This window comes from Callospermophilus lateralis, chromosome 2 (assembly GCF_048772815.1).
Source record: "Callospermophilus lateralis isolate mCalLat2 chromosome 2, mCalLat2.hap1, whole genome shotgun sequence".
Classification (NCBI taxonomy): domain Eukaryota; kingdom Metazoa; phylum Chordata; class Mammalia; order Rodentia; family Sciuridae; genus Callospermophilus; species Callospermophilus lateralis.
Window position 1 is genome coordinate 193,784,381 of NC_135306.1, and position 72,089 is coordinate 193,856,469.

The 72,089-nt window shown below is 35.1% G+C and overlaps 4 protein-coding genes and 1 pseudogene across 4 annotated transcripts; 3 read left to right on the plus strand and 2 right to left on the minus strand.

The window, feature by feature from the left end:
- Positions 1 to 13,293: 13,293 nt before the first annotated feature.
- Positions 13,294 to 14,172, plus strand: LOC143391651 (olfactory receptor 4C15-like). Its single transcript, XM_076844408.2, has one exon. It carries the CDS (start codon positions 13,294 to 13,296, stop codon positions 14,170 to 14,172), a length of 879 nt encoding a protein of 292 aa, XP_076700523.2.
- A 10,115-nt stretch (positions 14,173 to 24,287) lies between these two features.
- On the plus strand, positions 24,288 to 25,211 carry LOC143391652 (olfactory receptor 4C15-like). The gene has a single exon (XM_076844411.2). It carries the CDS (start codon positions 24,288 to 24,290, stop codon positions 25,209 to 25,211), a length of 924 nt encoding a protein of 307 aa, XP_076700526.2.
- Positions 25,212 to 30,406: 5,195 nt separating this feature from the next.
- LOC143390221 (olfactory receptor 4C11-like) lies at positions 30,407 to 38,268 on the plus strand (annotated as a pseudogene).
- A 7,564-nt stretch (positions 38,269 to 45,832) lies between these two features.
- Positions 45,833 to 46,765, minus strand: LOC143391653 (olfactory receptor 4C16-like). Its single transcript, XM_076844412.2, has one exon. It carries the CDS (start codon positions 46,763 to 46,765, stop codon positions 45,833 to 45,835), a length of 933 nt encoding a protein of 310 aa, XP_076700527.2.
- An 8,365-nt stretch (positions 46,766 to 55,130) lies between these two features.
- Positions 55,131 to 56,063, minus strand: LOC143390233 (olfactory receptor 4C11). The gene has a single exon (XM_076842742.1). It carries the CDS (start codon positions 56,061 to 56,063, stop codon positions 55,131 to 55,133), a length of 933 nt encoding a protein of 310 aa, XP_076698857.1.
- Between the last annotated feature and the right edge of the window lie 16,026 nt (positions 56,064 to 72,089).

Consider the following 72,089-nt stretch of genomic DNA (forward strand, 5'->3'; position numbering starts at 1 on the left):
CCTGGTGGATTCCAAAACCAAAAATCCTCAAAGAGATCTCACCATATTAAATACCTATGCAAGGTTTGTTGTCTGTTCTTTCGTTTTCATTATATAGTATTTATGTTGTTTTGCTTTGTTTTTCATCATTGTCTGTACACTCATTTAAGTGAGTTCACACCTTTTTTTAAAAAAATCAGTAATTCGATTTTTTCCCATCTCCTGTCTTTATCTCATTTTAATTCCCTTCACTTCTCCTTTTTTTCTCTTATAATTTGTTCTTCTTTCTTCCTTTCTTCCTTCTTATGTTTCTTTCTTCTTTCTCCATTTTGTAATGTTAACTTTACTCTCATTAATGCCAAAATTTTCCACCTACTCTATATTATTAACCCCTGTTTTATTTTCTTGGTTTCATGGACTTATATACATCATTTTCAAGGAATTTTAGTAAATGTAGGTGTTTTGATTTAAATATGAAGTATGCTTCACATGATCATGTATGAGACAATGCAAGTTTTTTTCAGGAGTGAAATGATTGGGCTATGACAGCCCTAACCCAACCAGCAAATTAATCCTCAGATGTGCATTAACTAGGTGATTACTATAGGCTGGTAGTGTGTTGTTGAAATAAGTAGGTCGTGGGGGCATGCATTGGGGTCATTTTTTTTGTCCCTGGGGTGTAGAAATCTTTCTGCTTGCTCATTGTCATGTTCTGAGCTGAATTCCTCTACCATATACTTCCACCATGTGTTCTGCTTCACCTTAAGCCCAGAGCTATTGAGCAAACTGACCGTGGACTGAAAATTTTAAACCCTGAGCCAAAATAAATAACATTTTATTCCTCTACATATTTGTTGTCACATCCTTTGGTCACAGTGACAAAATGAACGAAAAGCAGAAATGTGTTTGCTGCTGTGACTAACACGATGACGTGGTTCAGAAGACTTTGGACACTCTTCAAGGGGCCTGAAGACTTATGTCTCAGTTTTCCCTCCAGTTTCTGTCTCACTGCTCTATTTCCTTCTATTAAACATGCCTGTTGTAACTTCTATTCAAATAAATTTACAAGGAAAAATTTATCTCTAGAAGTGTCACTTTTAGTTTTAAAGTTATAGAACCTTAAAATCAATTTATGAGATGAAAAATTACACTCTATTAACATGCATTTTTAAAAATAAGAACTTTTTTCTGCCACAGTCTCATAATACAATGTGCTGTCCTATGGACTGTTGTTACCTTATTGCAGAACTCATCTCTTATACTTGGTAAGTGCACTGGATCTTGTTCTACTTCTGCAAGCAGACACTATCTTCTAGCTCCACGTCAACGTTGTCCTATTTCTAACATATTAGAGGAATGAACACATCTTTAAGTAGAAACCTAGGAGAAGTTATAAGAAAAGTTATAAGCAAAGTTATATTGTTTCCACTATATCAATGGCAGTACATGTGATATAGTGGAAACAATACCATCTTGATTCCCCAGGATGCTTTTCCTCTCTCTCCCTTAGGTATAGAAGGAAGACTTGGAAATTACCTTCACACTTTGGCCACCATGGAATAGGCATTTCTCCATGGAGAATAGATAACAGCTGTCAGCTGTTACTAGCAATTTCAAGGAAGTGGTAGATGGTGAGTTTTATAATTCACAGTTTTGCATTAAGTATTTCAAATTGTATTGTTGTGATTAAAACTGTGGGTGTTGTGGTCAGGGCACCAATTTAATGCAGTGCCTAGGCCTGTCCAAAGCTATATATTTGTGCATATTACTCAAATAGGTCTCTATTTAGATTTCTATATCAAGTTAAGATAGTTAAAATAAATTAGAAATAGAACAAGTGCACATTTTTTACTTGGCTTCCAAATAGAATTTTATTTCTTCTTTCAGAACATGTGCTCATTTATCATTTAACCTCTAATGTTCTCCCCATCATGATGTTTATGATTATGAAGTGAAATTCTTGAGGCTATAGAAAACATACCATTGTTGGAATATGGTAAATACATATACTGGCAGACTCTCATACTTATTGATAGAGAATATAGCATTTACTATTTTTATACATCACATCACCAATACCTAACAAGGAATGACATTAAAGGTATGAAAAGGTGACTCAAGTCTTCTGATTTAGCTATGTCCTCTTGATTTTTCCTTGAGTTCATTTGATTCCAGGCAGAGCATCAGATTGCTGTCTCAAAATTGTTCAGGAGAACTGTGGAGACTGAAGTTCTGAACTGTTTTACTTCAGGTTGTCTGCTAGTTGTCAAGGTTTGGTCTCTCCCTTTAAAAAAGAGACATCAGAAATGAGAGAAGTTCATGCATCAATGAGGATAAGCAAAAATGGAAATAGAAGTTCTTTTTTTTTTGTTGTTGTTGTTGTTGTTTTTCAAATTTTACAAATTCAAATGCGCTAACTCCTCATATTTCAGTGTTTTATTGATCCTATCATGTGATGTGGTAACAGCCTCGTTTACATTATACATCATTAAAGTACTGAACACTTAGATATTTCTCCATTTCCCTATTGTACATGATTCCATACCATCTTCCATTGTAAAGCTCCCTTATCTTGCTTTACTTCTAGAGCATATTTTTAGTATTGAAGTCACCAGTTTAAAATGCAAACATAATTATGATCATAAAATTACTTACTGATAAGTTTTCCAGAAGAAAAAAGAAATAGATGAGTGAACAAGTTTCATTCACTGCACTTTTATCTAATGTAAAATATAGATAAAATTTAAAACAACATGATTTTTTAAAGATAAATTTTGTTATGAGTGATTCAACTTCCTTCTCACTTTGTATATATAGAAATTGCTTAAAATAACGCTGACATCTATATTTTATATCATCCTTTTGATTTTACTTTGAAAGACATGCTAATAATAACTGTTTGATTCTTATAGTTTAGGCAGCATGACAAGTATTAGCTGCTTTATAGCTGAAGAGTTGGAAGTATTGTATTTTGTTTAATGTCACAGTATTGTAATGGAAAGCTTGGTCCCTGTCCCCAATGCCAATTAATGCCAAATTTAATAATGAGGACACAGTTTTGAGAAAAAGGAAAAAGAAGTTTTATTGCTTTGCTAGCCATAGAGAAACACAGGGACTCCTGTCCCATAAGCTGTGACTCTCCAGATCATGAGGGTCTGGGGGAGTTGGGGGGCTAAATTAATTTTTCAGGTGTTACATTCCAGTAGGATGTCCCAGGGTGCCCTGTTCCCTTGTTAGGATTCATGTGTTAATTTGGAAGATATTCACTTCCAAGATCCTCAGCAGGCATCTCCTTTCTGTAGTGGGTGTGTTCAAGGGCAGTTGACTAGGGGAAGAAAACATAGTACTTTCTCCCTACTTTTGTTAGGGAGGGGATAGGGGAGAAGAGAGAATTTTTTGTTTTTGTTTTTGTTTTAATAAAGCTTAGAGCAAGGAGGGATACATTTAGAAGCTGAAAAGTTTGCTGGGATTATGGTTTTTGATGGCATACATGGAATGACTTTTAAAATTAATTTATTATAAGTTTAGATTAACAGAAAAATTACCAAGAATAATATTTTAATTTTAAATGACAAAAGGAATATTTATTAAGAATATGCAAGAATAGTGGATATATTGCTCTTAACATATTTAATTATTTAATTATTTTTTTCTACTTCTGTCCTTTTTCTGTTGTAAGATTCAATGCAGGATAACACATTGCATTCCAGACAATTACCTTACAAAAGATTTTAAATCACAAACTGTGATCATAAACACTACATTATCCCTTGTCAATATTTAAGACTAATTTTGGAAATCATTTTATTTGATAAAAGTAGGAGCTATTTTGTTTATAATTAATGATTTTTAAAAAATTAAATAGTATTGCTTTTAGAACACCTTGTAAGAAGAAAGTGGAGAGATAAGACTTATTTAATTATTAGTTTAACATATGACGCTGTCTTTCTTTAAGACTCCCACTTGATTTGTTTTTTTGATTTTCTTTGTACAATGAGTTGGTAAAACAGGAAGAATGCATGTGGGTCTGAGAACACAATAATGCATACAGGGACCATCAGGGACATTTAAAGTATTGTGTATTTAAAAACATATTTTTCACTGCATCTAAAAAAATATGATACATTTTCATGCACATGAAGATGTGGAGCACACTTATCAGCCTTAGTCATGGTGAGCCAGGAATTAGGAGTAAGCATGCTGTCATTTCTGTCTGGGTCAGGGGCTGTGGCAGCTTGTTCTCCCACACATTCCCTTCCCCTGTGCTATTAGCTACACAATGATTTCTACCTGTAGAGTCTAATCACATCCTCACAGGAGTCCTTTTCCTAGACATTCTAACTAAGCCCAGAGGCAGAAGTTTGACCTGAGGCTTATAGTATTTTAAGAATTTTAAATAATCTGCTCCACACCATAGAGCAAGTAAAAGATCATGGATTTGCACCCAGGCCTGCATGAGTCTGGAGCCAATGTTCTCACTGGTTTCACTTCATTCTCTTTCATGCTTAGGGCTATTCTAAGAAGACCAGAACTGGATCATATATGAACACTCTGTCATTTATGATACATAATTGTTTACTGACAGTTGGTGAGTGGATATTGAGTTCATAGTATAGACATTGGTTAGGAATGATTCTGAGACCACAGTGAAAACGGTTGTTTAAAACTAAGCAGAAGGACAGATAGTAATGTAAACATTTCATGTTTCTTAGTTTTAGTAAAATTTCAAATTGTTTCTGTTAACTGTAGCATTCATAAAACAAGCTTATTTTTAATTATTACAAATATGTAGATTCTTTTTCTTAATTTTTAATTTGTTTTAATTTGTTATGTATGTCAATAGAATGCATTTATGCACTTTGATATATCATATGTAAATGGGATATAATTTCTCATTTTTCTGAGTGTATATGTTGTAGAATCATATTGGTCATACAGTCACATATATACACAAAGTAATAATGTCTGTTTAATTCTACTATCTTTCCTATCTCCACATTCCTCCCTCTCCACTTCTGTCACTTTCTTCTACTTAATATAGGATAACACTATTCTTCTCTAGTGCCCTCTGCCTTATTTTGAATTAGCATCTTCATATTAGAGAAAACATTAAGCCTTTGTTTTTTGGGGATTGGCTTATTTCGCTTAGCATGATATTCTCCAACTCCATCCATTTACTGGCAAATACTGTAAGATTACTCTTCTTTAAAGCTGACTAATATTCCATTAAGTATATGTACCACATTTGCTTTATCCATTCATCTATTGAAGGACAACTAGGTTGGTTTCATAGTTTAGCTATTGTGAGTTGAGCTTCTATAAACATTGACATGACTGCATTACTGTACTATGCTGATTTTAAGTCCTTTGAATATAAACCAAGGAGTGGGATAGCTGGGTCAAATGGTGGTTCTATTCCAAGTTTTTTTTGAGGAATCTCTGTACTGCTTTCCATAGTAGTTGCACCAATTTGCAGTCCCATCGGCAAAGTATGAGTGTACCGTTTTCATCACATCCTCATCAACATTTATTGTTGCCTGTATTCTTTCATGTTCACCATTTTGACAGGAGTGAGATGAAATCTTAAAGTAGTTTTGATCTGCATTTTGCTAATTGCTAGAAATGTTGAACTTTTTAATATAATTGTTTATGGATTGAATTTCTTCTCCTGTAAAGTATCTATTTAGTTGCTTAGTCCATTTGTTGATTGAGTTATTTGTCTTTTTTGGTGTTAAGTTTCTTAAGTTCTTTATATATCTTAGATATTAATTCTTTGTTGAAGGTACTTGTGGTAAAGATTTTCTCTCAATCTGTAGGCTCTCTCCTCATGTTATCAATTATTTCCTTTGCTGAAAACAAGCTTTTTAATTTGAATCTATCCCACTTACTGATTCTTGATTTTACTTCTTGGACTTTAGGACTCTTGTTAAGGAAGTCAGATCCTAGGCCAACAAGGTAAAAATTTGGGCCTAATTTTTCTTCTATTAGATGCAGGACCTCTATTCTAGTGCCTAAGTCTTTGATCCACTTTGAGTTGAATTCTGTGCAGGGTGAGAGATAGAGGTTCAATTTCATTTTGCTCCATATGGCTTTCCAGTTTTGCCAGCATGATTTGTTGAACAGCTATCTTTTCTTCAGTGAATATTTTTGAAACCTTTGTCTAGTATGACATAACTGTATTTATGTGTTTTTTTCTCTATGTCCTATACCATTGGTCTATAAATCTTTTTATTTTTGGTGCCAATACCATGCCATTTTTGTTATTATAGCTCTGTAGTATAGTTCAAAGTCTGGTAGTGTGATGCCTACTGGTTCACTTTTCTTGCTAAGGTGTACTTTAACTATTCTGGGTCTATTAATTTTCAAATAAATTTTAGGATTGATTTTTCTATTTCTATGAAGAATGTCATTGGGATTTTAATAGAAATTGCATTAAATCTGTATAACACTTTGGGTAGTATGGCCATTTAAAAATATTAATTCTGCCTATTCAGGGGCATGGAAGATCTTTCCATCTTCTGAGGTTTACTTAAATTTCTTTCTTTAATGTTCTATAATTTTCATTGTAAAGTTCTCTCATGTATATTTTTAGATTGATTCCCAGGGTGTTTTTTTTTGTTGTTGTTGTTGTTTGTTTTGTTTTTTTGTGTGGCTAATGTCAAGGGGGTAGTTTTCTAATTTCTCTTTCAGTGGACTCATCACTGATGTATAGGAATGCATTTGATTTATGGGTGTTATTTTTATATTCTGTTACTTTGCTGAATTCATTTAGTAGATCTAGAAGTTTTCTGGTGGAATTTTTTTGATCTTCTAGATATAGAATTATATCATCATCAAATAGTAATAGTTTCAGTTCTTATTTACCTATGAAAGAAATGTAACATTTCAAATAATACATACCTCTTCACATATTTTATATAAAATATATATTTTTTAATAACTACTTCTTGCCATAGTACATGTTTTCCATATGGAATGGTTTATCACAGAACTCTGTTTTTATATTTACTAGATCTGAATTCTGCAAGAGATAGTATGTTCTGTCCCCAATACCCATTGCTCTATTCTGGAGTATCATGGGAAATCAAAGCATCTGCAGATAGAAATCCAAGAGCAGGAAGACAAGAAATGGAAAAACAAAACCTCCAATTGCTTGGGACGAAAGTTTTTCAAATACTTGAGCAATTGAAAAACCACACAAAATTGAGTCTTGGCACATCATGCTGATGAATAATTTATCCCTCAGGGGAACCAAACATTAATTCCACAGGTGCATGACCTGCGATGGAAGCCTCTTTATAGTCCAGATGGAAATCCAAGAGGAACTTTCACTCCTCTTTGTTTCTTTGTTCCTGCAGAAGCACTGGGGACAGTTGAGTATCAGAGAAGCTCTTCCTCTCTGTCTTAGGTGTTGAGCAAATATTTGATATACACAACATTTTGGGGAGCACAAATAAAGATTTCTTCATAGAGAACAGGAGAGGCCATCACTAGAAATTTCAAGGAACTGACACATGGTGAGATTTTTCTGAGTGTACATGTTGTAGAATCATATTGGTCATGCAGTCACATATATACATAAAGTAATAATGTCTGTTTAATTCTACTGTTTTGAATTTTCATGGTTGATTTCAAATTGTGATGCAGTGCTTAAAATGGTGGGTCATGTGGCGATGCTGAGGGCTGTACACAGAAGGTATCTGTCAGCAACTGTGCACTTGGTATAACTGTGTGACCTTTACAGCCTCAGAATTTTCATGTTGAATGAGAATTATAAGATTAGCAAGCTCAAGGGAAGTGGAAGTCAATAAAATAATACATGTGGAACAAACAGTACATAGTTGACACAGAATATGAATAGTCCAATGAATAGCAGCTCTTGCTGATAAGAGAAAGAAAGCAGTTGTCAGTGTGCAGAGTTGTGCAAAGGGATGAACACTTCTCAATGTGACCACCCCAGGAGGGGTGCAGCACCCATGGTTCATGCAGTTCATGCTGTGAGGGGCCCTCAGCAATCTCAGATGCAGCTCCAGCGTATTTGAGGATATGGTTACTGAGAAAGGGAAAACCAAAGGATGTTCTGGGACAAATGCAGGCACATTAAACTTCTAACTGTCATAAAATGTGAATTTAAAACTGGTATCAGTAAATGCATAAAGGGTAAGGATGGCTGGGCCTTTGGTATTGCCATTAATGGGAAATTCACCCCAGGTTATAATTTTAACTTTAGATTGCCTGTTATGGTAGTGTGTTGCTTCCACTTTGTAAATGAATTGTCCTTAAACCTCACATCCTTTCTGTGAGCTGTTCTGATGATGGAGAGTCTTGTGTGGTTTTTGCTAATTATGTTCAATCATAAATATTCTCATTATAGTAACCAAACATTGTTTTTGCAAATGAAAAGACTTTATCATTGCAATTTTTGATCTTCTGGATGGTAAAACTCTATTTAAATTATCCATACAAATGGAGTGCAATGAGTATATGTTTTATTTCTTCCTTAACATGTTGCAAAATGTTTTCCCTTCTATTTTTTTTACATCATTGATTATGGTTTTATTCATTACATCATATGATATGAATGCAAAGGTCTGATGTAAACAGACATGCTTCTCTCTGAATATTTGAGCTGTGTTTTTATTACTGCAGCATTTTCTATTCTCAAACATCCCTATGTCATTTTGCTTTCATTATATATTTTTAGGATTTGGATAATTAGGAGAAAGAATACATATTTATGATTCTGGAAGTATTTGCCAATATGTTTTCAAAAGGAATACATTTAATTTTTTTTTCTTAAAATTGCTATTCTTGTGATTCATTCAGTCCTTTAATTCACTTTGTGTATGTTTGTGCTGCTTAAAAATGGTGATGTCAGTATTTTTATATTCATTTTGACTTCTACTGTGAACCCCACATTCATAATTTCTCTATATTTGACACTGTGGTCAGGCTTCTAGAGGCTCAGGGCTTTGTTTAATGGCACATTGCTGTTAGACAATGGGGCTGGATTTGTAGTATTTGATAGCAGAAATTGATCACTGCTTTTCTTTCTATTAATTTTTCATTTGGAGTAATTTTAGATAAACTAAAATGTTGCATATTTTTTCGTAAAATTTCTGCAGAACAGACAATTTGCCTTAATATTATTACCTTACATTATTATGGGTGCATTTGTCAATCTATGAAATGAACATCGTTACATTTTTATAAGTAAACACCAGATTTTATTCATATTTCACTAATTTTGCCACTATTGCCCTTTGGATATATCAAGATTCAATCCAAGACAATGACTTTTATTTAAGATAATGAACATTTAATGATTTGAAACCCTAAACTTTGTGATCATAAACCATGAGGGACAACATATTCTCCATGTCAGTTTTTTAACACTAATATTGAGAATTACTTTCCTTTAAGAACAAAAAGGGGTTGATTTGTTTACATTCAGTGACATTTTAATTATGCAGTGGTATTGCTCTTAGACTACCTAGAAAACAGAAGTGGAGAGATAAGATGTCTTGAATAATCAAATGACTTTCATAGTTTGTTTTATATTGTTTTCTTCAACTTCCTACTCCATTTGGTTTTCTTTCACAGTGAGGCTGCCTGAAGGAGGTGTGAATACAGATGGGTCTGAGTCCACAATAACATAATCAGGGTCTACTAGGGACATTCAAATGTGCAGTGCATTTCAAAATATTATTTCTTCCTGCCACTGAAGACTCTTATTTTTCATAAAAATCTTATTTATAGAAATAAAATCCTTAAGTAGAAGAAGTACAAACAGTGCCTTAAATAATTTTAGGGATTCTAAGTAGCCTGATCTGTGCCATAGGACAAATAGAAGGATGTGGATTTGAACCCATGGTTACACAATCTGGCACAGATTTTCTTACTCATTTTCTTTCTCTGTCTTTCCTGCTTTGGTCTTAGAGTAAGATGACCACTGCTGGATGATGCACTACTATTTTTTATTATATAATAGTGGTTTCCAATGGATCTAATGTACATTCAGAGTTTGTTTTACATATTTTTTTTAAGTCTCTATGAAGTTGAAAGTGCAGATGTTGGTCACAAATGTCCTGAGAACACAATTAAAATGGTTTTAAAGAAAGCAAACAAATAAGTATTAATTTACACAATGCATATTAGTTCATTGTATAAACTTTGAATTGTTTCTGCTTACTCTAAATGGGAGTTATAAACACAGTTGAGTTTTTATTTTTACTAAAAACCCATTATATATATTTTGAAATAAATATATATACATATAAATGTAGAAAAGTTTATATGGACACAATTCATATGCTCTTTCACTGATATATTTCAGTTATACGTACAGGTGAGGACCTTTTCAATCATTCTTTGAAGTTGAGTTTGTCTGTGGACTGATGTCAAGCATTCAGGTAATTACCTGGAGGATTTGTGGAGGAGCTTTCTGCAGGCAAGGCTGCTGGCTTCTTTATGTGAGCACATAGTAACTACAAACTGGTAAAGGCCACTCATCATAAGCAACATTTCCACACTTTCAAATTTGACCTCATGATAACCCTGGGAGGTGAGAAAAATGTACATCTGTGCCTGACAAGGTAGTTTCATCAATTTGAAACATTTATCATGAGTTACACTTGATGAGAATGGATCATGTTGCAGTAAGTATTGACAAAGAATGAATGAAGCCTCTAGACTTTGGCTGACAGCTAACCTCTTCTCTTCCTTACCTAGGTGGCTGTTGCTGATTTGCATGTCTAGGGGAATGGCCAATTCCTCATCCCTTTTTGGGTTTCCTTCATCAAGTTGCCTCATTCTAACATGAACAAGGAATTAGAGGCTTCAAGTTTCACAAGTGGATAGAAATTCTAGAAATATCAGCCTGCAGTGAAGTCCTTGCTAGAAAAGAAAATTTCCCATCCTTTTCCTGTTGATCCAGGGGAAGGACTTGGGCATAGGGACAGAGGTGCTGTGTGTGACATCCCGTATCAAGTATCTGTTGTTCACTTGAACATAAGGTCTTTAAGCTTGAGTTTCCAATTTATAGAATGGGATAATAACACCAAACACTGTCTGGCTTCTAGACAATGAGTCATGAGCTCTAACTTGAATTCACTCAGGGACCATGATGACCCTCAGGAGTAAACTGAACAAATAACAAAACCAATAAAGCCTATATATGTTTCATGGATATTTTAGAGCTAGAAAATTTTCCATGAATTCTTTAAAAAAAAATAATGAGTTAATTCATTTAAAAGCCAATTCACTATGGACTTTAAAAAAAAACATAGCAAGAATCGTCATCATTTTTGAGTACCTCTTAAAGTACTTATTTTTGTGCTTCTTCTTACTGATAAGAGTGTTCTAATAACAACTGGCATACTTCTATCCACAGTTTCATGCCCATGGGAGGCATGATTAAAAAATCACTGTCCTTCTATCGTTTCAGAACGATTCCTAATTATTTGCTGTGGAAATCACTGATAAATTATCAATGTCACTTAAAAAAAAGCAAAAACTATTTTTCTTCTTTAACATATGTGCATGCTTTCTTTCCCCCTTATTAAAACTCTGACATTTTAAAGTATTCTATAGTTCATCCCCACCTCAATTTTTCTGACCTCTGGTAACTACATTAAAAAAATTTCTCATTTTTATTCTCAGTGATAATAACTCAATAAGCAGTACTCATCATAATAATAATACAATACTTATAAGTTGGTGAAGGCATTCCTGCACCCGTTGTCTGACAGGGTCAGGGGATGCTGCGGCAGGGGCTGCACCATCTGGAAACCGGAACCATGGGGAGTGTTAAGTGTTTTGTTTATGATCCTCATGATATGGATAACAGGGCATATGTCAATCAATAATACAAGTATGTATTGACTGAGATTGCAGGAAAATTCCCAGAATGAGACTAAAGATACAATTGAGACATGTCATGTGGTGCATTTCAATATCCATCAAGATACAAACAATAGTGTTATTCCTCCAGCCTAAACAAGAAATATTTATCCCATGACTAACAATTTACAATAGATTCCCCCAACTCAGCCCTAGAGCCACAACATGTACAAGAGCCTAGCTACAGAAAAGCAATTGCTGTGCCAACAGTACAAGGACCACCGTATGTAGCTATGGTATCCCCCTCAAAGAAAAGAGGCTAATAAAAATACATCCCCTCCATCAACACACCCTCCTTTGCCTTACATAGAAATTTATGATGAAAATGGAAAACATACAGTTGATATAAATGTTGAGGTGCAGAGACTGCCCTTTAGTTACAGAATACAAAGACATAAGACTTGGTGTACTTTAACCAAGGATCAAAGAAATTCTGAAGAAAAGCAGTAAAACAGGTCATATAAAAAAGGAAATTACCTTGGAAATTAAAAATAAAATAATGTAAAATTAACATAGATATATTTTAGAGGCACCTCAGAGTAATAGGCTTTTTAAGAAATAGACTGTCACTATTTTAAGTGTGTTTTACTGGGATTTTAGTTTAGAAGTAAGAAAGGATACCAATAATCATAAGTATGCTTTAAAGTTAAAGGTTAATGAAATAATTATTGGTATGCTTTAAGGTTAAAAGTGAATAATAGGTCAGGAGACATGTAGTCAAGTTGCAAAGCCTGCACCTAGTGATTGAGGTAAAAATGTAAAAGCTTTATCGTGATTGGCAAAGGTTACAGGAAAATATTTTAAACAATATACTCAACATCTCAGGTAATCAATGTATGTCGTAAAAGATTGTAACTCATGAAAATTATGTAAACCAAAGAAGTTTCACCCTTTGAAGCTATCCATTAAATACCTGAAAAAACACCTGCAAAAAAGGTATGAAAATAAAGGCCCATCTAGGGGAAGCAGATTTTCTCTGGGGGCTGCTCATAACTTGCAACCTGTTGTCCCGACTCTTCTTCTTTCGCTGACACCACTCCTCCTTCAGGACCCCTGGGTTCCCCACCAGGGCTGGACCCTGGCAATAAGTAGTCTGGAAGGTGTTTATACTCCTATAATCCTAGAGGATCAGAAGGTGAAGGCAGAAGGATTGCAAGTTCAAAGCTGGTCTCAGCAACTTAGCAAGACCCTAAGTCATTTAGTGAGAATTTCTCAAAATAAAAATTTTTAAAAAGGTTTTAGGATGTATCTAAGTGGTTATGCATGGCAAGTTTCAGTGACTTGTACAAGAAAAAATCATAAGTATATAAAAGCTTGTTGGTGTGATGATTACTATTAAAACTAGTGTGGTGTAATTTTTGTTCTACTTGCAGAACCACATCATCAGTTTTATGTTAACCATTTTGTAAAATCATGAAGAACCAAAGCTTCATAACTGAATTTGTCTTCATGGGGCTTTCACAGAATTCTACTATTCAGAAAATATTATTTGTTGTGTTTTTGTTGGTCTACATTGCGACTATTGGAGGCAACATGCTGATTGTAGTGACCATCCTCTGTAGCCCTGCACTGCTGGGCTCCCCCATGTACTTCTTCTTGGCTGTCCTGTCCTTCCTGGATGTGTGCTATTCCTCTGCCATTACACCAAAGATGGTTGTGGACTCCATTCATGAAAGGAAAACCATCACATTTGAAGGATGCATGATTCAACTTTTTACTGAACACTTATTTGGTGGGGCAGAGATGATAATCCTCACGGCCATGGCCTATGACCGCTATGTGGCCATTTGCAAGCCCTTGCACTACTCTTCCATCATGAACTGGAGGCTCTGTGGCATTCTGGTGGGGGTGGCCTGGACAGGGGGCTTCTTGCATTCCATCATACAGATTCTCTTTACTTTCCAGCTGCCCTTTTGTGGCCCTAATGTCATTGATCATTTCATGTGTAACTTGTACCCATTATTGAAGTTGGCCTGCACCGACACTCACATACTAGGCCTTCTGGTGATCGCCAACAGTGGGTTAATCTGCATCATCAACTTCTCCTTGTTGCTGGTCTCCTATGGTGTCATCTTGTTCTCCCTGAGAAAACACAGTGCTGAGGGGCGGAGGAAAGCTCTGTCTACCTGTGGATCTCACATTACTGTTGTGGTTTTGTTCTTCGTTCCATGCATATTTATATATGCACGACCTCCATCTATATTCTCTTTTGATAAAGAAGTGGAAATGTTTACACTGTGTTCACTCCCTTACTCAATCCCTTGGTTTACACACTGCGAAACAAGGAAGTGAAAAATGCCATGAGGAAATTGTGGAAGAGACTCGGTGATCTCTAATAACATATAAATAATTCAGTACAAAAAATAGAATGTAAATATAAAGAGGATAATATTTAGTAAAATAAATATTTTTTGGCATGTTCCTTATATGGAAAGAGATTACATAATTCTAAGAAGCATTATACTGAGTGGGGTATTTAAAAGTAATATTTTCAATATGAGATCATGATTTCACTCAGAGTTGCCTACTCAATTCTGCCATATGAAAATTAAAGATAGTTCAATTTTATACTTTCTGAAATGTATTAAAAAAAAGAAGAAATTTAAGAATAATTTTCATTAATATTATACTTTCAAGAATAGAAAAACTTTTTTTTTGAAGAAAATAGTAGAAATTGGAACATTCCAAGTGAAAAGAATGTTAATGTTCTCTCTGATAGTGAAGTCAGTGTTTCTGATGTAGAATATCAGGATTTAAGAACATCAGAGAGAAGATCTTTTAAGTCACCTGCATCTTTGCATTTCATCTTAAATGTGGATCCAGTATCATCTGCTAGAGTTGAGTTACTTCTTGAATTTGAGAGATAAAAATCTGATTGTTCCAATTCTGCCTATGGTAGTGGTACCTAAAGTTACTGCAGAGAATTTGGAGTTCAGCATTGAAGTCATTTATTCTATTACAATCAAAGGTAACTCCTATGACACCACACTACTAACCCTATCAGGTCAAAACTACAAGTATAGTGAGCACACTTTCCCCATATCCTCGTTGACGGAATAGAACACAGAAGAACCAGATATAAAAGCAAATTTTCAAAAGAGGATTAGCTAGATTTGACTCCATGATTTTCATTTTCCTCAGTTCATGTACCTAGGTGCAAATAATTCATTTGTACAATTATCAATAAAGAGATCATTACAATTTTTAAACATATTTGGTGTCATTACTATGTTTTGCTAGCCTCAGATTGTCAAGTGCCACAGGGTGATAAATTTATTGAGAGTTAAATATTTAATTTTTTCTCTAGCAAAAAAACAAAGCAACAACAACAAAAAGCAAAAACAAAACAAAACAAAACAAAATAATCCCTGCTGATGTGCCAGTAGAGTATTATGGACAAAAATAGTAAGTCATCTATTTTTTTCCTCTCCTCAATTTTTCATGTGACCCTCAAAGTAAAACAGCATTTTAGTAGTGTTTCTCATAATAGACATGCAAACGATACTTGTAATTTCATTGCTCACCCCTGAAAATGTAGTTCAAGTATTACATTATTAGTCTAAAACCTCACCTGGGACAATGTGGGTGTCCTGCAGGAGACCAAGAGTGTGACAAGGCTTAGACATGAGAGTATGCTTCTCCTTGGTCTTTTCCTTTCTTCACATCTGCCTGTCCTCAAAGCAGGAGTAGTTTCTTCATACCCTCTGCCTTCCAAGGTCCTCATATTTTATTTCATTATCACTGGGAACTAGTTCAAGAAATATGAATCTGCTAGATTGACTCTATTGCTTTATGTATCTGTAACACTGAGATTTGAAATGTAGCTATAAAATAAAACTATTCTGGCCAGATTGCACTGACCAACACCAATTTATGTTTGATGTACCATACACTCAAATTCAACATTAATTTGAAAATTATTTTAATGCCCAGCATTGCATCGTATACTCTGTTTTTATGTTCAATGAGAAAATCCACCAATATTAAGCAGAGGAGTAAACAAATACTGAGACATCTACCCAACCTTTTTCATTTTCACTAGTTTATTGAACAACAGTAATTCAAAATTCTCCCCCAAACCATGGTTGCTTTGGTTTTCCATTTTATTTTCTATGCTGATTACTTTAGGCATGGTGAAGCTCTTTCCAATATTTTCAGCTTTTATTCTATTTCATTGTTATGCTAATTATAATTTAACCTGTTATAGTTTCTGTAGTTATTCAAAGAGTTTTCAGAAACACATTATAATAATGTAAAAAGTGTGAATTTAGAAAAATGTCTCTGGATATCTGAGAGAAGAAAATACACGTAGAACAAGATCCTAATTTAAAAACTTTATTCAGAAATGACATCTTGTGAACTCATAAGTCAGATGTATTCTTGACTTTGAATGTCTTATTTAGGTTTTCCCTCCTAAACTATGCTGTGTCTACCATGGATCGTGGCTCACTTTTGCACTGTGGGTATTACTTTGTCCGACTTTCAGATTATCTTTCTTCTATGGCTTTTAGTAAAAATGTCATTTTCCTTTTGGCTCTGACTCCTCCCCTTATCTTCTAATCATTTAAATATTTTTCTCACTATTGTTTTTCAATGTTTGTATAAACTGACATTCTTTTTGATTCATCCTGAAGATTGCATCCATTAGTGTAGTCAGAACATTTGAAAAGGCCAGTGTTTTATTATCTGTCTGTGGCTTCTTGGATTTATATTGGCTCTTCCTGGATAGTTAGAATGTGGGCTTTGTGTGGCATGAGGGATGGTGTATTAGGAGAGTCGTTTCAGGGAGTTTGAAAACTCAGGTTCTCCTCCTGGATCTCTGATTGCTCCCTACAAAACTCTACTTCTCACTTTAGCATGAGCTGTGCACAGTGGCTTTAATATATTGTAAAATATTTAAATGAATAATGTTGAAGTAAAAATGAGAGAATGATACATTAAAGATTATATGATTCAATAAATATGCACACATTTTAATACTTGGCAACATTAGCAAGTAAGTTACCTGCTTGGTGCAATCTAGAACAGTTTTTCTGAGCTGCTCATGTTTAAACTGGTGCTGTGTCCACAGTAGAAATGGAGAGTGGAGGTGAGAACAGAGAAAGGGTTGATGTGGTGAGACAAGGAGCAATCAGGGAATGTATTCAGGAGGGACAACAGTTGTTAGCCTGAAACATGGATGAGCTCACGTCCAGGAGGACAAGTGCAAAGGAAGATAGTGGTACAGGCAGCTTTAAAAGTCATGGTGAGCATCTCAAACAGTGCATCTGAAATCTGTAGTAATTATTTTGTTATGTTTAGGAATCATATATTAACTGCCCCGTTTTACTTCTCAAGTGATAGAAAGGAAGTAAAAAGCTGGGAGTAGTTGGAAAAGTGATGAGAATTTGTACTACCTGAATTTTCTCCTTCTCTACAGAAATAAAATAAGCATCTCAATAAAAGCCTGTGAGGATCAACCTGAAGGACTGTAGGGTTGGCCATTATCACATTGGGATTCATGTCATCTCAGCCTGAATTTTTGGTCTGCAAGCCCCAATGATTTTCACAATGAAAACCAAGAATAACTCACCCAAAGCGAGAAAGATTTTTGTCTGCTATTAAACTGTATACCACATTTTTATAGAATATATGAGTAACAAATACCGTGTAAAACTTATTTCTTATATCTGATAATATAAAATGATCCTCTTAAAGTTGAGGAAATATGTTTAGTATTTTTGTACCCACAGATAACAGTAAGTAGTAACTCTTCTGAGCCTTCCAGAAGAAACAAATTGGCAAGTCTACAACCACTGATAGATGGTACTTGGGAAGTCCTCATTCTGGTCTCTATAATATGGGGACCACCATGAGTCAGCTTGTATATTTTGCCCTGAGTTACTAAACGCAGGGAATAGAAAGATGGATATCTTCAGTGCGTGTCTGGCATCTGAAAAGGGGTAGGATCTTCATTATGGATGATTTCCAAGTCCAATTGTGTGTAACTTAGGTTTAAAAAAAAGAGAGACAGATAAAATTCAATTAAAATTTTTTGAGTGACATTTATTCTTTGGTGTGGCTTAATTGAAAAGCTGCTATCATCTTTTTATGCCTCCAAATTTTATACTTACTTAATAAATAAATTATCCAAATTTCATAACCTTACATTCATGGTCTACCTGAATAACTGGTTTTTAGGTTTTGTTATTGATTTTTCATTTGACTATGACATTGGAATCTGGCTAACTGGAAATTTCACATTGAACTTTTTGTCCTCAAAAGTGCTTTCCTTCTTATTTCCATTTTTTTAAATCCCAAATGTCCTCACTCCTCTGATTTTTCATATCTCTAGTTATGAGCCTTTTCAGAACCTAAGATCTATTTTATTGTTATTTTTATTTACATCAATATTCAAGATGCCATGCACTTTAAACTCATTTTGTTTGTTTATATTTACTAAAGTTTTTTTGATCTGTAATTCATACCTTCTCATCTATGTGAAGAAGTCTAGGATGATCTATGGTATCCACATATGTCACTCAGCAAAGGAATTCTGTGTTTTAAAGCAGTTATGAAGGCATCTGCATTATCGGTAAATGAACAGTTGAAATCAATATTTTGAGTGATGGAATTTACCTCTTGGAAAGCCAGTGCTGATAAGATAGGTTTTAGAATCATTTATGTTCTACAGGGGAAGACCAAGGGACTGGATGAATGTCAGATCCCTGGTGGGCAGTGGGGTGTGGTTTGACAGGAGGCAGTGTGGCTTCAGACATTTCAATGCTGGTCACTGAGATAACACACTTGACAGTCTGGTTACATCTATGTGTTTCAGAATCTAGTTGAGAATTTGATTATCTGAATTGATGTTTGCAAGGTTTAAATTGCCTGACCACTCTCTCCTCCTATGGATTACAGTGTGTGGCTGTGGAATTGTGGACATTCAACAAATATCACGTTTTTAATTCAGTAATTAAGTCCATAGACTGTGGATGTGACGGTCCTTTAGTGTCTCTACCTTTCTCATGAATCCTATAAATTCAGCACTTTTTGAGGAGGGTGAATAGACATAAAATTAGACATGATGCAGAATTTAGATACTGAAAATATAGAAAATTGTTTATGAGGGTCCTTGTGAGGGGGCTTAAGAAGCTATGTACAAGTTTTCCTTAAACATCATTTTAAAAATGTTCTTTGACATTAATTAGGTCTGGCATATTGTCTTTCAAAGAAGTGAAAAGAGGAAATTTTCTCCAATCTCCTCTTTAAATTTGCTTTTGTTTTTAAAATTATTGTTTTATAAGTTCAGCTTCTGAGAGAAATATAACATTTAAAATAATGCATCCTCTACGCATATTTTATATGAAATATTTTTCTTTAATAAGTACTCCTTGCTGAAGTACATTTTCCATATGGACAGGTGGATGATGGTTTATCACAGAACTCTGTTTTTACATTTCCTATACACACAAGCATTTGGTCTGAATCCTGCAAGAGACAGTATGTTCTGTTCCCAAATACCCACTGCTCTATTCCTGAGTATCATGGGAAATGAAAGCTTGTACATATAGAAACACAAGGGCATGAAGACAAGAAAACAGAGAAACAAACAAAACCTCTAATTGCTTGGGACATAATACTCAAGCAATTGGGAAAAAACACAAAATGATGTCTTGGCACATCATACTGATAAATAATTTCTCCCTTGGGGGAACCAAACAGTAATTCTACAGGTGCATAAGCTATGATGGAAGCCTCTGTAAAATCCAGTTGGAAATCCAAGAGAAACTTTTGCTCCTCTTTGTTTCTTCGTTCCTTAGACTGCTCTGGAAGAGCAGTGGGTATGGTTGACTGTCAGAGACGCTCTTCTTCTCTGTCTCAGGTGTTGAGCAAATATTGGCTATAGAAGTCACAGTTTGGAGAGCACAAGTGAAGATTTCTCCTGAGAACAGGAGAGGCCATCACTAGAAATTTCAAGGAAATGACACATGGTGAGATTTATAGTTTATTGTTTTGAATTTTCATTGTTGATTTCAAATTGTAACGCAGTGCTTAAAATGGTGGGTGGCGGTGCCAAGGGCTGTGCACAGAAAGTGTCTGTCAGCAACTGTGCACTTGGTATAACTGTGTGACCTTTACAGCCTCAGAATTTTCATGTTGAATGAGGATTATAAGGTTAGCAAGCTCAAGGGAAGTGGAAGTCAATAAAATAATACATGTGGAACAAACAGTACATAGTTGACACAGAATATGAATAGTCCAATGAATAGCAGCTCTTGCTGATAATAGAAAGAAAGCAGTTATCAGTGTGCAGAGTTGTGCAAAAGGATGAACACTTCTCAATGTGACCACCCCAGGAGGGGTGCAGCACCCATGGTTCATGCAGTTCATGCTGTGAGGGGCCCTCAGCAATCTCAGATGCAGCTCCAGCGTATTTGAGGATATGGTTACTGAGAAAGGGAAAACCAAAGGATGTTCTGGGACAAATGCAGGCACATTAAACTTCTAACTGTCGTAAACTGTGAATTTAAAACTGGTATCAGTAAATGCATAAAGGGTGAGGAGAGCTGGGTCTCTGGTAGTGCCATTAATGGGAAATTCACCCCAGGTTATAATTTTAACTTTAGATTCCCTGTTATGGTAGTGTGTTGCTTCCTCCTTTGTAAATGAATTGTCCTCAAACCTCACATCCTTTCTGTGAGCTGTTCTGATGATGGAGAGTCTTGTGTGGTTTTTGCTAATTATGTTCAATCATAAATATTCTCATTATAGTAACCAAACATTTATTGCAAATGAAAAGACTTTATCATTGCAATTTTTGATCTCCTGGATGGTAAAACTCTATTTAAATTATCCATACAAATGGAGGGGAATGAGTATAATGTTTTTATTTCTTCCTTAACATGTTGCAAAATGTTTTCTCTTCTGTTTCCTTACATCATTGATTATGGTTTTGTTCATTACATCATGTGATATGAATGCAAAGGTCTGATGTAAACAGTGTTTCTCACTGAATATTTGAGCTGTGTTTTTGTTTCTTATGTTACTGCAGCATTTTCCATTCTATAACATCCTCATGTCATTTTGGTTTCATTATATATTTTAGGGTTTGAATAATCAGGGGAAAGAATTTAAACATAGTTATGATTGTAGAAGTATTTGCCAATATATTTTCAAAAGGATTACTTTACAATTTTTTTTTAATTGCTATTCTTGTGATTCATTCAGTCCTTTAATTCACTTTGTGTATGTTTGTGCTGCTTAAAAATGGTGATGTCAGTATTATTGCATTCATTTTGACTTCTATTGTGAACCCCATGTTCATAATTTCTCTGTGTTTGGCCCTGTGGTCAGGCAGCTTAAAGCATAGGGCTTTGTTTAATGGCACATTGCTGTTAGACATTGAGGCTGGAATTGTAGTTATTTGACAACAGAAATTGATCATGCTTTTCTTTATATTAACTTTTCATTTGGAGTAATTTTAGATAAACCACAAAGGTTCATACATTTTCTCTAAAATTCCTGCAGAAGAGACAATTTGCCTTAATATTATTACCTTACATTATTATGGGTGTATTTTTCAATCTATGAAATGAACATAGATACATATTTATAAATAAAAATCAGATTTTATTCCTATTTCACTTATTTTGCCACTATTGCCCTTTCAATATATCAAGATTCAATCCAAGACAATGACTTTTATTTAAGATAATGAGCATTTAATGATTTAAAAGTCTAAACCTTGTGATCATAAACCATGAGGAACAACATATTCTCCATGTCAGATATTTACCACTAATATTGAGAATTATTTTCCTTTGGGAAAAAAGGAATTGGTTTGCTTACATTCTACAACATTTTAATTAAGCAGTGATATTGCTCTTAGACTACCCAGAAATCAGAAGTGGAGAGTTAAGATATCTGTAAATATTAGACAAATCTCAGAGTTTGTTTTATATTGTTTTCTTCAACTTCCTACTCCGTTTGGTTTTCTTTCACAGTGAATCTGTCTGAAGGAGGCATGGATACAGGTGGGTCTGAGTCCACAATAACATAACCAGGGGCTACTAAGGAGATTCAAAAGTGCAGTGCATTTCAAAATATTATTTCTTCCTGCTAATGAACACTCGTGTTTTTATGTTTATACATTTATCTGATTTCCTTAAGAAACCTATTTTTTGAAAACTCATAAATAGAAGAAAAATAACCTGAGCCTAAAAGAATTTTAAGAATTTTACGTAACCTGTTCTGTGCCACAGAACAAACAGAAGGATCTGGATTTGAACCTAGGTTTTCACAATCTGGCACAGATATACTTACTCATTTCTTTTCTCTGTCTTTCCTGCTTTGGTCCTAGAGTAATATGAACACTGCTGGTTTAGGCATTGCTATTCTTTATTTTGTAATAAGTGGTTTCCAATGGTTCCAATGTACATTCAGACTTTATTTTATATTGTTTCCTTTTAAGTTACTATGAAGTTGAAAGTATAGATGTTGGTCCTGAGAACACAATTAAAATGGATTTAAATAAAACAAACAAGTATTAATTTACACAATATATGTTAATTCATTGTAAGAACTTTAAATTTTTTCTGCTTACTCTAAATGGGACTCATAAACACAGTTGAGTTTTTATTCTTACATAAAACCCATCATACTTCATCTTTTTAAATAAACATATACATATAAATGTAGAAAAGTTTATATGGACACATACATATGCTATTTGAATGATACATTTCAGTTACATATTTAGGTGAGAACATTTTCATTCTTAATTTCATTCTTCATTCTTTAAAGCTGTGTTCGTGAACTGAAGTAAAGAGTTCAGGATGATTTGCTGAGGAGCTTTTTTTGCAGGCAAAGCTGCAACTGGTAAAGGCCCGTCATCATAAGCAACATTTACACAGTTTAAAATTTGACCCTCATGATAACCCTGGGAGGTGAGATAAAAGAACATCTCTGCCTGATGAGATGGTCTCATCAATTTGAAACATTTATCTTGAGTTATACCTGATGAGAATGGATCATGTTGTAGTAAGCATTGGCAAAGGATGAATGAAGCCTCTAGACTTTGGCTGACAGCTAACCTCTTCTCTTTCTTACCTAGGTGGTTGTTGCTGATCTGCATGTCTGGGGAAAAGGCCAGTCCACATCACTTGTTGGGTTTCCTTCACCAAGTTGCCTCATCCTAACATTAACAAGGCTTCAAGGTTCACAAATGGACAGAAATTCTAGAAAGATCAGCCTGCAGTGAAGTTCTTGCTGGAAAAGAAAAATTCGCATCCTTTTCCTGTTGATCCAGGGGAAAGGACTTGGGCACGGGGACAGAGGTGCTGTGTGTGACATCCCATATCAAGCATCTGTTGTTTACTCGAACATAAGGTCTTTAAGCTTGAGTTTCCATTTGGTAGAATGGAATGATAACACCTAAGACAAACTGGATTCTAGACAATGAGTTCTGAGCTGGAGCTGGCCTTGAATTCACTCAGGGATCATGATAACCCTCAGGACTAATCATAATAAATAACAAAGTCAACAAAACCTATATATGTTTTCATTGATATTTTAGAGCTAGAAACTTTCCCATGAATTCTCCTTTAAAAAAAAAAAAAGGAACAAGTTAATTCATTTGAAGGCCAATTCATCTTGGATTTTTAAAGAAACAGAGCAGGAGTAGTCATCATTTTTGAGTACCTCTTAAAGTGTGTGTTTTTCTACTTATTTTTGTAGACAAGACTTTCTCCACTAACAAGTGGCATGCTGCTCTCCACTGTTACATGCCCATTGCAGGCATGGTTAATAAATCACTGTCCTTCTGTAGTGTCAGAATAGTTTGTATGCATTTGCCCTGGAATCACTGATAAATTTTCAATATCACTTGAAAAAACAAAACAAAACAAAATCTATTCTTCTTCTTTAACATGTGTGCATGCTTTCTTTTTCCCTTTTTAAAACTCTGGCATTTTGAAGTATTCTACAGTTCATCCGTACCACAAGTTTTCTGACCTCTGATAACTAGAATCAACAAATTTTTCATTTTTTTTCAGTGATAATATCTCACTCAATAAGTAGTACTCATAACAATAATAATAATAAATACTTATAATTAGTCTGGCATGTGAGTATACTCCTGTAATCCCAAAGGCTTTGAAGGCTGAGGCAGGAAGAATGCAAGTTCAAGGTTCTTCTCAACAACTTAGCAAGACCTTCGTGAGACTTTGTGTCAAAAAACTAAAAAGGTCTGGAGATGTGTCTTAGTGGTTATGCATCACAAAGTTCAGTTACTGGTACAAAAAAGAAATCATAAGTATATATCAGCTTGTTGGTTTGCCTATTACTATTAAAACTAGGTTTGATGCAATTTTTATTCTCTTTACAGAATCACATCATCAGTTTTATGTTAACCATTTTGTAAAATCATGAAGAACCAAAGCTTCATAACTGAATTTGTCTTCATGGGGCTTTCACAGAATCCTAATGTTCAGAAAATATTATTTGTTTTGTTTTTGTTGGTCTACATTGCAACTATTATAGGCAATATGCTGATTGTAATGACCATCATCTATAGCCCTGCACTGCTGGGCTCCCCCATGTACTTCTTCTTGGCTGTCCTGTCCTTCCTGGATGCCTGCTACTCCTCTGCCATCACACCAAAGATGGTTGCGGACTCCATTCATGAAAGGAAAACCATCTCTTATAAAGGATGCATGATTCAACTTTTTGCTGAACACTTATTTGGTGGGACAGAGGTGATCATCCTCTCAGCCATGGCCTATGACCTCTATGTGGCCATTTGCAAGCCCTTGCACTACTCTGCCATCATGAACCGGAGGCGCTGTGGGGTTCTGGTGGGGGTGTCCTGCTCAGGGGGCTTCTTGCATTCTATCACACTGGTTCTGTTCACTTTCAACCTTCCCTTTTGTGGCCCGAATGTCATTGATCATTTCATGTGTGACCTGTACCCATTACTGAAGCTGGCCTGCACCGACACTCACATTCTAGGCCTCCTGGTGATCGCCAACAGTGGGTTTATCTGCATCATCAACTTCTCCTTGTTGCTGGTCTCTTATGGCGTCATCTTGTTCTCCCTGAGAAAACACAGTGCTGAGGGGCGGAGGAAAGCTCTGTCCACCTGTGGATCTCACATTACTGTTGTGGTTTTGTTCTTTGTCCCATGCATATTTATATATGCACGACCTCCATCTATATTCTCTTTTGATAAAGAAGTGGAAATGTTTTACACTGTGTTCACTCCCTTACTCAATCCTTTGGTTTACACACTGCGAAACAAGGAAGTGAAAAATGCCATGAAGAAATTGTGGAAGAGACTTGGTGATCTCTGATAAAAAAATAATCACAGCACAAAAAATATAATGTAGCATATACATAAGTTATTATTTAGTTAGACAAACATTTTTTGGCCTTGTTCCTTATATGGAAAGTGATTACTTAATTCTAAGAAGACATGATACTGAGTGGGAGATTTAAAATTAAGATTTTCAATATGAGATCACAGTTTCACTCAGTGTTGCCTACTCAATGCTGTCATATGAAAATTAAAGATAGTTTTATTTTATTCTTTCTTAAATTTATTAAAAATTGGAGGGAATTTAACTTATAAGAATGATTTCCATTCATACTACACTTTCAATTGTAGAAAAATTCTTATGGAAGAAAATATTAGAAATTAGAACATTTCAAGTGAAAAAAAATGTTCTGATACTGAAGTCAGTGATTCTCATGTAGAATATCAGGATTTAACAACATCAAAGAGAAGAACTTTTAAGGTACCTGCATAATTTCACTTCATTTGAAATGTGAATCCAGTATCATCTTCTAAAGTTGATTCACTTCTTGAATATGAGTGATTAAAATCTGCTTGGTCCAATTCTGCCTATGGTAATAGTCTCTTGGGTCATGTGACCACCTTATACCAATCAGCTACTGCAAAGAAGTTGGAGCTCTTCAACAGGGAGTCAGCAATGACATCTTTTATTCTCTTACAATGAAAGGTAACTCCTGAGACACCACAAAATTAGCCATATCAGATCAAAGGTACAGGTGTAGGGGCACACTTTCCCCACACCCCAACTGAGGGAACAGAACACAGAAGAACCAGATGTAAATGTGAATTTTCAAAAGAGGGTTAACTAGAGATGACTTGATGATTTTCATTTTCCTGAGTTCATGTACCTAGGTGCAAATAACTTATTTGGGCAATTACCAATAAATAGATCATTTCAATTTATAAACATATTTTGTGTCATTACTATGTTTTGTTAGTCTCGGGTTGTCAAGTGTCATGGGTGATAAGTTTATTGAGTTAAATATTTATTTTTTCCTAGGAGAAAACAAAACGAAACAACAACAACAAGCACAGCAACAAAAACCACTGCTGACATGCCAGTTGAGTATTACAGAAAAAAATAGTAAGTCATCTCTTTTTACCCTCTCCTCAATTTTTCATGCCACCCCCAAAGTAAAAGAGTTTATTAATAGTCTTTCTCATAATAGACATGCAAATAATACTAGTAATTTCATTTATCACCCTTGGAAAAGTACTTCAATATTACTTTGTTAGTCAAAAACCTCACCTGAACAATGTGGGTGTCCTAAAGGAGACCAAGAGTGTGACAAGGCTCAGACATGAGACTATGCTTCTCCTTGGCCTTTCCTTACTTCACATCTGCCTGTCCTCAAAGCAGGAGTAGCTTATTCATGCCATCTGCCTTCCAAGGTCCTCATATTTTACTTCATTATCACTAGGAACTAGCTCAAGAAGTATGAATCTGCTACATTGGCTCCATTGCGTAATGTACCTGTGAAGCCAAGATTTAAAATGTAGCTGTAGGGCACAACACTGTTTTGGCAAGATTGCACTGACCAACACCAATTCATGTCTGCTCCCTCATATGCTCAAATTCAAACTCAATTTTTTTTTTTTAATGGCCAATATTTTCATCATGGATTCTGTAGTTATATATAAGGAGAAAATCCACTAACATTCAGTAGGGGGATAAACAAATACTGAAAGACATCTAGCCAAAAGTTTCATTTTCACTAGTTTATTGAACAACAGTAATTCAAAATTCTCCACCAAACCATGGTTGCTTTGGTTTTCCATTTTATTTTCTATGCTGAATACTTTAGGCATGGTGAAGATCATTCCAATATTTTCAGCCTTTAGTCTATTTAACTGTTATGCTAATTATAATTTAACCTGTTACAGTTTTTGTAGCTATTCCAAGAGTTTTCTGAAACACATTATGATAATGTAAAAGTGATAATTTAGAAAAATGTCTCTGGATATCCGAGAGAAGACAATACATATAGAACAAGATCCTAATTTTAAAATGTTATTCAGAAATGACATTTTGTGAAATCATAAGTCAGATACATTCTTGACTTTGTTCAATGTCTTATTTAGGTTTTCCCTCCTAAACTATGCTTTGTCTACTATGGATTGTGGCTCACTCTTGCACTGTGGTTATTATTCTTTCTGATTCCCAGATTATCTTTCTTCTGTGGCTCTTAGTAAAAATGTCATTTTTCTTTTGGCTCTCACTCCTCCCCTTGTCCTCTAATCATTTAAATATATTTCTCACCATTATTTTTCAAATAACCGTATAAACTAACATTCTTTTTGACTCATCCTGAAGATTGCATCCATTAGTGTAATCAGAACACATGAAAAGTCCAGTGGTTTCTTCTCTTATTTCTCGATGGATTCTCAGATTTATATTGGCTCCACCTGGATCCTTGGAGTGTGAGTTTTGTGTGGCATATGGGGTTGTGTATTAGACAGTCATTTCATGAAGTTTGAAAACTCAGGTTTTCATCCTGGACCTCTGATTGCTCCCTCCAAAACTCTACTAGTCACTTTAGCCTGAACTGTGCGCAGTGGTTTTACTATATTATAAAATATATTAAATGAATAATGTTGAAGTAAAAATGAGAGAATGATACCTTAAATATTTTATGATTCAATTAATATGCACACAGATTAATAATTGAGAACATTAGCAAGTAAGTTACCTGCTTGGTGCAATCTGAAATGGTTTTTCTGAGAAGCTCACGTTTTTAAACCGGTGCTGTGTCCACAGTAGAAATGGAGAGTGGAGGTGAGAGCAGATGAAGGGTTGAAGGTGTGAGACAGGGAGTGATCAGGGAATGTATTTAGCAGTTGTTAAATTGGAACATAGATGAGCTCAAGCTCTAGTAGAAAAGGCAGATGGTACAGGGAGCTTTCAAAGTCATGGTGAGCATCTCAACCATTGCATTTGAGAACTGTAGTAAATATTCCATCATGTTTATAAATCATCATATTTTCAAATGCACACACAAATATGTGTATATGTACACGCACACATGTACGCACACACACACAGACACACACATTTATTTATTTATTTTTGGTACCAGTGTTTGAACCCATGGATGCTTGTCCACTGAGTCCTATCTCCAGCCCCTTTCTTTTTTCTTTTGAGACAGTGTCTTGCTAAGTTGCTTAGAGCTCTGTTAATTTGCTGAGGCTGGCTTTAATATGCATCTTACTAAAATATCAAGATTGCTAAAGATGATTTGTCAAAAATGACATATGATGAGAAGGGCAGAATTTCAGAAAAAAAAATCTATAAAAAATGTAAAAATTGGTTTGTAACATAAGAATAAGATGTGATTTTATAAAAATGAAATATTTTATATTTCATAAGATAATTTTTGTATAATAATAAAGTAACATCATAACATTTATTTTGCATATGCCTCAAATTTTCTGGAAAAATTATCAAGTTTTATACACAGGACAGCCATACTTGTATATGAGAAAAAAGAATATAAAGGGATACACACATACAGATATGTCTATAAATGTTTTAGGATGTGCTTTTAGAAGATAAGATTGGTTATTTCTAGAGAGTAGAAAAGTAGATTCAAATAATCTAAAAAGAGATGTTAATATTCTTCTTACATTGTTCTGTTTACTCTGAGTGTTTTACCATGATCATTATTCTATAATAATTTTTCTATGATAAATATATATTATTTTATAATAATTATATAGTTAATAGTGGAACACAAAATCTTGAAAATAATTTTGAATAGTTATCAATAACACTGATAGTCACTTACATTTGAGTAATAATATATCAATTGGTAATTTTTTCTAAAGTTACTTGTAGACCCATTCATGAGAGTGAAAATTTGAAATAGCATAAATATTCCAATGAACAATGATTGAAGAGATTATGGTCTTACTTCTGAATTTTGGGTTCCATTTCATGTTGTGCTATCTTCAACTGCCTAAACTAATACTTCTTATAATGATTTATATTATTAAATTAGCAATTAATCTGAAAAGTAAAACAAGAAGATTTGTTATAATAATTCTTAGTCAAAATAATGATATAAAATGGCATGGTATGATAATTTCAATGATATTAACTATATATGCTGTGAATAAGGATCATAAATCATATATTGGAATTATGGATTTTTTAAAATTACAGATAATGCTTTCAGAGAAAGTATTCTTGGGAATTCAGAGCATAGACAAAAAAGCACACTGCTTAGGTTATAAAAGCATTAGAAATTTGGGCTGGGGTTGTGGCTCAGTGGTAGAGTGCTTGCCTCTCATATGTGAAGTACTGGGTTTAATTCTCAGTACCACATATAAATAAATCAATAAAATAAAGATCCATCAACAACTAAAAAATTTTTTTAAAAAACTATTAGAAATTCTATTCCATTACTAATTTATAGGCAAAGAAGCTAATGGAAAATGTTTGTGTAGAGATAGAGAGTATAGTTTCCTTCAATTATTTTGACCTCAAGGAATTATCCAGACTTTGTTTATTATGACCATTAGTGAACTGATGCATTAGACACAAGGGGAATAGGAAAATTGTTGTCAAAATAGATTCTTCATAAAGCATATTTCATACAAGATATTAAGGAGGCAAGAGATAATAAACACAAAAAAGAGTGAACTGAACTGAAAGGATTCTTATCATGTGGGATTTTCCAACAATATTAGTGTTTACTTGTATTGAAATAGTGTTTTTTTCTTCAAATTTCAGAATACAGGGATAAAATTCATTAGTACCTGATATATGTATGTGCCCATGTGTGCATATAACACTTTTTAGTTCTTCTGAAAGTTCAGAAAGCATTGGGCAACTATTTGCACTCTGCTTTGGTTCACAATTACTAGGCTTCAAAGCATTTAAGTCACTTACCCAAGGGGGGGCGGAATAAGTTCTACAGTTCTCAATCTAGGTCAGAATAAAATATTTGAAGGGAATTTATTTTTATTCCAAAGATACAAAAGCTTTGCTTCAATCCAGTGTGTTTCTGAGTCAATAGATAAATGTTACAGAGGTCTGGGTATCAGCTAACAGATTCATAGGGGGTTTTGCTTCACCCCAAAGGCAGTTGGAGATAGCACAACATAGTACAGAACCCAGAATTCAGAAGTAAAACCATAATCTCCTCAAGATGTAATTGCTTTCATCTGTACATTAAACATTTTGTCAACTGCATGCTGTCTACAGTCTCTGACAGCGTGACTGAATTCATTCTGTTTGGGTTGACACAAGACCCTGGCAAGCAGAAGGCAATATTTGGGATCTTCTTGATTCTTTACCTCATGACCCTGTTGGGGAACTTTCTCATTGTGGTGACCATTAAGACAAGCCAGACCCTTAGGAGTCCCATGTATTTTTTCCTCTGCTACCTGTCTTTTGCAGATGCTTGCTTCCCTACAACTACAGCATCCAAACTGACTGTGGATGCCCTTTCTCAGAAGAAGATTATTTCCCACAATGAGTGCATGACTCAAGTTTTTGCAGACCATTTCTTTGGTTGCATAGGTATTTGTGCTCATCCTCATGGCCTTTGATCTCTATGTGGCCATTTGTTAGCCCTTGGGATATACAACCATCATGAGCCAGCGTGTCTGTCATGCAATAGTAATTTTGCCTTGGGTGGGATCTTGCATCCATTCTTCAGCAGATTTCCCTGGCTTTAAGATTTCCTTTCTGTGGCTCCAATGTGATTGATCACTATTTCTGTGTTTTGCAACTTTCGTTGAAATTTGCCTGCATGGACACTTATGTCATCAATCTGCTCATAGTGTTTAACAGTGGGGCCATATGCATGGTGAGTTTCACAGTCTTTCTTATCTCTTATATGGTTATCCTGTACTTTCTGAGAAACTACAGTGCAGAAGGAAGGTACAAAGCCCTTTCCACATTTACCTCCCAATTTATTGTTTATTATTGTTGTCATATTTTTGGTACATTTATATTTATATACACTCATCCATCAACCACCTTTCCAGTACACAAGATGCTGGCTGTGTTTTATACAATTGGAAACCTTTATTGAACCCTTTGATCTATACACTGAGGAATACAGAAGTGGAAAATGCCATGAAAAAATTATGGTGCAGCAAAGTATGTCTTAAATTGATAAATGTTATGTGTATTATAAAATATACATCCTTTCAGTTTAGTTTTTGTTTCATGGACTGTAAAGATATCATATTTCTTGGGAACATGCAAGAATTGAAAAGCCAGGTCTAGCATTTCCTAACTTTGGACTTCTAGTATAATGGGAAAATGTTTTATATCATCATTTTCATTTGAAAATAATTATTCATATATATATATATATACATATATATATATATGTATATATATAACATTATATTATATTATACACTCACCTATATATATCTATATCTATCTATCTATAATCAATCAAATACATTAACCAGTCTGCAAGTCATAATATCATGATTTCAGTTACATTGACACCAGGTAATAACCGAAATAACTGGCACCATAATATAATGATTTCAGTTACATTGACACCAAGATATAACTGTAATTGATACAAGTTAATGGAAGAAAATGATGTACTTTGTTATGTGCATGAGCATCTCCATTGACTAAATACAAAATATCACAACACTGCACCAAACACTTCAAAGACTTGGAATCAAAGATTTCAAATACCTGTGATACAGATGTGGTGGAGTAAAAATTCACATGCCAAAGAGGACATTATCAAAGCTGTCAGTGCTATTCACAAGTGACACATTTGTTTACACTCCCTTCAGATGAGTACTCACAATTCTCCTTATTTTGTGGGTCACTATTTATTTTTAAAGCATTGGAATCTAGTCCTATGTGGTTTAAAGTGTAATTGGATCTTACGTAAGCAAGGAATAATTGAAATAAAAATTTGATTCTTGTCTGTTGTTACTCTTTCAAACTTAATACAGGGAAGAGATTTTTTATCTGTCTGAATGAAAATTCACAAACCTTTCTTTTTACTTTTTTCTTCTCACTGTAATATAACACAGAGACCAGATTCCCCTGGGTATTAGCCAAGGCTGAAAATTAAAATGTTCAATGCATTACATTAACCAAACTGTCAAAAATCCCTCCACTTTCCACTCCACTCCCAAAATACCCCAATTCAATTTTAGGCCTGGGACCATAAAATTGGAAAGGCAGACAGCTCAGTCTGAGGGACAAGAGAGAAAAAAGCCCTTCTTGACTTTGTATCTTAACACACTGGCTCACTGTCTCTGAAACTGCCAGATGTTGAAAGATTTATATTTTGTTTCCCTTGGGGGCCTTTTCATGAGCCTTTTCAAGATTATCTCTGACTTTTCTAATTGTAGACTTCTTGATGTAGGAATAAAATATCAATTCCTTAGATCATCAGTGATGTATTCTTTGCTCTTCAAACAGCCAGCAGGTACCTTCTAAACACTCTGTCCCTCTGAGTAACCAAATACCTACATCTATATCTCTGTATATATAAGGATGAACACAGCTAAGTTTCTTCAGTTCTTGTAAAATTATATTTAAAACCAACATAACTAAAAGGCCTATTTGAGCTAGAACCTGGTAAAAAGAGCATTATATTTCCCTCCCATTTCCCATGTCATTTAATTATTTGACAAGGCCCCTGGATATACTTGGTTATGAGACTGGCAAAGCTTCTCTAGGCAGGTTGCAAAGTCTAGACATTCTAAAGGTTTGTGGTGCTTCACCTTTTACCACTTCAGTGATGGGAATGAAAGTAAAAAATATTTCTGAACCATAAAATAGGCATGAGGGAGTCTAGCAAAATAATGCATTTTTCACTAACTACTTAGACTAAATCATAGATATTGAGATTCTCATATGAAGTATTTGTGGTACCTCTCTTTTATCATCTCTTGGCTTTTGCATTTGCTTAGCTTTTCAGTTAACCTAGTTACTGAACCAGTACTAGGGAGCAAGTATGCTTCCTCTGTGCCAGGGCTGGGACACATTCCCCAAGCTATAGGCAATCCATCAACAACCTCAACTCTTTATTTCTCTTCCAAGTCTTTACAAATACTCACTGCACTAAAGACCTTAAGAGCCTGCCTTCTTTCTTTTTCCCTCCTTCTTGCATTAGTAACTTAGGTAAAGTACTAAGGAGTGAGCAAGATTCCCAAAAGCAAAACAGTAGGATGGGAGTGACTCATGTACTTGAACAAGCTCTTCCATGTGAACACACATGTCTGTCTATGTCAAGGGAGTTGCTTGCAGATCGGAGCCAACCCAATAGGGCTGGGGAGGAGATGAAGGGCTGAAGCATGGGGTATCTGAGCTCAACCTCCCATTCTAAGAATCCTGCTACTGCTTTCCACCTAGGAGGAGATTCCCACCCACTTTAGTCCCTTCTCCTTCCGGGGCTATAAAGCAGTTCCAATGCATCATATATCCATGACTAGTAGAAATACTGACATTATGCAGTTTGGATCTGATGGTAACCTAAGCGGTTGTATTACTGCAGGGGAGAGAAAACAGAAATAAACCTCATGTGAGCATTTAGCTCTTCAGCCTGCCAAATATTGAGGTGTAAGTGATACATTGGAAACAAAGATGAAATGGAACTTCAGAGCATCACTGTGTAAAAACCTTCACCAAGGCTTGAAAAGCAATTTCCTACTCTTTATGAAGTTGTCTGATACTACATATATAAACAATCGAAATTCCAAGGGACACAAAAGTCTCGAGTGAGGATGGAGATATGAGGAGAAGGGATAAGAGTCATCTTAGGAAGACACTCTTGCAGAGGCGGAGAATTGACATGAGTTTATGGTCAGGGAGAATGGAAAGAAGTCCTGGTGACAGTTCTTGAAGAGATCAGACACTGGAGATAGAAACACCATCCTAGGTCACTGATGTAATGACTTCAGAGAATCTCTTCCTGTGTTGAGGGAATTGGAGTCTGCTAGCAAGAGCCATTTTCAGTAGTGAATAGTAGGATTCAACTCCAAAGCTTCTTGCCAAAAACTGTTGGCTGCTAGAAGTTATCTCTGGGGAATTGAAAAACAGCTGTGCCTGTTAGTGTAGAAATGGTTCTGGCAGCAAATATTCTGAATAATTAAAGCATTGCATCAGCCTTGGAGACCAAGGGACTGTGTTGGAAGGAGCTATTGACCACAGCTTCCCATATCCCTCAGGGAATGCTCCTTTCCCTTCCCAGCTTCTCAAGCCAGCAGCCAAAGCTGGAGTTTCAAGGGATCTGCAAGCAGGGCTGATCTAAAGAATGGATCATTGTCATGCCCTCAGAATAGCTCATGTCCCTAAGAAATTACACCCTAGAGAAACACTTGACATATGCCTGCAAGCCACTATATATCAGAAAATTAATCATTTTGGTTTTATAAATTATGAAATAGGATGAAGATAAATCTTTGATTAGAAAATCACTGTGAATATTCACTTTAAGTCAAAAATATCTGCATACAGAGTCCTCAATTAGAAGGTAGCAGGTGAGACTCAAGTTCTGAAAGTTCAACAATTTTTTTTAGTTGCATAACAAATCAGTAAAAGAGTAAAGGCAATACATCTCATTATCATTTTCCAAGTAGGAGAACTAATTCTATTTGGTTAGACTTTTGATTCTAAGCTTTGCTCAGAAAAGAAAGAACAGTAAATTCTCATATGATATTTTAAAATTGCATTCCAAGGAGACATGCTATATTTCTGGTAACCTCTGCAAGTCATCTTTCATTAATGTAAATATATAGCAGTGGAAGAAAGTTTCTTATGAGTATGCTTGTCAGTAATAGGATAATCATAAACCCAAAATCTAAATTTCTATCTCATATATTTTAATGTATTTAATACATAAGGGTAATGACACTAAGAAAGGGCATCTATTTTAGTGTTCAAATGTTTTCTGCTAAATATGATACATATCAACTGACATTTAAAAATTGACATTAAAAATATAAGCTCAAGATTATATGGATTACTGATTTATCCATGTAGGTTATTATATGGATTACTGATTTATCCATGTAGGTTATTAAAATAAAAAAACAGGATTTTTCAAGTTAATCCTCTTCTCATAGTGTGGAAGTTACTAAATTGTTTCACAAATATTCTCTCTTTCATTCTCTGTTTCTGTCTCTTTCTCTTTCTTTTTGGGTACATGATTACATTTCCTAGTCTGTGAAAATGTATTTTATCCTGGAAAGCTAAATATTGGCACATCCAGCAAGCTATCAATTGCATCCCAAGGAGACATGTTTAAAAATGTTTGTTCATTGATACAATATTGGATAAATATGTTTTGAATAATCACACAAGGGATGTGGAAAGAATTAGCTTCTTTTGATGATTAACACAAGAGTGATATTCAACTCACATTCTTTATAATTTAAGCTCATTAAAAAATCCTTAAAAGTGAATATTTTTTTATTTAATTTTCATCACTTCAACCCTATTGAGAAGAAGAAAATTTACCAAGATAAAAGGAGAAACAAGTAAAAGTAATTTTGTGTCTATTTTGTCTGTCATATCCCATGCTTTGGCTAACTCACGACTCTCAATACAACATATTGACAATATGAATGGGAACATAATGGGCCAGATATATCTTCCAGATTGCATTTAAGTAACTTACACTTTAATTTATGTTTTTACTTCCCTATATGAGTCTTCTAAGCTCATCTTGACAAGAAAGTTCTAGGAAAAATGTTTTGCTTTTGAAAGTGAAACCATGATAATATTATTTTGCACATTAAAATAAACTTCATTGAAAGAAGTGCCATTTCAAAATTGAATAATCATTGACTTTTGCAGGACATAAACAAAATGAAGAATTCAAGTAGTATTTCTTTTCTGGATTTCTGCTCTGTTTCATGGACTTTTCAGATTGGAAAATAAAAACTCTTCTTGGGAATAAAATCATGCTCTGATCCTATGATAGCTGCCTGGTGATGTCCCTCCAAATAACTCCAGTTCCCTAAATGCATGGAGTATAGAGGCTCCTGAAGTAGGTGCACATAGAGTTGGGAGAATATTTAAGGGCACTGGAGGTACCTGGGTGCAAGCCCATTGGCAACTGGTTTTGGATGCTCATTATTGCATGGAAGGAAGAAAGAGGGAAAGGCCCATATGCATCTGATTTTTCTCTTGCAATATTGTGATGTAACTCTCATTCTCATGATTAGTACCCATAGAGTAAATTTTTATATTTTAAATATAATTTGAAAGCTACATACAAAGCATGAGGATTTTTTCACTGTGTTTCTGCTTAAGATATCTACTTCTTATTTTGGGTTAGAATTTAGACTTTTTTCATTTGTTGTTATGATTTCAAGAACAAAGATATTGCTTCAAAGGCTGATTGGAATTGAATGACAACAAATGTGGAGTTTTTATACATTCGTCTCATTTTTACGTCTTCTTCTGCTTTGTATTCCTTGCATGCCAAAGTCTACGTAAAAGTCATTATTTTGAATAACAATAACATCAAATATCCTTATTTTCCTGTTTTTCAAGAACATTTTTTCTCCATGAGTAGATACTCTAAAAATATAGCTGGTAGGCAACTATTTTTTAAAACTTATGCCCTGTCTTAGGAAACAGGTATTTCAAATGAGACATCTGTTATAGATACAGAGAATTGAGAACTTTTTTTACTGAGGTTTTCATTGCAATTAAAAAATGAAGAAATATTAAAAAATATATCTGTTGTATTTTAGATCTGTAACAAATTAAGGTTTGAAAATAGTGTAATACAAACTAGTTTTCCTATTTACATTGTAATTGACGGAAGTTATTGTAAGTTATCCTTAATAATCTGTTGATGGTGTAATTTACTAATCATGAGTTTCAAATTGGGGCAATGTCATCATCAAATTGATGAAATAGAAACTATCACATTCCCCCCATAGAAATATCATTTTGAACAACTGTCAATGTAAAATTTCCTTTCACAAGAATTAAGAAACCAAGTGAGTGTTTATAGCACCTGAGTGTGTAACACAGACATTAGAAAAAAGGAATTTAAAGAGGTAGGAAGAACAGTTTTACTTTATGGGTGTCACACTTTCTCCTATCTCCAGGCATGAAGAGAGAGACTCTCCCTGTCAGGAAAGAAGAGGGAAGGGAGCACTACACTTTGCCCTAGACCGCTAAGCAGGGCCTGCCTCAGTGAAATCTAGTGCTGTGCAGACTCTTAGAGCACCAGATTCTAGTCCCAGTACCTGTGGACTGAGCCTCTCACTCATTACAGCACCAGAGGCCCAGACTCTAGGCCTGCCTGGAAGTTCTTGGGGCCTGACTCACCACTAGCCCAACTCGAGTAGCCCTCGACTCTAGACCAATCCCACCAAAGGACTGATCTTGGTGCCAGGCACTAGAATGATCCAGGACTCTAGTCATCAGGCTGGTACCCACAAGCTCCAAGCTGGCAACCATGAACTGAACTCCCAAGTCTGCCCTACTGCCAGGCAAGATTCTGTAGCCCCAGATCCAAGCCTGTCTCACAGGACCAGGATTCAGACTCCGTCCAACACCAGGCTGGCACCTGTTACCCTATTTATTAGGTCATCACCATTTAATCAGGACAAAGCCTAAAGACACAGACTCTAGAATGGTACCCATAGACTGAACTTCCAAGCCCTCTCTCATGCCAAACAGGATCCTACAATCCCAGGTTCCGGGCCTATTTCTGTTCCAGGATAGCCCCCCTGACCTCAGGCACAGACTGGTGCACCACAGCACCAGTCTGTGCCTGATACAGGCTCCTTGTCCAATACAGCAGCATGCTAGTCACTATGGCCTCACACTCAAGGCCAGCCCCTTCAGTCACACCAAAAGCAAATTAAGGGGCCAGGCTTTTCCTAGTAGTTTCCATTGCTGGACCAGCTCCCACAATCTCAGTCCCCTGAACCATTCTTGTTGACCCAGGTTTCAGCTTTTCCCAGATGGATCTAGCTTCCAGATCAGCATCCACATGTCCGATCTGCAGGCTAGCTGTAGCGGGCTCAGGCTTCAGGCCAATCTTCAAAGTTTCAGGTTACAGGCCAGCAACAGGCTGACGCTAGGCTAGGTGTACCCAGTCTCCATGTCTACATCAGCATAAGGCCAGTTTCCGGCTCCAGGATGGTCTGTGTGGTCCAAGATTCTTTAGTATTTAGGATCCATGCCTTCTCCAGAAGACCTAGCATCAAAGTTCACCCCAGCAGACCCCAATGCCAGAATATTTCCCATGAACTGAAATTCTAGGATCACCCCTATAGACCCAGGCTCCAAACCAGTCACCATAGACGCACAGTCTCATCTGGAAATTTGGTTCCCAGACAAAGCCCTAGGAATTGAAGGTACAGATTCATCACAGTGGTGGAAGAACAAGGCCTAGCCCAGTTCCTAGAATCCCCTGTAGATTAGACTGGCACCTGTGGACACAGGCTGAAGTCCATCTACCCTGCACATAACCCATAATCTCAGGGGGTCCTGGATTCAAGAAAAAAATCATGGACCTAGATGTGAGGCCTACCAATTCCTGCTTACATTTCCCATCTGTTCTTGCAGTCGCTGTACTTTATCCATGAGAGCCTTGGCATGGATTGAATGTCCTGAATTCACAACTCACGTGTTGAATCCTCACCCCAGCTGAGATGCCATTAGGAGATGGAAGCTTAAGGAGGTAATTCAATTGTGAAGGCAGAGTCCTCATGTGTGGAATTAATGCTCTGGCAACAAGAGACAAGGGGCCCTGATTCCCTCCGTCTCTGCTGTCTGCCATAAGAGGACATGGGAAGAGAGTGGACATCTGAAAACCAGCAAGAGGCCCTCCTGGGAACCAAACCAACTGGCACCTTAATAATGAACTTCCTAGTCTCCAGAACTGTGAGGAATAAATATTTGAGCCAGACAGTCTATTATGTTTTTGTTCTTAGAAGTTTAAATGAGTAGGAGATAAGTCCTCAGTATCATATTTGTTTTAATTCCTGGTCTGAAAATACTGACATCCCTTCCAATCTGATTCTGGTTTTATTGTCTACATTGTCTACTAAAATGTGTTCTTTGTTTTTGTTTTGCTTTGTTTTTACTTTTTATTATACTATGTAAAATTTTCTCTGCAGGCAGACCATGATATACTGGGTTACATGAATTGCTACAAGTAGCTCTTTAGCACTGTGGGTTAAGTTGCTAGAGAGGAGAAGCCGTACTAGAGTCTCATGAGAGGTCTCAGTGTAGCAGCCAACCTGTTCCCTGGACTGTGGTTCACAAGTGATTCATAGCCCCCTTCTGAGGTTGGGCACAATGGTGATGCGGCTGGAGTTGGATTTTTTCCATTTCTTGGTCAGTTGGCTCTGATAAGACCCCAGCAGTTAGCCTGCTAGCTAGTTTTCCTGAAGGCACACCTTCCTAAGACAGAATGCATTCCAGTATTTCAAATTGGTTTCTTTATCACTTTCTGAGAGGACAAGGAAGTTTCTGCAAATGTTTACTGTGGGAAACACATAGAGTTCTAGCAGGCAAAACTCACAGGGGATGCCCCTGAAGTTCACCTGGAGTCTACTCTGAGCCTCCCAATATTTGTCAGTTAACAGCTGATGCTTTCTTACCCCAGTACTGGTTAATGCAGAGCTTTCTACAGCTCCTGGGTTTTTGCTCTGGTAGCTTGTGTCTCCCTGTTTCTTTTGCCGACTCCAATTTTGGAGTAATAATGTGACCGGTGACTTCATTTCTCCTATGGATATATGAAGTGTTGACTTTTAAGAATATTCATATATTTACCTTTGTTAGGGCAGAATGAGGACTTCCAGCTGGCTGCAAACTGAGCTAGATAACTGAACTCTTTTGGCTTTAAAATGGCACCTGTCCTTCCTGTTCTTTTAGTCTTTAAATTATTATTGTGACTGCTTAATAAATAACCTAATAAATACATAAGTACATTTTATGTAAAATATATTGTAGGTAGAATTATTAAATTTCATATTGAATTAAAGTAAAAGTACTTGATATGTAATATAAGGACCTTAAAAGATAGAATTCCATTTATACTTGTGATTCGTGCTTTTATTGTCATATATTTTTCTTCTATGTATGCTCTAAAACTTACTCTTGGGCTTTAAGTAGTCAACTGTATTTAAAGAATTTAGGAAGAAAAATATTATGTGATTACATATTCTAGCGCTCTCCATTTCTTCCTGGAGTTCTGGATTTCCATCTGGTGTGTTTTCTCTTCAGCATGATGTAATTCTTTGGTCATGCATCTTTTGGTCATGTGTCTCCATTCTGAGGATTTGTCACTGATATACAGAAATGCCTTTGATTTATGGGTGTTGATTTTATATCCTGCTACTTTGCTGAATTCACTTACCTGTTCTAGAAATTTTTCTGGTGGAACTTTTAGGGTCTTCTATGTTTAGAAACATATTATCGGCAAATAGTGGCAATTTGAGTTCTTCTTTTCCTATATGTATCCCTTTAATTTCTTTCATCTAATTGGTCTTGTCAGTGTTTCAATAACTGTGTTAAATAGAAGTGGCAAATAAAGGGCATCCCTCTCTTGTTCCAGTTTTTAGAGGGAGTGCCTTCAATTTTTTTTTCCATTTAGAATGATGTTGATTGGGGCTTAGCATAGATAGCCTTTATGATGTTGAGATATGTTCCTGTTCTCCCTAGTTTTTCTAGCGTTGTGAACATAAAGGGTGCTCTATTTTGTCAAATGCTTTTTCTGTGTCTATTGAGATGATCATAAGATTCTTATCTTTAAGTCTTTTGATGCGATGAATTACATTTATTGATTTCCGTATGTTGAAACATCCTTGCATCTTTGGGATGAATCCCACTTGATCATGTGCATGATCTTTTTCATATATTTTTGCATTTGATTTGCCAGAATTTTATTGAGAATTTTTGCATCTATGTTCATTAGAGGTATTGGTCTGCAGTTTTCTCTTTTTTGAAGTGTTTTTGTCTGTTTTTGAAATCAGAGTGATATTGGTCTCATAGGATGAGTTTGGAAGTGCTGCCTCTTTTTCTATTTCCTGAAATAATTTGAAGAATATTGGTATTATTTCTTCTTTAAAGGTCTTGTAGAACTCAGCTGTGTATTGATCCACTCCTGGACTTTTCTTGGTTGGTAGACTTTTGATGGTGTCTGCTCTTTCGTCACTTGATATTGATCTCTTTAAATTGTGTATATCATCCTGATACAATTTGGACAAATTATATTACTCTAGAAATTTGTTGATACCTTCGATATTTTCTATTTTATTGGAGTACACGTTTTTAAAATAATTTCTAATTATCTTCTGTATTTCTGTAGTGTCTATTGTGATATTTCCATTTTTATAATGTATGTTAGTGATTTGAGTTTTCTGTCGTTTTCTCTTTGTTAGCATGGCTAAGGGTCTGTCAATTTTATTCATTTTTTTCAAAGAACCAACTTTTTGTTCTGTCAATTTTTTCAATTGTTTCTTTTGTTTCAATTTCATTGATTTCAGCTCTGATTTTTAATTATTTCCTGTCTTCTGCTGCTTTTGGTGTTGATTTGTTCTTTTTTAGGGCTTTGAGATATAGTATTAAGTCATCTATTTGTTGACTTTTTTTTTCTTTAAAGGCATGAACTAGAGAGGAGTGAACTTTCCTCTTCGAACTGCTTTCATAGTGTTCCAGAGATTTCAATATGTTCTATCTGTGTTCTCAATCACTCTAAAATTTTTAAAATCTCTTCCTTGATGTCTTCTGCAACCCATTGTTCATTCAGTAGCATATTATTTAGTCCCCAGGTGTTGGCAGAGGTTTTATTTCTTATTTTGTAATTGATTTCTAATTTCTTTCCATTGTGATCTGATAGAATTCAGGGTAGTAGCTCTACTTTTTTATATTTGCTAAGAGTTGCTTTTTGGCATATTATATGCTTAATTTTAGAGAAGGATCCATGTGCTGCTGAGAAGAAAGAACACTCTCATTGAAGGATAGAATATTTTATATATGTCAGTTAAGTCTAAGTTATTGATTGTATTATTGAGTTCTATAGGTTTTTTATTCAGCTTCTATTTGAAAGATCTATCTAGTGATGAAAGAGGTGTGCTAAAGTCACCCAGAATTATTGTATTGTATTCTACTTGGCTACTGAATTTGAGAAGAGTTGTTTGATGAACATAGCTGCACCATTGTTTGGGGCATATATATTTATAATTGTTAAGTCTTGTTGGTATATGTTTCCCTTGTGCAGTATGTATTGTCCTTCTTTATCCTTTTTGATTGCCTTTAGTTTGAAGTCTACTTTATTTGATATGAGAATGGAAACCCCTGCTTGCTTCTGCAGTCCATGAGAATGGTATGATTTTTCCCCAACCCTTCACCTTCAGTCTGTGGATGTCTTTTTCTATGAGATGAGTCTCTTAGAGGCAGCATACATTGTTTTTTATTTCCTCTTCTTGGTATATTTTGCTGAGAATGTTCAGTAGCACAGACTTTCTATTGTAAATTATTTTAACTATTGTTTATCATGAAAGGTTTTTATTTCATCCTCAAATCTAAAGCTTAGTTTTGCTGGATATAAGATTCTTGGTTGGTATCCATTTTCTTTCAGAGTTGGTATATGTTGCTCCACGATCTCCTGGCTTTGAGGGTCTGGGTTGGAAAATCTACTGAAATATTTGGTGTTCCCTTATATGTGATCTGATTCCTCACTCTTGCAGCTTTTAAGATTCTATTCTTATTCTGTGTGCTAGACATTTTCATTATAATGAGGCTTGGTGTAGATCTGTTGTAATTTTGTACATTTGGTGTCCTGTATGCCTCTTGTATTTGGTTTTCCAATTCTTTCTTCATGCTTGGGAAATTTTCTGATATTATCTCATTGAAGAGATTGTGCATTCCTTTGGTTTGAAACTGTGTTTTTCTCTATCCCAGTAACTCTTAGATTTGGTCTTTTGATGCTGTCCCATAACTCTTGGATGTTCTGTTCATGGTTTCTAACTTTCTTTACTGTGTGAGCAACTTTATTTTCCAGATTATACACTTGTCTTCATTATCTGATGTTCTTTCTTCCAAGTGATCTACTCTGTTGGTTATGCTTTCTATTGATTTTTTTTTATTTGATTTATTGTATCCTTCATTTCAAGGATTTCTGGTTTTTTTTTGTTTTGTTTTGTTTTGTTTTTTTAGGGTCTCTATCTCTCCCTTGAAGTAATCTTTTGCTACCTGTATTTGCTCTCTTAACTTTTTGTTAGAGTGATCAATTTTTGCCTGTAGTTGCTTGTTTAGGTCATTCTTTAATTCACAGATTATTCTAATTATGAACCTTCTGAACTCCATCTCTGACATTTCATCAACTTCACTGTCCATGGGTTCTGTTATTATGGTGTCCTGTTTTGTTTGGGGCACTTTCCTCCCTTGTTTTTTTCATATTGTCTATGTGTCTTTCTTTCTTGCAGTGTGGATGTGAGTTATTAAAGTTTATTCCCTATATTCTAGTAGTACCCATGCAGATTATCTGTTCCTCACCTTGATGTTGGGCTTCCAGACCCTGCTGGTGTCCCTCAATGAAGGCTACTGTATCCTGGGTCTGGGTCCTGAGTAAGTTGGAGTGGGTGGATCTGGGCTGCTGGGCTTTCCCTCCCCAGTAGTCCACTGGTCAGAAAGGGTGGTCCTGCACCAGAGGCTAGGCTCTGGAGAGTGTCTGTCCCCTTACCCCAGAAAGGGGTGGACCAGGCCTGCTGTGTATCTGGGCCTCACAGAGGCTATAGTGGGTGGTTCTGGAAGTAAAGACACATTTTAGATCTCTAAATTTGAACATGCTAAAATCTTTCTAGGGAATGTAGTTAAAGTCATTTAATGCAAATTACTCATGACTTGTACAAGCATTCAAATTAATGTTTATGAATATTTAATACTTCTCAATATTTAAAAACTGGCACAGAAAAATTATAATATTGTGTGTTTAATAATGGCATTTGTACCATTTGTGTTGCACACTAGGGAAAATTTTAGGTTGAAGGCTCCAATATGTTAATAAAAGAAATACCAAAATTTTGTAAAAAATTTCCAATAATACATTTTAAAAACTGATAATGGAAAGTTGGGTTTTCTGTTGTGAGCATAACTTAGAAATATGCTTTCTTTTTAAGGCAGTTTTAGGTTTATATAAAAATCACACAGAAAGTACAGAAAATACCTTAATAATGGCATTCTGCCCCTTATAGTTGTGCAAGGCCCTGTTGTGGCCCCTTGCATTGGTGTCAAACATTTGTTATAATTTTGAACCAGTATTAATAAATTTTTACTGAAATTCACAGATTGTGTTACTGTTTATACTTTGTATTGTAGAATTTTAGGATAAAATTTTTATCGTGTATCTATTGTACACGCATCGTACAAAATAGTTTCACTGTCCTGAAAATGTTCTGTGTTCCATTTATTCTTTGTTTTTCTTCTCTTCCTGAACCCCTGGAAACCACTTATTGTTTTGTTACTGTCTTCAGTTCTGCCTTTTCAAGGAGGAAAATTCATAATTCATACACTTATAGTAAATATTTGTTAAAAAAGTTCAAAATTCTCTTTGGTATTTCAAACTTTGTTAAAATCATTCATATTTTTAAACTCTTCAACATCAACTGGTTTGAATTATGGGTGCTCTATCACTGAGCTACATTCATAGTACTTTTTTTAAAATTCTGAGACAGGGTCTTGCTAAATTGAGGAACTGGACTTGAACTTGTGATCCTCCTGTCTCAGCCCCCTTTCAATGGGATTACAGGGGTGCACCAATACATCTGATTCAACTGCTTGTATTCTTACCTTCTAGTCCATGTAAATGTGTCATTTTTCATTTGTGTCATCTATGCCACAATCATAATAAGGCCATATTATGAGCAAATTTCAATAACTGTAATTTTTTAAGGAAACTAAGGTCACTCCTTCAAATTAGAAGCAACAAATTAGGATCATAAAGTATAGTTTAGGAAAAGAATGACTTTATTAGAAAAAGAAAATAAAACCACAAAGTCTGTGTAAGATCAAAGGACTCGGTTGGAAGGGTGAAATTTCTGCCCATATTCTGTCTGTTCTGGAAGGTTCTATGTGTTTATAAGGTAAGAGTCCAAAGCATATACCTTCAAGTATTGTTTGAGGGATTACCTAGATTATCCATAATGTTCACAATAACAGGACACTTTATAATCATTGCATATGGTACATTCTGCTGAGTTAGGAGGAACAAATAAGTTGAGGTACATAGTCAGATATAAGAAGTTGAAATGTCTAACAAATAAGGCTATTTGGATGAGAGAGAAGCTACCAGTCTGTGGATTTGAGCATGTGGAAAAAATATTGATAAGCAGAGAACACCAATGTGAAAAAAAGGCCAGACAAACACTAGATAAATTTTACAAAAGATCATAGGCAAATAAGAGAATGACACAGAAGGGAAAAATATTTAAGGCAGTAACCCTTATATATCTGTTGGCACCTCAACCAGTCTCATGTTCTACATGTAGTCAATTGAAACTAACCAGTATACATGTATGCATGCCATTTCCTCAAGGAACTCTCATTCCCCTAGGGAAGTTAAAAATTTCTATTAGAAGTTAAAAATTTCTATTTATTTCTCCTAGTTTAATCCAAACTAAGAAGAATTCAAAAACCTCCATTCATCTCTTGTCATCTGAGACCAATTTCTTGCTCCACAACTTCCTCATGGCATTTTTCACTTCTGCATTCCTCAGTGTGTAAATCAGAGGGTTCAGCAAAGGTGTTCCGATGGTATAAAACACAGCTATCATCTTATCCATGGGGAAGGTGGTCGCAGGCCGTGTGTATATAAATATGCAAGGTCCAAAGAACAAGATGACCACGATGATGTGGGAGATGCAGGTGGACAGGGCCTTTCTCCTCCCCTCTGCACTGTGGTTTCTCAGCGAATGCAAGATGATGACATAGGAGAACATGAGCATGACAAAACTCACTGTACAAATGGCCCCGCTGTTGGACACCAGGAGGAGGTTGGTCACATAAATGTCTGTGCAGGCAAGCTTCAACAAGGGTTCCAAGTCACAGAAGTAGTGGTCGATCTCATTGGGACCACAGAAAGGCAAACGCAAGGCAAGAAAAATCTGAACTAAAGAATGCACACAGGACCCCACCCAGGCCACAGCCACCAACACACTGCAGACCCGGCGGCTCATGATAGTCATGTAGTGCAGGGGCTTACAGATGGCCACATAGCGGTCAATGGCCATGAGGATGAGGATGAAGATCTCCAGGCAGCCAAAGAAATGCAATGAAAAGACTTGGATTATGCACTCACTGAAAGAAATAGTGGCCTTCTTCCAAAGGGCATCCACAATTGTTCTAGGGGCTATTGAAGTAGAGAAGCAGGTGTCAGATAAGGATAAATAGAAAAGGAAGAAGTACATTGGACTGCCAAGTGCCCGACTGGTCTTGATGGTGGTGATAATCAGCAAGTTACCCAGCAAAGTCCCCAAATAGAAAAGCAAAAATGTAACAAATACTATTTTCTTCCTAAATGGATCTTGTGTCAACCCAAGTAAGATGAACTCAGTCACATTATTGTTCAGGTGCATGATTCCATGAATGAGAGGAAGGGGTGAGTGTGAGATGATTTATCTGCAAAAGAGAATGGATTTAATTTATGATGTATTCTGTTAAGTTATGAAATATTTGAACAAAATAGTTCATGGTGCCGTGATTATGAAATATTTAAAACAAATATAATATTACTCTCTGGGTACCTTCCTGCTGTGATATTTTAATTAGTCATATCAAAACTTGATTCTTCAATTTTTAGTGACCACTTAGTCTGGATATCATTTTTAAATAAGGATATGAATGTGATGCTTTCCTACATAATTCTTCAAATACAACTTTTCTTAACTTTGGCATGATTTTGATTGATTTTGAAACTTGGATATACAAATTGCACCTATGAATTGTTTTTTACTTCTTTTTTTATATTAAAAATTCTTGACAGTATAGTTGCTTGATGAATACTTTGCATTAAAGTCATATTTAATTGCCTTTGGAGCTTCATGATAAAACCATAAAATAACATACTACCCTCAAACTCATACAGTTATTTATACATGTAATAGATTACATATTTATGAAACTTCATTATAAAAATAAATGATTTATAGCTATATAAATAATTCTAACTCTTTGAGTATTTACCAACATACATGCCAGCTTGAAAAGAGGAGTAAGAACCATTTGCTCTTTTCTATGATTTTGTTTAACCTGCAAGCATCTTTATGACATTTAGTATTTCACATTAAAAAAGGCACTTAAATGAATTTTCTTTTATAGTTTGTTATAGCTCACAAATCCCAATTTTATTCTTATTGTTCCCTTTTCTGAAAAGCAATCTTAGAGCCTTCACAGTCCCAGAAGACATTAATTTAAAGGAGGAATTATCCTACTTGATAGTTAAACATTTTCATGGTTCATGTTTTTAACTTAATTTAGACCCCAATTGGTTTTGTGTGGTGGTTACTACCAGTCGGTTGGTTAGGACCAGATCAGAATCATAGTGTTTTAAACCTCACATTAAAATGTGAGAAATGACAGGGGATGTGGTTTAAAAAGACACAGAGTAATCAGTAACCAATTTCATTCAATTTCTTTCCATTCCTTTCATACTCAATGTTTAGTCACCTTTCAAATGTCACTTTAAAAATAGTTTTCACTAGTATGTGTAAATATGTATATGGGAGTGTTTACATATATATATAATATGTATTATATATATATATTTTATATATAATATATATAAATATACACATATATATGACTATTACATATAGTTATACATGTATATATGTAATTATATTATAGAATTATACATATAATTATATATACATGTATATAAATAACATCATTCCCATAGCCTACCAATTTTCAGGAAAAGCTCTTTTTTTTTACTTATGTATATATTTTAAGATAAATTATGCACCATAAATACATATGACTTATTTAACTTTTTAATGATTTTTAGTCCTTTTCAAATATGTAACCAAGAGTATCAGAATGACATTAAGTTCCCAGCAACTTCTGTAGCCACAATGCACACTTCAATCATTTTATGTTCTAGATAAACCATTGTACATTCATCATGTATTTCTTGATATCTTTGAAAATGCTTTTCTGTGCCCCCAAGCACATTTCAAGGATTTTTTTTTTCAAACACAGTTTATTTTGTAATCTACAATACCCTGGAATCAAGATATTAGGGAACATAATGCTAGCACCACCAAATATTTACTGGAGTATGTTATCTCATGTTAGGTTCAGCTGCCTTGCGGGCATACTGAAGGTTAATATGTACATCCTATGGGATCTCTATCATGGGGAAGTGAGGAATCCAGAAGTTAAAGCAGAGTAGAGTATTGAAGCTGATCTTGCTCTTTCCTTTCCAGAAGTGCCTTTTAATTTCCATCTGGTTAAGCTTCAGGACTTATCTTTTGAGAAAGATCTCTAAGGCTGCTTTTGATAATAGTCTTATGATAAAGAAAATTCTCATTTCTGGTTCCTACAATCTTTCTTTACAGCTTATAAATAACATCATATATTACTCTTTAGCACACAAGCTTCCTTCCCAGAATAAGAGCATTGGAAAAATATGTGTTCTCAGGATATTATTTTCCAAGTTCCAAACCAACACCAGTACAATGTAGGTAACCTCTAAATGTTTTTGAACCACTCATTCTTTACCACTTCTGAAATGCAATAGCATTTAACACTGTTGTAGAACCATGATTACCAAGAACATTCACATCATTAATTTACTGGGGTTTTCTATCTATTCTGTATGTAGAGATATAAACATGCTCCTAATTTATAAATCCAGGAACAAAATAAAACAACAACCTAAGATTGATTTTAAATAATTTTGCAAATTCACTCCACAACCTGAATTAGAAAAAATTTAACTTTAAAAAACACCATGTTGTGATACATGATATTGGGGATGTAAACCTCATAAAATGATCATTTTAAAGTGTTTGTGTTGTTTTCGTGTTTATTTCTCATGAATCCTCTTTGCCTTAAGGATAAAAGAAGAGGTTTTACATGTCCTCTTGATATTAATTCATATTTTCATGTGTGTATGTGGGTTTATATACACATAATGGTTTGGAGACAAAAATGTCACTAGAACTAGGCACATCCTGTAATGCCTGGAACAGTGAGTGGTGCACACCTTTAATTCCAGCTACTTGGGAGGCAGAAACAGGGAGGTTACAAATTATGAGGCCATCTTGGGCAATTTAGGGAAAGATTTCATTAAAAAAAAAGACTTTAAGTGTAGCTCAGATGTAGAATACTTCTGCCTTCAATCCACACACACAAAAAATAAGCATCAAAAACACATCACCTTTGAATTAATACTCATGTTGAATCTTCAGACAAAACCAGCCAAATTTAGAATGGAAAAATTTCTCAAAATGATGTTAATGAACAGATAACCTGTTGGCATGGTGGGTACCAGAAGTGCTGGAAGCAAGGTAAAAAGCATTGTGTGGACAACAGGGGAGCGTGGAATACAGCGCCAGGGGTCTCCTATGATTCCATGCTACACAGGGAGATGGCAGTGAGGAGCTCTTCTGCTCCTTCAGGCCTCTCTCTAGGACTACACAACCATCCCAGATTCAGTCTAATACATCAGGAAAATATCTGCATTGACTTTATTTCTATTCAGAATTCCCCATTCTTTGTGGGAAAGCTGATGTGCTCCCAGATGTTTTATTGCCCATAACCCAAATTTGAGAGTAATATAATCTACTCTCCTGGAGCTTCATGAATCCTGCTCATTGACCAAGACATGCCCTGGAGAACAGCCTGGCGTATGGTCCAGAGCTCATCATGGAATTCAGTACCATTGCCCATGCATTGTGTATCTAGCTGCCCCAAATATCATGAAATCAATGTACAGTTAGTTATTCCTCTTTTAAATGTTATGAGAGAGAGCAGGCGTATTGTGGAGAAGCAATGGTAGATTGGACAACAAATTGAAGAAGTCTGAACAAGAACAAATATTGAAGAAATGGAAAGCTCTTTATCCAAAGTATTTTCAGGAACTCCCTCCTGTGCCTTATCTATCTATCTATCTATCTATCTATCTATCTTTCACTTTCATTGCACAGTGTTTAGCCTATGAAGCATTGTAATATTTATTTTGAACAATAATGATTCTACTTATAAGTCTCAGAAATGTGTCAACTACAAATTATGTTCTTATGATACCATTTAGGAAACATGCAAGGAACACAAATCGTATACTGTGATAAACAATATGCATTCCAGACTCTCTCTTGGAGATGGAGAAGCGGGTATTCTTTCGTAGCTTGTCAAAATCATTATTTGCAATACCTTTTTCTCTCAGTTCTGAGCAGTTCATAATCTCTGCTATTTTTTTGTACCAACCACCTACTGAGGATGTATTCTGCCAAGCAATCTAATTCAAAAACATGAATAGACCTATTTTTTCATTCTTCCACTTGAAGAAATTGTGGTACATCTTAAATAATGAAGTCCTCTCTTTTCCCCCACATAAACATGGCTTTCACATGCCTGGGTGCTCATAAATTTTTAGTTGAGCACAAAGGATAATTTTCCTTCCAATACTTGTTTTTATTCATTTATTCTCTTTGTTAACATTAATCTAAAAGAAGCCACTTGAATTGTTATTTAAAAACAAAATCTTCCTTTCTCAGAGTATATGTCATTAGTATAATCAGGAGACCTATATAATTAAATTTGAAAGTTATACTGGATTACTCTGTAATGATGCCTCTCTGTCCACAAAGACAGAAATAATACATTGCTTACCTGTTAGAGGACTCTGAATTAATGTCAGGTGTGCTCATCCTGTTTTGAAAGTACCCTTTTTATAGAAAACTAGAAAGTTAAGGTCCTCTCTATATTCCAGGGAGGTTATTTTAAGACATAATGATGTAAGGCATTAGTATCTAAGACAGTATTATCCCTAAGGCTTCTCCTACTTTGCTGCTCATCAGCATGTTAATTGTGATGCACTTAAGTTTTGGTTTTCTACTTTGACTAAAAGAATAGCAAGCTGATCCTTCTCACAATAACTAATGAAATACAAACAAGGGTTTTGACATGTTAAGTACTCCGGGTTAGCAAAGTTCCAGGGTAAAAGAGAAAAAGGAAGCAGAGAGTAGAGAGGGGGAATAAGAGAAAACTAAAGTGATACTAGTGAAAATAGAAGTGGATGATCAGAAGACAACTCTACTCCTACCAAATGCCCTATGTTGCCTCATCTTGCTGTAGAAGACAAGTTCTCTAGGTCTTGTAATTAATTTGCAAGTACAATCCAGGGAAATCAGTGCAGCATTCTGAAATCATAGGTTCCATGCTGTGGGTTTCAGACGCCCCCCACTACAAAAGTACAGATTGATAGAAAATATTCTGAGGATTAATAATTACATTAAACATGGATTGCAAAATAATTTTCAAATTAATTTCCACTTGGTTTGCTAACTCATGTGAGTAAAATGACACTTCTTAACAAAGGCATTTATGTTGAAATAATTTTATTTCCCAAATATTTCTGTATTTGTCACTTTGCATAAGTTGTAGTTTCAAGTCACATACATATTCCATGAGGTATAATTCAATAATAGTTCATGAGAGAAAAGTGAAGCTCATAAAAGTTAAGTAGCTTGCTCAGCTTACATATTTAGTAAATTCATTAACAAGATCTGCACTAATGATAGTCTTATTCCATGGTTTTTAATATTTCCATATATTTTTCTATACCAGTTAAAGAAACCTTAGAAAGCTATAAAAACACATTTCTATTGGCTGAGTGATGTGGCCTCAGGTTGGGGAGCTTAAAATCCATAGTGAGTTAATGTGGTTATGTTGAAATTCAGGTTTCCATGGGGTATGCAAATGGAAAAGTTTCAGTTGACAGATGAAGACAGAGGAAGGTTTTTTTTTTTTTAAAGTCTGAATTTCTAGACAAGGCTGTAGAGCTTGTTTTGGTAGTAATTAATTTAAAATAGTAATTTAAATTATTATATTGGGTGAGCTCATCTGAGAAACAATTGAGATATTAGAAAAGCCAATCACCTTTAAAATGTAGGATGATACCAGTCTCTAGCCAAAGGTAATATTGAAGTGACTACCCACCCTTCAACACGACTAATCGAAAGAGAAATTATAAATTTGAATTGTCCCTGCATTTTAGGAAATTAATTTGTTGAAAATCGTCTTCGACAGGAGACATGGTTGAAAAATCCTCTGTTGGGTTATAGGAGTGTATATTCTTGTGCATGTGTTGGGGTGTGTGTGTGTGTGTGTGTGTGTGTGTGTGTGTGTGTGAGTGTATGTGTGTGCATGTACGTTGGTGTAATGCAAAGAAAAGATTGAACAAATCTATGATGGACTCATTTTCCCATGGTCAATTAATTATAAGTCCCTCATTGTGCCTGATTTGTCAATTGTGGGACACCAATTTGAGCACTGGGTTTTATTAGGTTTCAGGAAACAAATAACAAAAAAATGGATATAAAAACAGAATATGAAGAAGCTACATAGGGAAAAATGGAAGATGCTTTTATATATCAAAAGCATTAGTAGTCAAATTAAAACTGAAGAAATAAGCCAGGCATAGTGTCATTTGATTACAGGCCATGGTCATCTGAAGATGAAATGAAATAACTACTTGGATCAGGAGTTCCAGGCCACCTTGGGCAACACAGAAAGACCCTGTCTTAAAAAAATAAACAAACAGAATACTACAGTGACACAGCCACATCAATATTTATAGCAGCTCAACACACAATAGCTGAACTAGGGAACCAACTTAGATGTCCTTCAACAGATGAATGGATAAAGCAAACATGGTATATACACAATGGAATACTACTCTTCAATAAAGAAGAATGAAATGATGGCATTTGCTGACCAATGGATGGAGCTGGAGAATATAATGCTAAGCAAAATAAGCTAATGCCCCAAACTAAAAGCTGAATGTTTTCACTGATATAATGATGTTAATGCATAAGAAGGAGGCAGGGTCTAGGGAAGAATTGTTACTTTGGATTAGGCAGAGGGGAGTATGGGGCTATAGGGGTAGGGAGGATAGTAGAATGAATTGGACATTATTATCTTATGTGCATATATAATTAAATGACTAGTGTGATTCCTCATCATGTACAACCAGAATGGGAAGTTATACTCCATTTATGTATAATATGTCAAAGTGCATTCTACTATCATGTATAACTAATTAAAGCAAATAGAAAATGAAAAAACACACAAACAAACCAAAACTGTGGAAATGAAGGAAAATAATTTTTTAAAGTTCTGTTACACCATATCCATCTAAATCACAATTTCAGAGTGAATACCCACTCTCAAACATGATTGATCTAAAGGGAAACTATGAATTTTAATTATCTCTGCATTTTAGGAACTGAATGGGTTAAATAATCTTCTCTGACAGAAGACATTGTCTGAATTGGCCATATTTTCTCATTTAATAATGCTGAGGCTGGGGTCATTATAATACACTGAAGCTAAGGAGTATTGACCCTTCATGGTACAGTTCAGGGCTTGCAAAACTACTATGGAGCTGTTAATATGCTCCTCACACTTGGGCATGACAATTCCATTAATAATTATAACTTGTGAATAATCTATACAAACCCTTTGTAGACAGCACAAATAAACTAGTGGTACATGCTTATAATCTCAGCAGCTTGAGAGTCCCAGGCAGGAGGATTGCTAGTTCACAGACAGCCTCAGCAAATTAGAAAGGCCCTAAGCAACTTAGAAAGACCCTGTCAAAAGAAAAAAACTAAAGAGGGCTGGGGATATGACTCAGAGGTGAAGCACCCCTGAGTTCAATCAGAGCAGTAGTGTGCTCACCCCAATCTCATTGAAGAGACAAGCAGTATGAGGATTTTCTGAATGCCTATAGTCTTTTCACTTGTTTCTTTGACATTATCAACTTTGCAGATCATATCATTTTTATCTTCAAACTGGATTCTATATCTTTGTCTTAAGTCTCTAAAAATACATTGTATCTTCAGTGTAGTTTTAAAAAAGAACTTTTAGTTTGCAACATCTATTATTTTATTTTCCTATTTCTTGAGTCATGCAGTTTTGTTATTATACTTTCAATGCCCTAATGAGTTAAGTAGCTGAATATCTCAAAAATTTTTACTAGAACATTTAGGAATCTCACAAATAGAGTTTTATCTTCATAGTGAAAGGAAATAATAAATTAAAATAAACTAAAATGTAAAAGGAAAGCCTCTGATTAAAAAGAATATAACTTTTCAAATAGAAACTAGCCATGAAATGAAATGTGAAGTCCAGATACACTGAATCTATTCCTTTGCCTTAAAATGTTGATGAGGAAGACCAAAATTTTGTTGTAAATCTGTCATAAAAGAAATTAATTACAAATAACTGTACATTGTTGGTAGATGTTCACAAGTTTGAACAGGTGGGATTTTTATAAATGTTTTCCTTCTTACCAAACCTGTATTCAGACAGTGTTGTGAGATGTAGCTCACAGGCAGCCAGAATTGAGCTCTCAGAAAAATTATGAGCCAGAATTGATATTTTGGGGAAGCTCCTGTCTATTGGTCAGGAGAACAATTCATCAGCAAGGAAATCAAATGTAATGGTATTAGAGTTCAAAGGGGTAGTCAGGAAGGTGGAAAACAAAAGACTCTTAAAAAGTCTATTAGAACATGATAATTTGAATACTCTATCTAGCACTGACACACACAAAAATGACTTAATATGGTCAACTAACTAAATAAAACTAAGAACCCCACAACATATGCAATGATAGTAAGATACATCCACAATATTCAGACATGATTGAATTCAATGTCTGTACTTATTCATCAAATCATAACTGAATAAGTATAAGACGTGGCCCTCAGTTCATGCCTTGTTTTCTGATGCAGTTTTAACATGCCAAAGCTTTCTCATGGCATTTTTCACCTCTGCATTCCTCAGCGTGTAGATGAGTGGGTTGAGGAAGGGTGTGCCAATGGTATAAAACACTGCCACCATCTTGTCCATGGGGAACGTGGTTGGGGGGCGTGTATATATGAATATACAGGGACCAAAGAACAAGACGACAACAATGATGTGAGATGTGCAAGTGGACAGTGCTTTTTTCCTCCCTTCTGCACTGTGGTTTCTCAGAGAATGCAAGATGACAACATATGATATCATCAAAATAACAAAGCTGCTGGAACAAATTGCCCCACTGTTAGACACCAACAGCAGATTGATCATATATGTGTCCATGCAGGCAAGTTTTAACAAGGGCTGCAGATCACAGCAGTAATGGTCAATCAAGTTGGGTCCACAGAAGGGCAATCTCAAGGCCAAGATAATCTGAGCAATGGAATGTATAAAGGACCCTATCCAGGCAAGGACAATCAAGATGTGACAGACCTGCCTCCTCATGATCCTTGGGTAATGCAAAGGCTTACAGATGGCCACATAGCGATCAGCAGCCATGAGGATGAGGACAAATATCTCCATGCAGCCAAACAAATGCAGTGAAAAGACCTGTGTCATGCACTCATTGTAGGATATGACTTTCTTTGCAGACAGAGCATCCACAATTAATCTAGGGGCTGTGGAAGTGGAAAAGCAGGAATCAGCAAAGGACAGATAAAACAGGAAGAAGTACATGGGGCTTCCAAGTGTCCGGCTGCACTTGATGGTCACAATAATGAGCATATTCCCCACTACAGTCCCCATATAGAAAATTAAGAAGATTAAAAACACCATTTTCTGCCTCAGAGGATCCTGTGTCAATCCTAGCAATACAAACTCAGTCACATTGTTCTTTGGCTGCATCATCTCAGTTGATATGGGGGTATCACAATTTGGAAACCCCCTATCTGCAAAGAAGAAAAGAAGAAAATGTAAAATGAATACTAAACATATGCTTTGAATATTAATTATCAAACATGAAGTTGAAACTTTCAAAGAGATTAGCATTTACATTTTTATATAATTTTTTCTGAATAAAATTGAACTTCTAGAATTTATTTAATACATTTACCAATTATATTTGAAAATAAGGAAATAGTAAACTAATAAATAGCAAGAGCTTCCTCAAGCAAATGTGTGTGTATCACATTTAGTATATAAAACCATAATTTTTCAAATACAAATGGATCACAGATCTGTCTTAAAAATGTAACAGAGGGTAAAGAATATATTACCAATCAGAATATCATCTTTATTAAAAAGATTAAGCATATGAACAAATGCTTCATTTCATTCAGAGTTCATGCATTCAAATTAAAATTCCAGTTGGATATCCTTTGCACCTATATCAAATAAATAAAGCAATACTTTGATAACTGTCTTTTTAACAAAAGATAGGTAGAAATGTGTGAGAAATAGTCAGTTACACCTATATTTGGTGGGTTCAAGTGCTTGCAAGCTCCTAGTGATCTCAAAGCTTGTAGTCTCACAACCATACAAAGACATTGATCCAGAGATTCCTTTCCCTTAGACACAGCCAGTCAGGCACAAAGAATCATTTTAGAGCTGATAAGCAAATCCAACAAAGCAGCAGGGAACAAGACTAATACTGCAGCCCTTTCAGTGGTAGTTAAAAAGAAAAAGCAAAGGGAGGGCTGGGGGTATAGCTCAGATGGTAGAGTACTTGCCTCCCATGCACAAGGCCCTGGGTTCAATGTCCTCTGAGTTCAATCCTTAGCAAAAAAAATGAAGCAAACTTTAAGATCAAAATGCTAATGAAAAAATCAAGGATGATACTATTATGTAAATACTGATTACTATCAAGAACACATTGTAAATTGTAATTCAAAATTTCAACAGAGGCTGGGCTCAGGGGCACAAACCTGTTTTCAAGAGACTCAGGAGGGAGGCTGAGGCAGGATTTATTGAGAGTTGAAAGCTAGCTTCAGCAAAAGTGAGGCACTAAGAAACTAGTGAGATCCTGTCCCTAAACCCCTACAAAATAGGAATGGGGATGCTTCAGCAATAGTGAGGCACTAAGAAACTCAGTGAGACCCTGTCTCTAAACCCCTAGAAAATAGGGATGGGGATGTGGCTCAGTGGTTGAGTGTCCCTTAGTTTAAAGGTACCCTCCCCGCCAAAAAAAGATTTCAACACGATATTCTCATAGGATGATAAAATTTTCATTACAGAAAAAATATGCTTGCATATATATACATCCTTATACAAATAAATATTATTTAAAAGACCATAAAATATTTGCAGGGTGGACACTGCTTTCTTTCAAGGTAGGAAGAGCTATTTTTAAATAACTCACTTTAATAATATTTGAAAATATTATTATATAATATTAAATATATAACCATACCCCAATTAGAAAAAAGTTGAAATACCTTACCGTAGGAGAGATTATTATTCATATCAGCATGTCATTGATTCATCACAACTATCCTCTGTTGTGTACAGGACAGATGTATTAATTTTAGACAGCACTGAGCTTCAGCAACAGGAGAGATGATTGTAAGACTCAGCACTATTTAAGTGCATCATAAACCACCACACTGTATTAACTACAGGTTCACTTGCTTCATATGGATATTTTATAAATATATTCCTTATGGGAGCTATTTAGGAAACAGAGATGAAGAAAATGTTCTTGTCTTCTATAATTAAGTAATATAAAATATGTTCATTTATATCAACAAATCAATTTTCTTTTCTTATCTCTATAGATAGCTAGATTTAGATATGTAATCATCCTAACACATCTGTCTGGCACTGTGTGTGTGTGTGTGTGTGTGTGTGTGTGTGTGTGTTTTAGGCATAAGAATGGTATATATTGGAGTAAATTGAATAAGAGAATCAAGATATTTTATATGGATATAAATAGTTATTGTTCTATACCATTTTTTTACTTAGCTACTATTGAAGAAAAGGTATTCCTACATTTCACAATATGAATGGCAACATCTAAAACACCAAAACTATTATTTCTATTTATACCTTATAACCATACTTAACAACAATACCATACCTAGTAGTGCCACTTTATATTTACTGTACCTATTTTTTTATTTTATTGGTACTTAGTTGTACATGACAGTAGAATCCATTTTGATAAAATTATAAAAGCACAGGATATATCTTGTCCTAATTAGGACTCCATTTTCTTGGGTGGACACGATGGTAGAGTTCACTTAGGAAAATTATGTTACATTTATTCTACTGTCTTTCAGAATATCATGCTAAGTGAAAAAAGCCAGTCCACAAAAACCAAAGGTTGAATGTTTTCTCTGATATGTGGAAGCTAAACCACAATAAAGAGAAGGAGGGGAAGAAGAAAAGCTCAGTAGATTAGACAATGGGGAAAGACTGTAAGGACGGAGGATAGGAATAGGAAAGACAGAAGAATAAATCTAACATATATATTTTTTTTTAAATCATGTTCTTATTTTAGATTATAAAGCATTTCTGTAAAATATCCTAAAGGTTCTATTCTTCAACAAAGCCCTGGAATTGTGTTAGATACTGGTTTTGACATTAATCTGATTCATTTTCTGCAAGTTTAAATACAAATCATACCAACCTTACCAACTTTGGCAAGATTAGAATGCAAGGTATGAATGTTCATTTGCCCTCTTTCCAAGGTAATTTAGAGTCTACTTACTCAAAGGAGAATTTTAAATGTGCTTCTAAGTCAATCCCTGATTTTTCTGCAATCATGATTCTTTGGTCTCACCAACAAGTTTATGCTCTAAGCTGCATGCTGGAAGGCAAACTAAACTGGCTACAGATTCATTCAGCACTTTCTGAAATCTACCTACATACAGGATTTTCACTAGGACTTTCCTGCCTTTTGTCCGCCTTGGAGATGTATTTCATATGAATGATGCAAATTAAAGGTGTCCTGGGAAGAAATTCCCTGAAGTGTCCCATCCCTCTCAGGTGAAAAATAAGTCATATATGATGAGTAACTTAATCTTCAATTTATTTCAGATTATGAGATAAAGAGGTTATTTATTCTTATAATTAAAGATGCTAATTTGGGTAATACGTGGCAGTTTGGGCTATAAAAAAAAAAGTAGGAACTTATCTTCCAATACTATTCTCCAATAAAATGATAATGCCTTTTTGAAAGAGTGTCTGTTTCCAGAACTGGACTGGGAACGCATAGGAGCAACTGGAGCATCTTACAGTGGTAGAGAATGGGTTATTGCTGAAATACACACACGCTCACAGTGATGGGCATGTGGGACAGGGATATAGGGTCAACTGAAAGAGCCTACAGGGATCAAAACTGAAAATATAGCAGCAACATAAGAAAGTCAACCATACTGAAATATAGCCTGAAGTATGACATATCCATCCAAGAGTCCACAGTGCTATAATTGAATAAATAACAAAATAGAGGAGAGTAGAGAAACTTACATGAATATAAATTTGAAGTATTTACAGAGACAAGGTGTTCTAGAAGTTTCAGAGGACACCCATGCCTCTTCTTGTGGGCTGTGTGAATAGTGACTTCCTTCCAAACAAGATAGTATTGAATGGGGGACAAGTGGATACAGACAGGAATGCAACCATGTCTGCCTCAGCCAAGTGAGCAAGTTCCCAGCAAGTGTGAAGTCACACTGGTGGCATATACCCACTGATGTGACATGATAAAAATGAAACTTTATTTCTTTGATGTTTCTTCCTCCAAAATCTCACAATTCCAGGCTGAGTAACAGCAGGAAAGCAACACCTGAGGACGTTAATTCAAAATGTTGACTTGCTTTCCTGAAAAGGGTCAAAGTCATTGAAAAACAAAGACAGTATCCCTGTCTATCTGTGCTGACAAAAACACAACTAAATCAATGTGTCATCTTGGGTAGGATTCTGAAGAGAAAAAAGATAGGACATAAAAATCAGGATATCTGAATAAAATATGAATCTCAGTCAATAATTGTGTACTAATATTTATTCATTTGTTTTGAAAAATGTAATCAATAAATTAGCAAAAGACCTAAACAGATAATTCTCAACTGAAGAAATACAAGTGAAAACAAATACTTGAAAAAAAATGTTCAACATCTTTATCAATCAGAAAAATGGAAATCAAAATTTTGTTGAGATTTCATCACACTCCAGCCCAAATGGAAATCATCAAGAATACAAATAATAATAGATGCTGACAAAGGTATGGGGGAAAAGGTACATTCACACAGTGCATTTGACTGCAAATTAGTGCAATCACTTTGGAAAGCAGAATGAAGATTCCTTTAAAGACTAGAAGTGGAATCACCATCAATCCAACTTTCCCACTCTTTGGTATTTATCTAAAAGAATTAAAATCAGCATATTGTAGTGATATAGGCACTAAAATGTTTCTAGAAGTGCAATTCACAATAGCCAAATTATGGAACCAGCCCAGGTGTCCATGAGATGATGAATGAATAAAGAAAATGTGGTGCATATACACAGTGAAGTTTTACTCAGCCCTAAAGAAGAATGAAATTGTGTTATTGGGTGGAAAATGAATGGAACTGCAGAACTTCATGAAAAGTTAAATAAACCATACCCAGAGTTAAGGGTTGACTCTTTTCTCTCTAATGAAAAAGCTAAGGCAAAATAAAGGGGGGGAAGGAAATGTGAAAATAGAAGGGAGATCAGAAGAAGGAGATGTTGAAGCTCAGATAATTACCACTGTCCCATCCCAATAGGCCATTGCTACTCTGCTGCTTTTAGGTTTTTCTTACACCATAGATTAATTTTGCCTCTTCTAGAAACTTATATAAATAAACTCATAAATAACGTACTCTTATATAAATAAAATCATAAATAATGTACAGGTTCTTTCATTCATCAAAATATTGTTGCTATTCATTACAGGTATTGTGCATATCAGTGCTTCTCTCCTTTTTCTTGCTGAAGTATATTTCATTGTATATATACCAGAGTCTTCATTTTTTTTTTATTAATAGACACTTGAGTCTCTTGATGTTCTTACCCTTATTCACAAACCTGCCTAAATTGTACAGTACAATCATTTTATGAACATACTGTATTTCTTGAACAAAGAGCTAGAAATTGGATCATTGGGATATATTTTAAGTGCATATTTACTTACTTGGTGAGCAGTCAGAACTTTAATGGAAGCTGTTCTCGGTGGTGCACATCTGTAATCCCAGAAGCTCATGAGGGTGAGACAGGAGGATTGCGAGTTCAAAGCCAGCCTCAGCAATTTAGTAAAGTCCTAAGCAACTCAGTGAAACCCTGTCTCTAAATATAATATAGAAAGGAGCCCAGGCCCAGGTCAAGCCCAGGACTACCCCCAACCCTGTCCACCTGTGGGCCCTTCTTCAAGCCCAGGTCCAGGCCTAGGACTGCACATGCTGACCCAGGCAGGAGACCAGGCCTAGTCCACACCCATGGGACACTGCAGATGTTGCCATAGCTCTTGCTACATAGCCCTCCCCACAAATGACTTTCACCCTGGGACAATAGACAGGGCCTGGAGCCATCTGAATCTCCAAACAGGCAGCCCAAAGCCATTGTAAGGCCACTCTTCCAGCCCCATCTCTGAAAGTGGTTGCATCCATCTTGGGACACTACTACCGCTATCTTTGCAATTGCTGCTACCATCTTTCGTTACAGTAGCATCTATCTTGGGACACTGGCTGTGAACTGGAAGCCCAACACGAAGGTGAGGTAGAGGTAATCTGCAGGGTTACTCCAAAAGTATAGGGTAGAAACTGTAATACTTCAGATCTGTACTGCAAGAAAGGTCAATACATTGACAACATGAAAACACAAGGGAAGAAAGTGCCCCAAAACAAACCAGGATGCTACAATAATAGAATCCACTGACAGCACAGTTGATAAAATATCAGAGAAAGAGTTCAGAATGATCATAATTAAAATGATCTGTAATTGAAGAATGACCTGATAGAGCAAATATAGGAAAAAATTGATCATTCCAACAAAGAGATAAGAGACAAATTCCATTGATCACACCAACAAAGAGATATGGGAGCAAATACAGGTAGCAAAATATTACTTCAAGAAAGAGATAGAAATTCTGAAAAAAAATAATAAAGCTTTGAAATGAAGGAAACAATAAACCAAATAAAAAACTCAATAGAAAGCATCACCAACAGACTAGATCACTTGGAAGATAGAACATCAAATAATGAAGACAAAATATACACTCTTTAAAATAAAGTTGACCACACAGTGAAGATAATAAAAAACCATGAATAGAACCTACAAGAATTATGGGAAAGCATCAAGAGAACAAATATAAGATTTATTGGGATATAAGAAGGTACAGAGATTCAAACCAAAGGAATACACAATCTGTTCAATGAAATAATATCAGAAAATTTCCCAAACATGAAGAATGAATTAGAAAATCTAATACAAGAGACTTACAGGACATCAAATGTACAAAATTACAACAGCTATACAGCACTGCACATTATAATGAAAATGCCTGCATATAGTATAAGGATAAAATTTTAAAGGCCACATGAGTGGAATCAGATTATATATAGGGGAGACCAATTCGGATCTCAGCAGATTTTTCATTTCAGACTCTCAAATATAGGAGATCCTAGAACAACATATACCAAAGTCTGTAAGAAAATGGATGCCAATCAAGAATCTTTTATCCAGCAAAATTAAGCTTCAGATTTGATGACAAAATAAAAACCTTTCATGATGAACAATAGTGAAAAGAATTTACAGTGAGAAGCCTGCACTAGAGTGCATTCTCAGCAATATATTCCAGGAGCAGGAAATGAAAAATAACAATGAAAATCAGCGAAGAGAGGAACTATATTAAAGGGAAGACTAATCAAAGGAGAAACTAAGTCAAGTTAAAAACCAAAAATAAAGCAAAATATCCAGGAATACAAATCATATTCCAATAATAACCCCAAATATGAATGGCCTAAACTCACCAATTAAAAGACACACACTGACAGATTAGATTAAAAAGAAGACCCCAAAATATGTTGCCTTCAGGAGACTCATCTCATAGAAAAAGACATCTACAGACTGAAGGAGAAAGGGTGGGAAAAACATACCAATCACATGAATCTCATAAATAGGCAGGGTGGGAAAAACATACCAATCACATGAATCTCATAAATAGGCAATATTTATGAGATTCAATCACATGAATCTCATAAATATTGGAGAATATTATACTAGGTCCTCATCAGAGTAAGTGGACTTCAAACCAAAGCTAGTGAAAAGAGATAAAGAAGGACATTTCATTTTGCTTAAGGGATTCATACATCAACAAGACATAACAATTATAAATATCTATGCCCCAAATGATGAGTCATCTATGTATGTCAAACAAAGCCTCCTCAAATATAAGAACCAAAGGGACCACAACACTTTAATACAGTCACTTTAATACACCTCTCTCACTACTGAATAGATCTTCCAAACAAACAAACTAACTAACAAACAAAAAGAAACTATAGAACTGAATAAAACAATCAATAGTTTAGACTTCACAGATGTACATAGAATATTCCATGCATCAACAAGTGAATACACTTTTTTCTCAGGTAAACCCTAGCCACCCTGATGAAAAGTAGGAGAGGTAAAACTCAACTTACTAAAATTCATGATGAAAAAGGAGATACCACAACAGACATTATTGAAATATAGAAGACAATTAGAAATTATTTTGAAAATTTATACTCCAGTAAAATAGAAGACTTTGGAGACACTGACAAATTTCTAGAGGCATATGATCAAACCAAACTGAGTCTAAAGGACTTACACAAATTAAACACATCAACTTCAAGCAAAGAAATAGAAAACACCATCAAAAGCTTACCAAACAAGAAAATCCCAGGAACAGATGAATTCATAGGTGAGTTCTACAAGACCTACAAAAAAGAAGTAATACCAATACTCCTCAAATTATTCCATAAAATTGAAAAGAAAGGGACCCTTCCAAACTCATTCTATGAAGCTAGTATCCTGATAGCTAAACCAGGCAGAGACATATCAAGGAAAAAAAATTCAGACCAATATCCCTGATGAATATAGATGCAAAAATTCTCAAAAAATTCTGGCAAATCACATACAAAAACATATTTAAAAAAATTACTGCACCATAATCAAGTGAGGTTCATTCCAGGGATACAAGGTTCAACATACAGAAATAAATAAATGTAATTCATCACATCAATAGATTTAAGGATAAGAATCATATGATTATATCAATAGATGCAGAGAAAGCATTTGATAAAATATAGCACCTTTTCATTTTCAAAACACTAGAAAAACTAGGGAAAGTAGGAACATAACTCAACATTGTACAAGATATCTATGCTAAACCCAAGGGTAACATCATTCAAAATGGAGAAAAATTGGAAATATTCCCTCTAAAAATTGGAACAAGTCAGGGATGCTCTCTCTCAGCACTCCTGTTTAACATGCTGGGGAAAAGGCACCATCATACATTGCTTGTGGTACTGCAAATTGGTGCAACCAATCTGGAAAGCAGTATGGAGCTTTCTTAGAAAACTTGGAATGGAACCACCATTTGACCCAGATATCCCACTTTTTGGTCAATACCTAAAGGATTTAAAATCAGCCAACTATAGTGATGCAACCACATCAAGTTTTACAGCAGGTCAATTCACAATATCTAAACTGTGGGACCAACCTATATGCCCTTCAATAGTTAAATGGATAAAAAAAATACCTGTGGTATATATACACAGTGTAATATTACTAAACATTAAAAGAGAATAAATTTGTGGCATTTTCAAGTAAATGGATGAATTGGAGAATATTATACTAGGTGAAGTAAGCCAATCTCAAAAAACCAAAGGCTGAATATTCTCACTGACAAGTGGATGTTGATCCATAATGGTGGAAGCACAGGAAAAGTGGAGGAACTGTGATTGGTAAAGGGGAAAAAGGGAAGGGAAGGAGACATGGGGCAGGAAAGATGGTGGAATGAGATGGACATAATTACTCCAGGGACATTTATGACTGTACATATGATATGACGCTACATTGTGTACAACCATATTAATTAAAATTGTGCTGCAGTTGTGTGCAATGAATCAAAATGTATTCTGCTATCATATATACCTAACTAGAATAAATAAATTCTGGGAGACCAAACTTGCATATGACTGAGTCACATTCCCTGACTGGGTGCTGAGGTATCCAGTTGCAGAAATGTGGCAGGACTTTCCCCACCCTTCTTAGGTTCGAGGGACGTGTCTTTGTGCATGGGCTGTAGCAAGACATGGATGGATGGAGCTATGCTCACCTGTTCCTTAGTAATATTACCCCTTTCCCTGTATGAGATAGAATGTTCCATGGAAACACTTTTTGTGTGTCCCCTTCTCTTACTGTGCTCTTGGGTGTGGCCTACCTAGATGTCAGTCAACCTGCTAACAGCAGACATCATGAAGCTAAACTAAGCCCCTTGAAACCTGACCCCTTGTCTCATTTGAACAGCTTTTCCTCAATAAAAGGGGTCATTCTCTCTTCCTGCGGACTCTTAAGGTCAGAGGAGCCATCACAGTGACCCCAAAAGAAAAAGGTATTTCTGTTTCTTGTGTGGTTATTTCGTGCAGCTCAATTAGCTCAGTTCACCTGGAGTGACCCCTGAGCATTTTAGTCACAAACACAACTTAGCAATAAATAAATAAATAAATAAATAAATAAATAAATAAATGTAGTAATCAGACTTCTAGGACAGTTATTTATAATCCAAAAGGTAGGGACCCATGGTTAATTAGACTTCCTGAACAAAGTCTAATTAAAGCAAAGGAGAACTGACCCTTTTCCTGGGCATAGGTTTCTTGCCATAATACTTTTTATAATTTCATTTCATACCCAGCTCTGCTATTGCCATAACAGCATATTGATTGTAGAATGTTTGGCAGTCTATATAATGAAGATTGCTAGAAGAATATCTGTATAAGTTGAGATGAAAACAAACAACCAGAGAAAACCAGAAAACATACAAGAGAATAGGAGAGAATTAAAGGAGAAGCATTGGAAAGGGTCATTCTAGTGGTCTGTTTTTTTTTCATACACATATGCAGAAAATGGACATTCATTGTATTTAATAGTTGATATAGATAATGAATCCACAAAAAGGTCTTAAAAGTCTTTTCCCTGGAAGTGGGTGTCTTTGCACAGTTGACCTTCTGTTGGACTGGGAAAGGCCAAAACACTTTGCTTTGTAGAGCCCTAGTGTGGGACTGGACTAGTTTACATGAATAGTTCAGGTACGCTCACTCCCATCTGGCTACTCCAAGTCAGCAATGCCTGGACTATCAGCTTATCTATTTCTCATCAAAGTTTAGTAAAATGAAAGGACAACGAAGGCCTGAAAGATAAATCTATGAAGGGGAAAGAAGGGAACCAGATTGCTTCAATAAAAACTGAAGTGTTTGAGGGCAGGTTATGCCACAGCAAGAAGTTGCAACTAGAAATTACTTTTAACCCAGCCCCTTGGTCAAAGTCCTTAATTGACATCCCTGCCTCTCTTTTGCAGATCAGGCAACAATGTGTATTGACTTCCTACTTGAGAACTCAGGACTAGATAGATATTCACAGATTAGGCACCATTAGGGAAACAGGACAGGGTTTTGCCAATAAATTGCTATGTGTTTTTCTGTGTTTGTATGGAACTCTGTCAACCTCTTCTCCCAGAAGATGCATTTCTTCTGGGACTGGGTCATGACTCAATTTGAGGTTAAGTCATTCAATCTGGCCCTGATCTACAGGACAGAAGACATTTCTTTGGATTTCTGGCATTTGATAGTATGTATTTTTAGTTTGTTTTTTTTTTTTTTTTTTTTTTTTTTTTTTTTTAGGTTTTCCCTATAATAACTTGGAGCAAATTTGTAGGTGTCCTATAAAATTGTATAAGTTTTTATATAATTTTTTTGTAGATGTAAGTATGGTGTACATTTGAATGAAGCAGCACCATAGAACTAAGAGATTTCTTATGGATACAAATCAATAGAGTTCCACACTAGTCTATACTTAGTTGCAATTTGGGGAAAGGGATTCCAACAATAATCAGTGGGAAAATCATCACCAACAGAATTACCTAGAACATCCAAAATAGATGTTATTTCCATATATACACTAAAGCTCCATTTATGAACAACTATCCCTAGTAGTGTCCATTTCCATTAGGAACTACAGTGCCCAGTTTTTGATTGTTTGTTGTTGCTTTTAATCCATGTTCTCACTTTAGATTGGAAAAAATTCCTAGAAAAGACCCTACAGGTCCTATCCTTCAACAAAGTCCTGGAGTGTGCTAAAAACAGGCTGTGACCTTAATCTGATTCATTTTCTGGAAGTATAAATACAAATAAGTTAATATCAATCGTACTAACTTTGACAAAATAATGCAAGGTTAGAATGTTCATTTTCCCCCTTTTCAAAGTAATATAGAGGCCACTTACTCAAATAAGAATTTTAAATGTTTTTCTAAATCAATGCCTGCTTATTCTGGAATCAGGATGTCTTTGGTCTCACCAACAAGTTTCTGCTCTAACCTGCATGCTGGAAGGCAAACTAAATGGCTCCAGACTCATTCAGCACTTTCTGAAATCCACCCCCACACACAGGAGTTTCACTGGGACTTTCCTCTCCTCTTGCCTTCCCTGGAGGTGCAATTCATATGAATGATGCAAATCATGGGAGTCCTGGGGAGAAATTCCCTCAAGTGTCCCTTCCCTATGAGGAGAAAAGTGAGTTAAATGTGATAAAGAACTTAATCCTCAATTTATCTCAGATTATAGGGTAAAGGAGTAGCTCATTCTTATAATTAAAAGTACTAATTTGGGTGATAAATGACACTTTTGGCTAGAAAACAAAACAAAACTGTAGGACCTGGATCTTTCTTTCCAATACTATTGTTCAAGAAAATGATCAGTCCTTCTTGAAAGAATATTTGCTTCCAGATCTGTTCTAACTGAGAAACTGGAGCTTCTTTCAGTGGTAGAGAGTAAGGGTGTGCTAAAACACACATTCACTCACGGTGATGGGAATGTGGGACAGGAACACTGGGTCAAATGAAAGAGCCTACAGGGGTCAAAGCTGTGAAAAATATAGCAGTTACATAAAGAAAAGCTACTGAAATATAACCTGCACTATAACACATGCATCCAAGAATCCAAATAACTAAATTTAAAGGAGAGTAGAGAAATTTCTAAGAATACAAATTCAAAGTATTTACATAGATAAAGTGTCCTGAAAGTTTTAGAGGACACCCATGACTCTTCTTGTGAGCTGTGCCTAGTGACCCCTTCCAAACGAGTCAGTATGGGATACGGGATGAGCTTCTACAGAAAGGAATGTGATCATGGCTGCCTCAGCTAAGTGGGCAAATTCCCAGCAAGGGTGAAGTCATACTGGTAGCACATACCCATTGACGTGGTATGAAGAAAATGAGTTTATATCTTTGATATTTCTCCCTCAGATCCATGATCTCAGGTCAATCAGACAGTTACAGGATTTAGTTCAAACTCTCTGACTTGCATTCTTGAAAAGTTACAAGTCCTCAACAAATTTTCCCTGTCAAGATGTGCTGAAAAAAAGGTGATGACTAAATCAATGTGTTATTTTGATAGGATTCTAAAGAGAAAAAGGGCAAGAGTTAAAAAATAAGGAGATTTGAATAAAGCATGAATCGCAGGTAATACTCATGTACTGACACTCATTCATTTTTTTTTTGAAAAGGCAGCCTATTAACATATTTGGCAAACATTTTCCCATTGAATTTATATATGGTGAGTTTTAAAAATACATTTTTTATTGAAATTAAATTTACATAAAATGAAATGCAGACCTCATATGATTTGGTATTTTGATAAATTAATATTTTCAAGTAACTATTAACAAATTTAGGATGTAAAATTTTTCCAGTAACTCAAGGTGTTCTTTTTTGCTTTTTTCTTTTTCAGTTAAAAACTCCCCTAACCACTTACAATTCTGAGTTTTATCACCTTATATTCATTCTACTTCATGTAGAACTTCATGTATATTAAACCACAGTGTTGAATCTTCTGTGCCTAGCCCTTAAGATTCATCAGGTTGCTGTGTGGAGAAGTAATTCATTACTTTCTTTGCTGAAAAATGTTTTGTTGAATGTGACATCTTCTGTCTTTAAAATGCACAATGTTTGCTATTAACATTATTATTTAGATGCTTTAATCGAAGTTTACCATTATTGTAATTTTCTTCTTCCCTCCCTTCCTTTCTTTCTTTATTTCCCATCTGTTCTTTTCTTTCTTTTGAACAATAGAGTGATTGTTTTTGTTTCAAGTTTAATTCTACCTTTCCTACTGGCTTGAAAGCTTTACCTGTTCTTATTGTTCTTTGGTTAGGGATTACAATAAGATATTGTAATGAATAAACATCATATAATTAAATGTAGTAGTTACATAAAGTCACCACATTTTACCTTAAAGTAACTTAACTACTTTATGTGTGATGTAAGACTCATGATAGTGGGATTCCAGTTACCCTTTTCTTGTGCTATGTGCTACTGTCATACATTTTTTGGCAACATGTTTTTTAGAAGTAATAATTCAGTAATTATTATGTTGACTGTTCTCAATTTTTAAAAAATACAAAAAACTGTTCTTCATACCTAATTGTTTATTTAGTGACATATGTCATGTTTCTTCCTGGGACATTGGATTTCCACATGGTATATATTCCTTTTAACATGATACCTTAGCCTTGTATTTTGACTTTTGATTATCTGAAAATATTATAATGTCACTTACATTTTAAAAGACTATATTCACTTAATATATATTTTTGTGGATCTCTTTTTTTATAATGTTTTAATTAGTTATACATGACAGTAGGATGCATTTATGCACTTTGATATATCATACATAGATGGGATATAATTTCTCATTTTTCTGAGTGTACATGTTGCAGAATCATATTGGTCGTGAAGTTACATACATACAGTAATAATGTCTGTTTAATTCTACTATCTTTCCTATCTCCACATCCCCTCCCCTTCCCTCCCATCACTTCCCTCTACCTAATCCAAGGTAACTCTAGTCTTCCCTAGTGCCCCCCGCCTTATTGTGAATTAGTATCCACATATTAGAGAAAACACTCTGTCTTTGGTTTTGTGGATTGGCTTATTTTGCTTAGCATGATATTCTCCAACTCCTATCATTTACTGGCAAATGTCATAATTTTACTCTTTTGCAAATCCAAACTTCTCTAAGATTTCATCTCATTCCTCTAAGAATGGCAATCATCAAGAATACAGGCAACAATATACATTCGCAAGGATGTGGGGAAAAGGTACACTTGCATTGTTCTTTTTTTCTTTTGTCTTTTAGGTACTTTGTGCTTTCATTTTTCATCATAGCCTTCCCAGTTTCTAATAAGTGTCAGCCATTATTGCTCATATTTTTTATTTGTATATAATGTAGAATGACTTTTAGTATCTGGCTGACTCTATTTCTTTCTTTCCATATATTTCCATATATATTCATGGATTTATGAAGTATATACACATTTTCCACATATATTTATTTCTCTCTATGTCTATATGTTTTTAATTTAATATGAAAATTTACATATATCCCCTCAAAAATTTTGCCTCATTCATATTCTCTCTCTCTCTCTCTCTCTCTCTCTTTCTCATTTTTTTTCTGTAACTCCATTTTTACAGAGGATTTTTGATTCTTACATTTACTACTTTGGGTCTTGATTCAGTTTTAAAAACCTTTTGTCTTTGGAATTTAGTTTGTATATTTTCTACTGACTTTTCTTCAAATGTACCGATTCTTTCTTCTTCATTTTTTAATTCTTCTTAATAACATTCAAAGATTATACATTTTAAACTTTTATCTTTTCTCATGCATGTGTTTATTGCTATCAATTCCTTAGTCAGCAGTGTTTTAACAATGCTCCGCAAGTATTGATCTGTTACATTAAGTATTGATCTGTTACATTATTATTTTTATTGTTTTTTAAAATAATTTTTTCTTGAGATTTTCTTTTTCATCAAAGTATTATTTATTTAGGAATATGTTTACTTCCAGTTGTTTAAAGATAACTTAAATAAGTAGATCTATACAATGGAGTTTTACTCAGGCATAAAGAAGTGTGGAATTATAATTATGGCTTTTGCAGGTAAATGGATGGAGAATATCATGCTAAGTGAAATAAACTAGACTCAAAAAGTCAAGGATCAAATATTTTCCCTCATATAAGCAAAATAAGATGAATAAAGAGGAAACCCCATGGAAAAGGAAAAAGATCAATGAGTGATATAATCAATGGATTGATGAGTTAGGAGGAAGGATTGAAAAAAAAAAAAGCAAGTGTAGAATGAAATTGACCAAATGATGCTATAAGCATATGTGAATGCACCAGTGAATTCCACCCTTATGTATACCTATAAAACAAAAAATTAAAAAAAAATACTAAGTGAATAGAAGGAATAACAGTTAGTATAGAGGTAGGGGAATGGGGGAGATGCAAGAGGGGAGGGAAGCGGGGGAGCATTGGGGACTGAAATTGAGCAAAACATATTTCATGCACATATGATTAGGTTATAATGGTCCCCACTAATATGTAAAACTATAACACACTCATTAAACAATCAATCAATAAAAACCTAAAAACAAATTTAAAAAAAAACATAGATATTAAGTTTCTCACCACAGATACAGAAGCATATAATTTGGGTTCATGCAGTCTAACTTCAAAACTTGTACACTTACATTGAATTCTCCCTCCCTTCTTGAAGTTAAAATATGCACAAATTATGACCATTGCACAGCTAATCTAAAGTTTTTGGATTTTTTAGGACTTTTTGCAGCAATGTTTGAATTTTGGGGATAAAGTAGGGAGAGG

Excerpts from the sequence above, each read along its gene's own strand:
- LOC143391652 (XM_076844411.2), top strand. The coding sequence starts at position 24,288 with ATGAAGAACCAAAGCTTCATAACTGAATTTGTCTTCATGGGGCTTTCA.
- LOC143390233 (XM_076842742.1), bottom strand. The coding sequence starts at position 56,063 with ATGCAGCCAAAGAACAATGTGACTGAGTTTGTATTGCTAGGATTGACA.
- LOC143391653 (XM_076844412.2), bottom strand. The coding sequence starts at position 46,765 with ATGCACCTGAACAATAATGTGACTGAGTTCATCTTACTTGGGTTGACA.
- LOC143391651 (XM_076844408.2), top strand. The coding sequence starts at position 13,294 with ATGAAGAACCAAAGCTTCATAACTGAATTTGTCTTCATGGGGCTTTCA.